We start from the raw sequence: 70,423 nt of genomic DNA on the forward strand, positions 1-70,423 counted from the left end.
TCCTGAGCGGTCCATGTCCGACGTTGACCTAGTTTCATTGGGGCGTATGTGATTTTTTATGGGAAAGATGGCATAGTCAGTTTTATGTGTGCCAACAAACAGGGGGCACTCGACTGGAGATTACACGCTTCAGGGGGTTACGAGCATACACAGAGACGCATTCACCCGCGGACGTGACGCGGTCATTCACGTACTCATGGTCAGTCGGACAGTAGCACAGCTGTTCCACGGGCTGTTAGGTGCGCGGGCAATCATATGCGGGGGAGGTCAGCTGAAGTAAGTGGGTGAGGTACGGCTGCTGATGTCCCACGCATTCGGCGAGCTCTTTGCGGCTTCAGGGGTACGAAGAGCTCGTATTGGTGGTGATAGTGGCAGGGAACATCGTCCAACCTGTATATTGTGCTGGAGTACAACAGGACAGTAACCTCATTGAAGAGTGAGGGTGGTCCGGGTGGTGAGGTAGGGCTAAGGCCCGGGCAATACGCCCCACCACATTACGAAGGCAGAGATACTCGATGGCAGCGTGCGAGGAGTGGATGGCGTTACGCAAGCAGACTCTACGGATAAAGTTATGACGGATAAACTGCTATTGATGAGTGCAACAGATGAAGTGTAACTGGTTAAAAGAAAAGTTTTAATTAGTGTTTTTAATGATAGGAATGATCGAGCGTGTATGTATAGAATAAGTTAGATAACTACTCAAATTATCTCTGTCAGTTATGGATGAGCAAACACATTACAATTGAGAAACTTTATAGCCTTTTGAAACGTAGTAGTGATGGTGATTCAAGATGATATAAACAGAGCTAAAGCGTGATTCGATTATGATTTTATGTGAAAGATACCTTGATCATAAAAAGCATCGATGCCTTTTAAAACAGAAACTGATAGAAGCAACAGTATTATATCAGGTGAGTCTTCACTGAGAGGCAACAAAGAGGCCCGCGTTATTTAATTCGTTAATTATTCTACGTATAAAATGGGTAAGTGTAGTTCAACTGTCTGAGAGTAGAAATCGCCAATTTACTCATCTATTTTTTGTGCTCTTAAAGACGTTACACAGTCATCTCGTTGGAGCCACCACTATTTTTTGAGACCATATAAAATTTTTCAGAGTAAAACTTCGGTTCACATTTTGAATTTTTTCATCGATGAGCGTTTACGATATGTTTGATGCGCGACACAGTGGTAAATGCCTAAATATAAGTCGAATAATTGACAAAAAATTCAAGTTCTACAAAATACAGATCAGACAAAAGCACGATACAAGTTCGTACTCGTCGCAGAAGCCTACTCGTTTCCTACATTTATTTTTTGATTTATAAAAATCTATTAGGTTGCAACACGTGGAACGACTTATAGAGCCTGTATGCTCCTCACAGCAGAAAGGTATTAGCTTAGTGCTTGGGCAAAGTCATTTGAAAGGATTTATTTTTACAACCGACTAAAATCGTTGTAATGATAAATGAGACGGCCGTCGAATTAAGTTAGTGAGACCATGTATTACGGCTGTAACTTATCTGGGTCTCAGGTTATCGAGATGTCGTCTGGTCGCATGAGGGCATTAAGCTTGAAAGAGGGACTCTTGTTCCAAAACGACTAGTACAAGAAACCTCTGGGCAGTTTCGTACAGTTATATATTAGTATTCGGCCGCGTAATAGTGCTGTAGATTTTAACAGTATGCTTCCAAGATCATGTAGTAATAACCCGTTTACGTGCTAGACGTGCGCTAGTCTAGATGCGAAGACGAACGTAGATACGCCTCGTTTAGCGATGCTAGGCCAACCATCTAAAGCAGTGCTTCAATGCAGTACTCGATATGAACTCAAAACGTTTATTTAGATGATTAGCAGTGGTTGCATTCACTAGTTAAGTCCGCGAAAATCATATCATTAATATACTGTGATGAGCAAAGTTAGCATTTTCTTAGTAGAATTGTGTCTTTGACGTTTGATTTGGATTTTTAACAAGGATTAAATATTATTTCCTTTTTATTGTCTCGTTCTTGTGTCTCGAAACAAAACGTTCCCTGTTGACTCACAAATACTTGGCTCTACCTCACTAGGGCCAATTTTCAATCTACCACTAGGATCGATACCATATTCTATATATATATATATACCATCCATTGCAATACAATACTATATTTGCCCCTGAGCATTTAAGTGTACACAATTGCTAGCAGTTCATAGTGAACACAGAAAATACAAATGGATAAATATCGATTAATTGTTTCCAATCGGGCCGTTTCTACCTTTGGGTAGCTATTTACCTGTTGACTATGAAGCGCGTCTGCGTAGCGAATTAAACCCATTTGATACCTTATGCACTGGGCTGTGCTTCGGCTAAGGTGCTCTTGAGCATGAGGCTACAGTTAACGATAAGACCTCCTAAATTTCCACAGAAGCTTTTTTGCCGTTACAAACACGCGTAGCGATGTGTTGTACATTAACTCCGTAGTCCTTTTGGGAACAGTGGGCCTTCCCCGTCTCTAGGGAGGCGCAAGGCATAACTATAAGGACGTGTACCCCGCTCAAGAGGGAATAGTTTCTCTCCACGAGTAGAGGAACTACGTAGTTGGAGAACTGCAAGTGTTGAACGTTCGTATAAATCAGTTTTAAAAAAGCCCTCAGGAATTTTAGATAGCTTAAGTAAAAATAGGTTTAGATTTACAACGTCTTGTGTTGTTTATGAAGTGATAAAACTTGTTCGGTAACTTTAGAAAAATAAAGCTAAATGATATTAGGTAAATGGCTGTTTAGTGATAGAATAAGTATGCATTTCAATTGACATTGCATGGATTAGAATGATGAAGTAGCCTTGGAGACCGCAAAGCCTTATTTTTGAGCGAAAATTCGGGTAATTAGGTTTCATAATAACACAGTTCGTAACCTTAAGCTAATAACTACACAGACAAATAGATTGATCATGTAGAGTATCATATCTTCTAAATAGCACTTACTTTACTAAAAAGCTTTTTTACTTTACTAAAAAATTTTTCCAAATATATAGCTGTATTGATGACTTGATGCCTCTATAAGCGCTGAAGATGAAATGGTGCAAAAGAAGTAACATCGAACCTAAAACGATCTATATGTGATAGAATATATTAAATAGATATTTCTATTAATTAAGAGACATTATTTATTAGGACGTGTTATTACTTAACAAATTCTATTATTTGACATCCCATTTAATTTTATTTGTGAACAGTGGATATTATTCGTTAGCTATACAATATTGTTACTATTTTTACCAACAATTGGTAGCTGTCCGAGCGCCGTGACTGACTAAATTAAGACCTTTAATTGTCAAGTGACCTTTAACTAGTCACTTGGCGAAATTTGAAGATCGTTCCCAGGCAGGGCCTGTCGAATTTGAATGAAATCAACGACCCCAGAGGGGATTGGATACTTCCTATTGACTCGACAACTTTCGTCACATTTATTGGTGTCTACCGGGCTCTTTTTTGTTCTGTTCAGACAAGATGACAACGATCATTCTGCTGCTGCCATTTTCTAATATTAGATATTAATCCTCCTCTTTCATTGAAGAACCCTCTGTCCAGGATAGCTATATAGCATCGCCGTGTTTTCCGGGCAAATCTGTTAAAATAAATATCACTTTGATGACCTCTCTGAACTAAGAATCACATCGTTGTTTTTCGTTAGCGTGCCATTGTCTGAGAGACATCGGTGACGGCTGCTCTATTATACTCTACTAATGTATCTGGATTATGACTTGTTATTGGTATACAATTTTTAACAGTGGACGAGTCGTAGAAGTCTTATAAATGTTGTGATCCATATAAAACTTGTTCCGTTACTTTCTCTAGAATGAGTCGTATAAAGAAAATCGTAAAAGTCGTTACCAACGGCGTCTTCTAGGAGTGCGCTATTTGCAAGTAGAAAGAGAAACGTAGTCTCATCGTTTTGTCAGCTTTTACCCCCTCCCCCCCCCCTACTTCGGCAGAGCTTCGGCGGCCTTCTTCTTCTTCATGGAAATTTGGGCGAGCTTGCAGATACCTTATTCTCTACTGATGGTCAAGTCCAGCAATAACCTAAATATATAGGAATATAGTACACAATTTAAATCAGTTGGTGATTGTTACGCGGTTGCGTCCAGACAGTAAACTGGACTCAATTTCACTAATGAAGCATAATTTGCTGTTTCAGATGCCTTTTCTTCAAATGCTATGATAGTGTAAAATGGCAACGAAGACCCCCAAGTCTACTGAAGATCACAATAAAGATGTAATGAATCATTTTGTATTTAGTCATTGAAAGCTTGACGTATCATCGTAGCAGTGCTATCGCTTTAATGAAAAATTTTAAAGAAGTCAGAGATTTTTGTCACTGACGGGTGAAAGAGCTATTCGTTCGCTTATTGAGATGCCATTTTTGGCCGCTAACATTTGCATACGTCGTCCAAAGTCATGTAGTAAAAACCGTTTGTCTGGCATTGTTCTAATGTAGGTTATAAGCAGCATGCCGATCACTGCCCTGTGATTTACCCTGTGTGTTTCCAGTTTGACGTTTTGCTACCGCTTCAGCTAAGCGTGGCTTCAGGCGGCTGGCCCCTTTTGGCACGAAGCGCAATGAGTTGACGCCCGGTCTCGAATCTAGATATTAGAATCTAGATAGCCTATTGCCAAAGGTAAAGAAATGTATCGACAATTTGCCAGACATAAATTCGTGAGGATACCTTCACACTGAGCCGATTTATGAACGCATCGCTTTGTTCGTAGCGTTCATTAGTTTAAGTACTCTACTGGCCCTTTGCCAGGACATCCCGTGCGTCTTCTCTCTACAGGCTGAGTAGTATAGACAGCACACCCCGGTGTGGATTTATTTTTTACTTCCGCGTCCAGGACGAATCGCTCGTTCTATTTTGATGCCGTCCTCTCGAAAACCGTTGCTTTATTCGCCCGACTGTGATGTCCTACCATAACATCGTCGACTAGTTGGATCTGCGCGAATTTTAATGATAATCATACAGCTCTCTCCACGACCGCAACCACTCTCGAGCCAAAGGGGACGCTTGAGCTCCTCTTCGACGAAACTGGGTCGCTTTTGCAGGAACGAATAGACATAAATATCTTTTGCGTCCTTGTACATCGTTTCCTCGAATGGCAGTGACTCAAACGCGCGAAGGCAAGACGGCATTCTGTGCCTTGTGGCGTCGTCGACCTCTTTAGATGACAGATGTTTTCCCGTCCATCGATCGGGTGTTCGCTGTCTGCTGATCTTTCTAGTTGAAGCTGATGACGACTTATCAATGCCGATGGCGCCTCGTGAGGTGGTTAACGCGGCGCTTCCGGGATACCGGGACCTGCTTATCGATTGAACTTATTGTTGCAGTCAATGTGGTGAAAAATGACTTGAAACTGAAGGGTCGTGCGTTAGTTTGGTATATTGGAGAATATTATATTTACGGATATATATAGAGAACGCGGAGGAACCGGGAGGTGGGTCAGTAGAGGAGATTATTATGGAAAAGGGGTGGTTATGTTAATGAAGTAGCTATGACAAACGCATACAGTAGGCCATATGTCATAGGACATGAATCTATAGACCAGTCTTGCAATCAGTTGCTGTGTTTGTTTAAACTATACCGAACATTATGTATATAGATTATTCAAATATTTATTCAGCACAATGGATTATTGCTCTATAAACATGGACATATTGCTCTGCGTTCTGCAGAGTAAATTGGACCTAATGTGGGCTTATTTTCGCGCGATAATGCAAAGGTAACGAAATGCAAAAACATGTCGGCTCCCCTTGGTTCTAAACTGAACATAGACGCACCAGGTTTGGTACTGATGTTATAGTGACTATCGTACTGGGCTTAGATTTTAGAGACATTTAGTTTATGGATATCGGTGTCCAAGAGAGTACGCTGAAATATCGGTTGTCGTTTTTGGAAGTGTTCTATAATGAATTAACGAGTAGACAATTGAACCTAGTCGAAAAACGTGCGTAAGTATCTACGAACCGCATTCATAAACGCGGGGGATACCAGATCCTACAACCCCACTAAACAATGCGTGCGTAAAAATGCGTGTTATGGCAAAAATGCGTGCGCAATACGTAAGGCAGAACTGGGCTAAGGTTATGTTTGTGGGCTAATTTCTTTGCAGTCTGTCCAGACGCAGTTAAATGTTTACATTGGACTGTCTCAAAGCACATATGTTGCCTATGCACCATTGCGGAAACAGAAGAAGAGAACCGCCTGCCAATTGTGAATTCATGTTTTTAAATGTCCTTGGCCCATAGGCCCAAAACAATGAACTTGCTTAATGTGCATTTCTTTTTTGCTAAGTCAGCTCATTGTATGCCCAGCCCGCTATTCGAGTACGCATTACTTACTGATGTCACTTCTTTATAAAGGGCCTGGACGGCGTTTGATAACGTACGACGCAATGTGACAAAAACGCCCAACACAAACTTCATATTACTCGTTCAGTATTTTGTATCATTTTAGTTTATTTACGTATCGCAATGATCTGGGCTGTATTGATGTAACCGTTTTGACCTGCGTTGTCCTTTATTGCCGTTGCATTTATAACACATAGGCTCAGCGCCCGCTCCATAAATCGATGTTCCGTAGACAATATAGCGAGCTGTCTGCAACGTGTCCTTCAACTTAACAAGCGATGTATTATAATAATAATACCACTGTGTTTGTTAGAACTTACAGCTGTTTTAGAAGAAGTTGATAGCAACATAAGATAAACTATATAATTGCTTGTTCTGACAATGTCGTAGTTCAAACCCCAACAGTATCATCAAATTATGAAACGTTATAGTGTTACAGTGGTACTATGTAACCTATTTTCGTGTATTTTTCTTACCAAAATGCGTAATGCCCCTGCCAAAAGGAACTACGCGAACGGAATGAATCCACGATAGCTTCAACTGGTGCTTGGAAAGCTTGCTTTATAACAGGAATATATGTAGATACATCTGAAATTAATGTTTTCTGGTAAATAATAGAAGTTCACTGCTCGATAAACACTTTTGCCGATTAGTTTAGAACTACTGAATAAACTTCGCGCATATAATGCTTAACTTATAATATTACAAGGTAAGAATTCGAAATAGTAGAAAGGCACTTATACTATTACTTTCAACATCTATTGCGGTCTCCCCGTATATCTGCCTGCCGTGAGATGTTTAGTGGAGTTCCTCAAATACCGACCAGTTATCAGTGTACACGTGTTTATGAGTCCCCATCATAGACGCAGATCTACTTTCTTTTTCTGTGGTGATTTTAAACGATTGTATTTTCGCCTGCACCTTTACTTGCCTTCCAATGACGAGTGATAGCTCGTTGCAGCCCGCATTGGAGTCCTCCTCCGTTCTCATTACCTATACCCAAATATCACTAATATACTATGTCTCGCCTTGGCATTGACCTTGGTAAACATCGATCGCAGGCAACTACTTCGTGCTCAAATAGCATCCGGCTTAGTTACGCTGATGCGACCTTGTCAGTGTGACGCCAACGTAGTCTAAGGTTTTTCGTGTGTGCGGGACGACCTTCGAGTAGAGGGACGGTCCTCACAGAGGACATCCAAGGTCTTCTCGGTGAGACCTGATTTCTGCGAGCTGCTGCGGTTGACCTAATTAGTTTCGAATTCTGTTTAAACGATATATATATCGTCCAATATAGAAATATTTATGCAATTATTTATATTTGATATAAATATTTAATCAATTTCAACCAATGGATGGTGATCAGTGGTAGGCAGAATGTAACAAGAGGTGTATTTGCCACTATAGCTCTCCCACAAAGGCCGTTAATTGGAGACTTACAACGTTCGATTAGCTACAACAGTTTGCAATTAATACCCTAATAACGTCCGAGTTTACACTAGTTTTTTCATTTCTGACCGTAACAAGCCGTCATTGCTACAAGCCATGCCGTGTCTTGCGTCTAGCTGCGTCACTAGGGATAACTAATGCTATCGTGTTCTGCAACGACCCATAGCTTCGTAGTAGCTGCGCGCCAATGTGACAATCTTCTAATGGACCTCGCGATCTAGCACTTCTTTCCATCCGCCAAACGTTACAATGCACCTGGCACCTTCCCTTTGCTAAATCTTTCAAGTCCGCATCTGACAGCTTCGTATTGTATCTGATTGTATGTTCCCCGTACAGTCGCGTTCTTTTCCGCCGTCTAAAGTGGTATTTCGCGACTGGGCCCTTCTCTCCGTCCCTTGCTCTAGCGGTGGCAACGACATGCACCGCTACCTGACGCCGTTGCTGGTACTAAGAACTGGCTCGAAAAAACTTACGGATGCTACCAGCTGTTTCAAAGCAGTTCCCCTTGCAGCGATCTGGCCCCCGACCTGCCTCGGCGCTGGCCAGCCTTCAAGTCTCGAGGCTCTGTTTTTCGACAAGCTCGGTGGGACTCGAGCCTCGTCATTGTTATCTACCAGGAACTAAGGCCTTGGTCAACTAGCGGCTAGAACGTTAGACTGTATTCGCGCTTGAGGTGACAGGTGTCTATTGTTTAGATTCTTGGCCGTAATATTCGGCCGCGTTGCCTGCGCCCTTAACTCAACGCACGGCCTAGAGCCTTCCACGCTCTCTTTGTTTCTTGCTAATCCCCCAAACACAAGGTTAACCGTAGTTGACGGTCATCGAGGTTTCCGCGAGGCGACAGGGTCATCCAATTATCGCCCACTTTAACGTGTCGTCATTGTAATTTTCCAATGTCTGGTTTACTTGCTCGAATCGGAACCTTTTTCACTGATGCTCACGCATGCGCATCTCGTCTCCTTCTGTAATCATTAAGTTAAAAGATAGTAGCGACTTCCTTACCGCGATAGACCTTAGCCTGGTAGCTTGACTGACGGTTTCGGCCATCCTCGAGCTGAATAGCCACTCGCCTTCAACGATTCGCCCTCGCTTCGTTGCCACCGATTGTAGTTATGACGCACTAGTACCGGCACAAATGCAATTTATTCGTGCACATCTCGTCCTTGCATAGCAATAGTGATGCAAATACCAAGGTTGATTAGTACGGGCCGTAACAATGTACATTTACATAGATAAATCCATGACGTACGATACTTCAGTTTTTTTTCTCTAGCATCAGTTTGAAGTCATATCTTTAATTAAATACCAGGACATCAGGTGCAGAAACACACTTGATGATCAGTAAGCAGTTCTGCTGTTTCCTGGGTTCCCGTTCGATTTAGTAGCGTGACGAAACCTAAACGGTATGCATCCTGCGTTAATATACCTCCATGTCGTAGATTACAGGATAATTCGGCTAACCAAGCTTTATTTGATTGGGAACAGTAGAAACTAAGAGGACCCATCCGTATAAGGGCCAATCTCATTTCATTGCCTCGATTGAATAGTAGACAGAGCGAACGAAATTCCATTTTGATCGCCCATTGAAACGCATTGATTTTGTCAGCATTTACCCACTTATGTCAACTCGACATGACAGATAATTGATGATACAGGAAAGGATATAGCTTTAAGTCACACGATATGTTTAACATAAATCGTAAGAAATAACAGTAATGCCCACTAAAGCTAATACGTGGCGACAACTAGCGTAAAATTGCGAGCTTTTGTGGAAACTATTATTGACACCGCTTAACTGCGTGTTATCGACGTAAGTACACCCCCTAATATCATATACTTAAAATGTTCCGCATAACGCCTTGGATAGCTTCCCCTTTACGGGACGTGTTCGTGACGGGTGGTTCGGGAAGTTGGCGTATGATCATCGTGGTCCACGTTCGCTACGTCAGCTATTAGGTAATACGCCTGACTCCTAGCACGAAATAGTGTGTGCGTCGCTGGGCAAAAATTTTTAGGTTAGGTCTACAATATTTGTTGTACCTTGCCACCATGCAACCATTAATTACTATCCATTGAGTCTATGGGTTAAATATCCTCCTGCACGCGCATCCTAAATTGTTATTAATGAAACTGTTTACTTCACAACTGTCGTTAAGTAAGAGTTGAAATTTTTTTTACAAGAGAAAACCTTTTGAGGGAGAACTTAATGACAACAGTATAATTTCATTATAGTAAGTCTTTGGCGAAACGTGTTTTTAGGCAGTGACGGCTCATATTGTCGCAATTATATAAAGCTGTGCTGGTTAGTCGATCCGCTTCGAATTACGTCCGGACGATTAAGCGTTGCTTCAGTCCAATCAACAGTAATGCCACCACGGAAGCGGTAACAGCGCATAACCGCCTACGAAACAATGGAAACTAATTAGAAAATAAAATATTCCACCTGCTAATGCTACTAACAATAATACAATGTTAGGTGCACTTCGAAGTCTACTTAAGTAAGTGGCGGTAAAGAAGTTCATATCTCCTGTGTTACCTAAATTTTCATATTCCGTATTGTACGCACAGTCGCTTCCGATATGACGTGCATCATAGTATTGTAAGAAACAAACCACAGACGTAATTAAAGACACGCCAAGGCGGGTTTCTTTCGGTGCAATTCCTGTTGTCCGTTTCTTACCACAGTACAGGTCATAATACCGAACGAATCAGGAAGAAAGAGGTAAAGAAATTAGCACCTATTTGTGAATTATGCCCAGGTACGTATCATTACTAGGCACGAACACGAGACGGTTTCGATGTATATGAGGCCATTGACATGCTGGCGACAAAAGGTGAAGTTAAATTCTGCACGTGATGCATCTGAGCGAAAATGGCAACGGAGTACACCCCGATGTTATTCAGTTTATACATATCAGTCACTTTTTCGTTAATTGTCTTGGTAAAGTCCCTGGATGTGCTTACAATATAATATTTTCGTGATTCTAGGGTGCCTTACTGCTTATTGGAGTCGTTCTGCGATAGAACTTGTTAGAATCGTTGTCTACACGAGCGTAATAAGTAACATTTTCGAACAAGTAGAAGCTGCAGGGTACAGTAACGGCTTACACATGTTACAAACCAGCTGTGTATCAAGCTAAATTGCATAATTATTACTTGTTAAAGACAGAGTCTGAAGTAGAGAACACATCGCATTCACATGTTTTGTAGTCGCACATCTCAAATCCGCAATGACAAAATGCTTATATATATATATATAGGTGGGGAAAATGAAAATCGCCGAGACTCACAAATTCACACTTGTTCAGGCGACGCCCCGTTTTTAGCAATAAATAAGAGTGAGTATCAGAAATTCTAAAGCACTACATATTGCCAGACACTATTCCGTGGCCGATGGTAGTTCCCTGCATGTCGGTCGTACCATGGGACGGCCTTCCCGTATAACCGGGCCGAAGAAACCGCCACCGTTCAAATTACCCGAAATCATCATACTAGTTTATTACTACGACACAAAGTCACCGACTTCTCGTAAAGATCACAACGTTAAGCGTAACCACTGTAGCGGAACGTCTACTAAACCTAGTGCCTCTACGCAGCTTTGGACAATGGCAGCAGCTGGTGGGATGCTAGTTTCGATTTCTGTCCAACCGTTCAACTATTACAATCGGAGAACTCTGAATATATTTGCAGGAGAACAGGAAAACGATCCTGATAGTATGCGAAATTAATGTAAGATTTTGTGATCGATCGTGTGTAAGCACACGGTTGAGCTCTTACGCGAGCATAAATCTCTGCTTTCGAGGAGCGTCATGCTGTCCATGGTATATTGTAATGTGTGAGGATGTTATTTTTTGCAGTGTAGGTACGGTCTATTCTCTTCTCGGAGTGTCGGAAAATTACTCTATAAAATCCACTGAAAACCTAAGCGTTTTGATGTTTCTCTATCGAATATCAATTATCTGCAACTTATCTGTTCTGCCTTTGGAACTCTATTTTTCTTATATCTGAGAACCACTGCCATGCCCGTCGTAGACGTAGTCTGACCGTGCGGTAGGTTGAGGCGATTTGAATTTCTGCGAAAATAAGGGCCCCACACCCTGTAGCGCATTGTACACTCAGTGGCTAGAATCTTTAATCGCAGCGGTCTTTTAATCGCTCCCCTCTTAACCATTGAAGTATAAATAGTGCTTAACTATGAGTGGTTAGGTAATTTTTATTCCAAGTTATATGCAGAACTTACTTTAACGTTATAACTCGCCATAGAGAATTAATTAGTTCACATAGAGTACTTAAAGGAAACTGATAGCCGAAATTGACTTCTGTGACGGCGTATGTAGACGCAGATTTGCTTAAATTCAGATTTCCGCAACGTAAACTTTAGTTAACGTATCTGCCTTGGATATATGGGAGCCGAATTGAAATCGTATTGATTCAATCGGATGTTACTCATTTAAAATCGCCCGCCAATAACTATTCGATTAATGGCTAGATTAAGAAGTGCTCGACAGCCGAACATTTGAGCGCTTTTAACAATTCTGATTCAACTCTAGAGGCGTAACCAATATCAGAATTATGCACATACCATTCAAATAGAATTCAACTATTGTCCATACTAAACTCTGCACAAAGACGTAACGTAAGATATTTTGGGTAAAAGCTGTTATACAATACGCGTCTGCTATTCGTCCAAAATCTGTATTTGTATCGCTCGCAACACTGCTACGGCAGGCCTAGGCCATATGCTGTGATAGATTGGAACCTAATGCCAAATAAATTGTGTTCTTAGGAGCGAGCTGCCATGATAGCCGTTGGGACAGATTGCCTCCCAGTAGTCCAGTACTTCTAGACAATGAACGTCGTTATTGTTAACTTTAGGTGCACTCGAATATAGTTCTAAACTTAACGATAGATGAATTAGCCCACAATGAGCCCGTCAAGGTTCGATGGACTTGATTTCGTTCCAAAGTTCTTTCGTAAGTTCGCATATTTCGTTGTGGATTCCTCTAGCGTTTTTCTAGGTGTACTAACGATGGCTATTTTGGGAATTAATTTTTTTTTTACTTTTACTGTTATTTTTTGTATCTAAAGCAGTTGGCATTTAACATTCATAGAGTCAGGAGCACTTTATATTATGGCCCGGGTGAATGAGACAATCTACATACCATCCAGCTCTATTTGATTAAATACCTGAGCAAAAGACAAGCTACGTTTAACGTTATCTACTCAATGTCCAACTTATTTGCCTACTAAACAAATTTAACATAACAAATATGGCAGTCCATTAAAGCTGACGCCAAATACAACGATCTAATTTATGTAGACTGCGTGTACGAGGGTGCTCAGCGGAACTATTCTCGAAGCGAATGGACGTTACTCACGAAAGTTCACGGAAATCATCTGGCCTTGACGATTTGTTTGTCCCAAGTAACATGATTTTACTCAGAGCTGTCGGCGATCCTATATTTAGAAAGCGTTCGGTCATTTTTTATAGTCCAAGTATGAATCCTAAGGCTAGTGGATCATGTAGAGCTTTGATGGGTAATGACAAATCTGTATTCTCCGTATTCAAAAGTGATCGATCGTGACAGAACCCCAGAGACGAGTGGGGACCTGTCATAGTCGAGGTCTTGCTGTAGAAAGCCCGAAGCTAACAGATCCTCGAAAACTCAATTTGAAGGGACATTTTTATTTGGCAAACCAATAGTAATAATAAACTAAGCTGGTAATTAAAAGTAATATGCATATATATATACACACATTACCTTTAAAATGTATATGCAGTGAGCCGCCAGGATATTCTTGGAACTTTTTGTTTTTAGTTGGAGGGCAGCAGAGTCAATAAACACCATCACCTCCGTTTTATTTAACTAGAATTTAATATAAAAATAGAAACCGTGCCAAATAGAAACAATCAGAGTTGGACGGCAATGCATCTGGTAATTCACGTAGGCTACAACGAAGATCAGCGCAATGTATGTAATGTATTTATGATATATACAGTTACCTAGGTAAGGCTAGTAGAGGAACATTCGTAGTTTAGGTAACTATTATAATTTTTCCAATATTTGCTCTGTTAAGAAACACCCGGCGCTTTAAACTTAGCGATTTATGTCATTGATCCAACATCAGGCCTAAGGTGTCAGCCGCAAGGCAATGTTTCAACAATAGATAGCAGTCGTTTTCGAGCACAGCAAAGCTCTTTCTCGATTTGTCACAGAAATGTCCACCAGGCATTAAAAAATAGGTCTTCATTATTTTCAGGAATATTTAGAGACTTACCTCCAACATTCAATGTAATTGTTATCACTGCTCATAACAGAACACTCAAAAATATCACATGTCGCTAGAAAAAATTTCGATTTCCTAACCTTGTCGTAATCGCCTACATGCTAGGCACTAATCTATACCGTAATAGTGATACGCACGCAAATCTCCGTTGCCACAACTTGAAATCTCTGTCCAGCCACGAACTTTTCCTCAATCAATGCGATTCCACCCTATTTTCACCTCTTAAATTGTAAATATCTATAAGGATGCAACAGATCCGTAAATCTTTCTGTGCTGCCTCCTAGTTGTCAACTTAAGAATTGCTTCATCACTCGGTAGCCTGAGCCTCCTCACAGCTACCCCACAAAGGTTCCAAATGAGACGTCGCTTGGCTGCCCTTGCCGCTCGAAAAGTCAGCAGTATTAAAAGCAACAGGATCAAAAGGACGATTCAGCAGACCGACGACTTAGTCCCAGTGTGGCAAAGGTATCTTCTTTATATATATCTAGATATATATTTATGTATATATAAGCATATTGTGTAGTCCGTGTCGTTGGCAAAACTTAAACTACCGACTTCATGACCCTTCTAACCACTCGCTTGGACCTCTAGGCCACCGTGTCAACTTTCTTTATATATATATATATATATATAGAGCGTGTTTTGGGGGCGAGCGAACAATTGACCAGCTGTGTCTCGTCTCCAATATGAGTTAATTGCTTCAGGCAATCAAATTGTTCAGTCCCATCACACGATGATTTCAGCGAGGATCGTATCAGTGTTTTCAGCCGCTACTGGCTAAATTTTGTCACCAAGCTGTGATGTTATTCAGAAGCCCGCTCGGTTACGTCCAAAACAGGAACAAGTCATTCGTAACATATTAAGGGACAGTAAACCTAGAGACGTCATGGACAAGATCAAACTGGCGAGAGAATGCCAATACAACGGCGGAGGGTAAGTTACTGCAATGCAGTGCGTCTTCAATGAATTGGATCAGTTTGCCGCCATAGAACTAACCTTGCCAAGCCAGCTTGGTTACTTCAAGTAGACTGGATGGATTTGACTCATACGAGCATTTACCACGTGAGCACCGCTCCATATAAGGCTAATCATGCTTGACAACTTCGAGCTACAGTGAGTTGACGTGCTTGATTGTCGTTTAGGAGGTAGAAAATCTTATACTAGCAGCATTTACCAAAATCGTACAGGCTGTTTTCTGTAGTCGATCTAACGTTGCCGCATTGCTTGCCGAATCTGTTTTGAAGGGTACGAAGAATGAAGAAGCCTGTTCCAGAATCAGTAAACAGGTAGAAACAGCTACAATTACGGTCAATTGAAGTAAATAACGTTGACAATAATAATAACAAAGTAACGGTTATTTTCATTAATTAAGTTCTGTAATGCAGTCGAAATCTGATGCAACTTACTGCATAACAGGAAACAATCGGTGGTTTAATCAAAGGAATACTTCTATTTGAATCGATATTTTTATGTCGCGGGAGATAGAGTCTAGTTGCATCTACCGGGCCAGACGAGTAATTGAACTGGATGTATAGGGAAAGCTCAGCCTTAACTTTTTTTGTTCTGATGATGCACAGTAGTACGTAGAAGGCGGTCCACCAGAATAGTAACGAAGTACGTTGTTGCTGAGTTACCTCAGAGGATTACTGTGTCACTGAAAATCGCTCGTTGGCTTGACCTTAGAGAGTTTGGTTTCTACACTGAAAAAGTTACGTAGTTAAGCAGACTGTAGCGCTTGACCGAACCTAAAAATAAGCTTTGTGTAAAAACGAGAAACGTTTGCTTTTGATGAACACTTCCCATCCACGTGGCTATCTACGAAGGGGTTTCCTTGGCACCTCAAATGTGCACCCCTTTTAGCAGTCGCGAACTTCCGAGTCCTAAGTCGTCTTCACCGCTCTTAAGTCTCCTCTACGACAGCTTTTTCATCGTGGGTTTTAGATAGACATTATCGCTATGTCAGCCGCCTTCGTTATTCACAGACTCGAATGTATAGATTCAATTAGTAAATATGCCTATAGCTTAAGTCCCTACCCTAATCCGTCTTCTCTCCATTGTTCAAATTCCATTTATTCATAAGCAGTTTGTCTATTCACAGGGATACAGCAGTATTTCAACAGGTATCCTCCGCACAATCATGTGACTATCGCACGCGTCGTATCGATCAACAAATGCACCGCTCTTTACTTCTTGAATGAATGCAGCCCCGTTCGACCTCAAGCGTCTAGGCAACGATATCGGTCTTACATGTCTTGAACTCAGACCTGTCATAGCGTATACTATATAAAATACCCCCTAAAATAGACAATAAAGGTGTTCATGCACCATAGATGTAATAGCAGCCGGCTCTGGGAGTCGTCCGTGTCCCGCTTTGCTCAAATTTTTTAGCTGTCGAAAACCTCAATAGGGCAGTAAAGGATGAAGGCAAACTCGTTCCCGTCACAGAGGTTACCCCCCGACACCAACAAAGCCCTGAGAAAGTTCCCGTGCTACATGTCACCGGTGGTACACAAGAGACGTTCGAGGAAACGCTCTAGATTAGATCGACCCAGATACGAACCTAGCTATTCGATGATACGATGACACAGTATCTGACGTGACAGCTGTTGCTGGTGCAGGTCTCAATCTGCCCCCGTGACAAGCTTCCGCTTCTACTCCTGCCCCACTTATGTGACAATTTCTTGGTTTCTAAGAGTTGCTGGGGCGGCTTGACTCAGCGAGGCGCTTAAGTGAGAGAGATGTCGAGAATCAGATACAATGTTCACGTGCGCCGACACGACTAAAGTGAATGGATACTCGATAAGAAAACGTATCGAACGCTGTAAATAATGAGCAGCACTGCTGCTTGAATAGTCCAACGCCCCAATTGTTCACTAAGACGGTTTGTATCGGTCGTCGTTACCGCTTACTCTGTATCGGTTGGCTCTCAAACGATTTTCTGGCTAATACAGAGTGCGCGTGATAGTAGAAGTATTAGTGTTAAGCTACGGCCCCTGTCAATAAATATGCCCACAGAAGACAGTGATGCCTTAAAGTAAAATCTTCGCAGTTCTAGGGTGAAGCGATTACTTGATTAATATTATAGTCGTCATCCGATGCATATATATAGCCTTCGTATTCAGTCGACAGTTTATGGCAGTGTGTTTTTCGTTCCCGCGAAAAGCAATCGAACGTGTATTATGCTATTACTAGAAATCGCTTACTGACGCCGACTACTTTGGTTTACAATGTATGAATTGTAGTGCATCTCGGGATTGTTTCCCCTCAATCCAAATTTCAGTTGTTTTTCCTCTACCTGATTTCATGCTCTCTCGGGATGTAGATGGTGCGTGTTTCGAGAAGTCGAAATTCGTCGGAGTCAGCACCAGCAAATGCAACGGTATCTGTAGATGCTGGAGTAACGCAAAGGGGACCAGTGTCGTTTGACATCTCGTCCGTTGAACAACGCGAGGCCATTCGTAAGCAGGTAGCCAACAAAGCACTGAGGCGGCTTATGTGTGATCTTTTATGTTAGTTTGGATTTTTTTTTGATAAATAGCTGATCCTTGCGGTTACTCAAAATTAATTACCAGCTACAAGATTTTTCCTAGTGTCATGTAGTCATAGTGTAATGAACGGTAGCGCTTATTGCAGAACTATTAAGCTGGGTCGACGTTGGGCACGCCCATTTTGCGTCATACCGAGGACCATCTATCCCGTATTTTCTCTTAGCTATCCAGCTAGTCAATTATATGCACGGATCTCCAAACCAGTTTGTCAGAACGTGAAAATTAGTGCTAACTATAAATGATCCTCACTTTCATTCCTTTTGCCAGCTGTAACTGTAACCATCACAACCAGATAACAATTCTATAAGCAATACCTAGATTTATAAGGCGGCAATAAAAATGTCTGTCTCAACCAGAAGAATAAATTTGATTGAACGCTCTGAAGATTATTCGTGAATGTACCGCTCCATTGCGATACAGCAAGAAAAGATGAACTCTGTTAATGACGCACCTGATATGGCTTTTGTGAAGCCTCTGATGTCAATAGAAAAGTGAAGCGTATAAGAACCATGAAGCTTTGCTCACATGATCATGAGGTATCGGTTTAAGTATCTCAGCAATTCCCTTGTTCACCGAACTGGCAACCTATGGTCGTACAAGCTTTTCAACAGAACACTTAATGGTATTCGGTACAAACGGGCCCTTGCGCATTATAATCTTTCTCCGTATAATATTTCTATTGACTTTAACTAAACATATTACAGAACTGAAAGCTTCCATCGAGCAAGTTAGTTGCAAATACACCCGCCAAAGCCCTCGGCTAGTGGCCCTCTCGTTGTCTACTGATCGATCGGTATCTGCCCTTGACGAAGATAGGAACGTTTTATCGAGTATGAAATTATTCAAATTGTGCGTCTTTTTGTTGTCGTTGCTGCTTTTTATAAAATACAACTCTCTACGCGAGCGTTCTCAGAGGTACGATGGGATGCCGCTGCGATACGCGCGTCTACTCAGCCGAAGAGAAAAAGCCTGCCCCGGATGTTCTCGCCAAAGGCCTATCACAGGGCCGCAACTGCACCAATATGACGTGGATCGTCGTTCTTGTACTCTATTCGGCGTTAATGGTTTGTAATGAAAAGCATTTAAATTTGTCTTTTAATCATTTTATATGTCGGAGTGAGGTACACGGCTGGAGAAAAAGCTGTTTGAAGAAATCCGGAATTTGATCGCGGTTTTCGCGCCTCGTTCAAAATAAACATCCATTGATGATAACAATTACATTGACAAGAGCGCTCAATGAACACTTTTAGGCAAAAGACAAGGAGCATTTATCCGAAAGGATCTCGTTCATTGAGTCCATCTTCTTCATAATCCAAACTCAAATAATCCAAAATAAGGCAAACGGTCCTTGTGAGGGAGGACGCAGGCGTTGAAAAAATTACTTGGTCACTTGTATGAAGTGACAACCTAAAATGAGCAGTAATTAATCGGCATGTCCAATGTACGTACTAACGAACTTCTACTCCCGATTCAATTTTCGAGAATGTACCGATTCTTGAGCCTTATGTAACAGCTCTATAACCAACAACAAACAGTACCACACAAGCATTTTCCCCATAAAGGACTCTGTGCTTACTTTTCCGTGATCGCTCAGCTGTTCGTTTCGATCGAAGCGATTCGGTTAGCAAATCCGTGGAAATTCATTTACGGAACAGATTCTAACCGAGACGTGTGCGGAATGCGAAATCGAGTCTCCGGGAACGACCTTACCTCGAAACCGTTCCTGTATCAGGAGACCAGCAGCTGTGTGACAACATGCCCTCTTGGATACGTGTAAGTTCAATGTTTACATGCCATGTTATGAGTGTTAATAGGTCGGGCTGAACCCTCGACTAGGAACAACTGGACTAATAGAGAAGATAGCACGTTTCTGAACGGTTGTGTGGTGGATATGAAAGAGACCAGTAATGAACAACCAAAACAGAAGAAATTCTATAGTGCTTACATTGTGCTATTCTCAGCAATATTCAATTCAGGTATCACGAGTAGTAACAGTCAAAGATGTAAATTATAGTAATCGTTAAGTGCCTCATTGTGATAGAAGTGATAGAAGATCGATGTGTCCGTTCCGAAAGAGTACTCTATGGAAATAATAAGAATTTACCTGATAGTGGCAATGATAGACCGGGAATTAGATTGGTGATTGATATTTAGGTACATGCGAAAGTATTATACCCTCGAACCAGTGTTGAGCCTTGGTATACACAAGTAAACTTAGGCTAAGTTCCGACTGATTAAAGAGGTACATATTATTACAGTTGTGTTCTATAATTGAAATATCTACTGTGTTCAGAAATGGGTTGGTTTTTATCCTTTTACGCCTATCCACCAACGCGTAAAATTTCAATGACAACACCCGTTACCGAAAGCACTCTCCAGCGAGCCTACACAATAATCAGATAAATATTTCTTAGCAATGTAAAATATAGTCATACTGCCCGTTGTTGACAAATAATAAAGAACGTAAATTGGAGTGAAAAGATTTTTTGTCATTATAATTTTTTGCTCTGGGATACAGTGGGCTCGACGTTAAGGTCGAGAACTTGCGTAGATCTACGGACACGGGCAGAAAATAGACGCGATGAACACCGTTAACATTTCGCCAACGGCGAAGCCGATAGACAGTTAGAAAATAAGTACCGCATAACAGAGCCCAAAAACCACCTAAACCACTATGAACGCAAAGCCAATTTTACGAAGATTTTATCCTAATAGACCATTAGAATTCTTGCAAATATAACAACAGCTTCGTCAGTAGCCCTGCCCGAAAAAGTTTACCATTTGACCTGATACATCCCGTACAGGTGAGTACAAATGAATCATTTCACAGTAACAGACAATGCGAGTGACTGCACCCCAAAAAGGTAAGCATAAATCAAACTCTCAAAAAGTCATGACAGTTTGTTTAAGGATATTCCTGTTTCTGGTGGTAATTCGTTTTTTTTTCTTAATTATCCAACTTGAACCCATAGGTCATTCGGTGATGTATCATAAGCTTGGGAAAATCTAAAAATGTAGACATTTTGGACATTCGCCAACGTGGAGAATCATCTGAGAGAGAGAAGCTTTCCACATGTTGATAGCCGTTTTTTGGCAGCCCTGAAGTCGGAATCCATGCTCAATCCTGATATCGCCTAATTCGAATTCATTTCCATACCAATTTTGATGAATCTTTTTTTTGTTTTCGTTACTCTGCAACATCATTCTGCTGATAATCGTGTTGTAGATGATAAGGGATGCCGTTTCCACCGGAAGCTTTTGGATATGTTCTTAATACCCGACAGCGACCCAAAATAACTTGATTGAGGCAGAACGTTTATTAACAATTGCAACATGTGCATACGCACAATTCCAGTAACACTACTGTTTTAATTAGACCGGAAATAAATAGCGATTGCGTTAATAAATACATATGTTTTAGTAGTCTAATCAGACCAGTTATTAAATTCTGTTTGCCCTACATTGATTTTTGATTTTCAAAGGGTTTCGCGACTTCAACGATGCGTCCGCGACGCGACCTATTTTCGAAATCTAAGCGGAGCGGTCGAAAGTTCGGAACGTCCTGTCGATTCGAGTCACCATATACAGCAACAGCACCGAGAACAACGGCAGCGGCGCGAATTACGACAAATGTCTCCTGTTAGCCAGGACGCCATCTATCGCTTTTCGATTCTTCCCGGAAAGCAAGGCAAACAAATGGAGGGACTCTTAGAAAGCATTGTCCAGAACATCTCTCTGTGTCGCCTGGAATTGTTTTACATGTGTCTGATAGCGGTTGGATGCAGTGTCTTTATCGTTTTGCTGCTTCGGTACGTTTAAAACACGTTCCGCGGCGTGTGGATGGATCCTGCACTCAAAATGGTTTTAAAATATTGTCATAGAATAAGGTTAATGCGTCAACTTTGTTTGCGGACATTGGACCTCACGTTTAAGTGTTTGCCTCGATTGTATAAGATTCCAACGTTATATAACCGGATCAGTATCGACTTAATGGTTAGCAAAAACGTTTTTGCCTTCGTCGTCTTGCCTTGTCGATACCTGTTTTAATGTTGTTTCGACTAATATCACAGCCTTAGCTATCGATCAGATAGCGTTGTGTGGTTAGGATTTGTGTGTGTCCTGAGCAACAAGACGGATGAATAATTTTTAATTGATAAAAAAAAGTAAAGATGGTGTTTGGGGTTCATGAATAAGACCGTCCTTGGAGCCGAAATAATTTCCCGTAGCTCGATAGCAGCTCGCACTGGCATGACAGATCTACGAGCATATCGTATCATATCTATAACAGTCAGCCGTTTGTAATCCAAGGAGCGATTTTAGCCATTTCATAACAAGATCAAGGGCTGTTAAGTCATAACTGTAAATCCATTTCATAAGGTCAAGATTTGTCCTTGTCTATATTTTCGATCTGATAAGCTTTCAAACGTGTGCGCCATTTCTTTCAGGTAGTAAACAAACATTTAACTGTGCACCCATTATTTCGTGTTGCTCGTGTTGACTTTGTTATAGGTTTCTCACTAATTTGATCGTCTGGTTCTTTCTGTTAACTATTACGGCGCTGTCGATCGGCTCAACAATATTCCTTTGGCTTCAATACGACCTCAAGCAAAGACGTAAAGAACCGAGCCACCTTTTCTATTACGGGGCGATTTCCTCTACAGTTGGGGCGGTAAGCAAGGCTAACAGCTGAAAGTCTGCTTTGTGCCTGATTAAGATCATTCGATAGTGGTTTATCTGACTAACGAATATGAACAGTTTAGCTAGTAATGGTTGGTTAGCTGCCTATATGGACAACATGACGATATCCTTAATGGACTACGCGGATAGAAAGCAAGTCGCTTGCTGGGGCAGTGGCAGCTCGTTGACTAACATAAAGCCCAGAAAGGTCTAGATTCAAACCTGCCAGAGGTGATATGACGGTTCCTTTCGAGCTAGAGCAAGCACTCTTAGCTAGGCGTAATTAGCACTAGGCCGTACCGAGAGTAATACTCGAAATATCGAGATAGAAATATACAAGCACATGTTTAACTTAGCAGATTGCCCAGTGGGATAAAGCATATAGTGGCATTCGGAAATTTAGAAATAGAAGGTCACTGATTTTAATGCGATTGAGCATGTGTCAACAGACGCGGTCTTGGATCTTCGAATGTCTTAGTAAAAAAAATTTCCCTTATCTATTTTTAACAGCTGTTGATTTTAATGCGGTGTACGATTTTCCAGGCTGTGTATCTTCTTATTCTCTTCGTACTTCGAAAACGAATTCATCTCGTGAGTTGATCAGCGTCGCTCTGTTTACGAGGCAACAGAAGCTAGAATGAATTGTGTCGCTCGATAGAAATACCATCTTGGCCTCGATTAAAAGCTCGATTGATTTTTGGCGTCTAGTGGAAAAGTTGTTTCGCAGCTCTCAACAATAAGCATGTCTATGAACTAACGATAAACAAAATAACTAAGTAGAACCTCTGTTAGTCAACGGTCCAGCGCAGATAAGCTGTCCGTCAATTTTTCCGACACATTTTATTTCTCAGTAAATCCACTATGTTACTCACATGCTCATCGAATACCACAATGATAATGATCGAATAATGGTCTAGAAACAACAAAAATATCCTATTCCTCATGTATTGTTTGTTCCATTTGAAATCGTTTTCAGACAGCGACATTATTCCAAGAAGCTGGCCGTGCTCTTTCCTCATTACCGCTTCTCTTTCTACAGCCTCTTTGGGTGCGTCACATTTCGACGATTATAGTGCGCTAACAGCTAGGTCCTCAAGGTCCTCATGATAGCCCAGTGGGTAACGTGTGTGCCTGTAAGACCTACAAGCACGTGCTCGTTTAGGTTCGAATCCATTTTAGTCCGGCCGTAGGAACACAGTTTTCTTCGTGGTGGAAGCCAGCGGCGTAAAGTAATGCCTAACGTCTTAGGTATTAGACGAAGAACATTTAAATCGAAGGACTATAAATTGCCAAAGACAATCATTGGAAAGAAAAATATAAAAAGGTTCATCGCTGTTTGTATAGTTACCATGACGTTCCGTAGATCAATTCGGGAAAACTTACTACGGCTATCCTTCCAGCGGTGGTTATATCTAGGAAGAGGGGATTCCGGGAATCAGCTTTCACAGAGAGGATGATCGAAGAAAATACAAAAAATGCTTAGGGTAAAGATACATCTGAAGACAACCATCAAAGCATTCACATCTATCTAAATAGTGTTAGCATATCTAGCAGTCCAGTGGCATCGTGCTGCGGTTTGCTTGTCGGCGGTGCGGAGTAAAACTGTAATAGTGTTTAAAATCAAATGTCTTTGTTGTAAGTCAAACTATTAAGTAGACACCTGCATGCAGTATATAAATTTAAAAAAACCTAACAATAATTTGCTTTGTTGACCGAGTTTTGTTGCTACCAAGGCAGTGACGATTCTGTACACGCTTTCCAATAGATATCATAACCACATATTTCTCTGGTTGGAAGAGTCTCGCGGGGGTAGCTGCATCAAGTTCCAGCAAAGTCACCCGGTGTGAATAGCAAACGTTCTCCTTTTTATGGCTTTTGTTTTTATAAACATACACTTTACTGGCCCATTTTTTCGTTTAGACACTAGTCGTCTCGATCGGCTTCTCCGCTCTATGGCTATATTCGTTCATGTTTGTCGTCGCGGCGGCAGCTGATGTTCAACGCAAACGGGAAGACGAAGGTTATAATCATACCCTTGGCCAAATGGTGTACACGTCGAGCCCTAGTTATGATAAACACCTCGCCAATATTTTCATGGTGGGTTTAACTTCGAATTTCTCCGTATATTGAATAGAATAATGGCTATAATTGAACGCATTCTTGTCTGCATTGGAAAAGCCGGAAGCACATACTCGAAGCAAGTTTTCGATTCCTGGTACATTCGACCCATCACAACGTAGTCGGCGTACCTACTTCAAATAATAATGTATTTAGTTTTCGAAATAGTTCTTTTTATTAATTTATGGGTCAAGTGGTGGTAGACCTGTGCATTTGCGTCTCATTAAGGAAGGCTTTTTTGTCAGTGATAAGCATTTCGAAAATAAGAGATTTGTTTGTGAATAGGGCTCTACTGTTTACCGATTATACTGTTTGGCGACTTTCAGTGTGGTCCATGGCTGCATTTATTGGGACTTTTATGGTGGACACGCATCTTTCTTGCTTGTCAGCATTTCATCATCGCAGGATCCGTTGCATCGTGGTATTTTTCAAGGTAACAAAGCGTCTACGGCGCATCCTAGTATCGGCACTAGCCAGCGATTTTTTTACCGTTTTTCAGCTATGATGATTGAATGATTGTTAGATAACGTATTTATTTTTCTGTATAATATTAAAGTAAAGGAAATGATCAATAGTACTTTTATTTACAGGTACAAAAACGCCCTTGGATTTCCGATTTTACGGGCGACAAGCATTCTCGTGGCATACCATTTGGGCTCCATCATTTTGGGCTCACTATTGACATCGTTGATGCAGCTTTTGCGAATTACGCTGGCGGTTGCGAGCAAGATTGCTGCACACAACCGGTGTTCACATTGTTGTACAGTGTGCTGTTCCTGCTGTCTCGCCATCTTCGAGCGATTTTTAAAGTATATCAACAGAAACGCCTATATCTTGATTTGTAAGTAAGACAAAATACCCAAAAATGAGTGAAGAGCATCGAAAATAAACTGATTCCTCATCCGTAATAAAGAAATGGTCATTCAACTATAATAGAGATGAGTTAGTTACTTGATGACCTGATTTAACGAAAACAAAACGCTTTCGTTCTTGCTTACGTTTCGCAAAAAAACTTGGTGTTAATTAGGTTTCTTCCGTGTCTTATATGTTATCTAGCTATCCACGGATATCCGTTTTGCGAGGCAGCCCATGAGGCGTTCGGCCTCTTAAGCTCGAACATTCTGCGTCTTTCAGCCATTAACTCGGTTGGCGACTTCATTCTTTTTCTTGGCAAGGTCGCTGTTGTTGCAGCATCGGTTATCTTCGGTTTGGAAATGCAGCAGGTTTGCACTAGAAGCCTTTTATAAACGCTCTCAACAGCACGTTTGTTGTCATGCGCTTTTTTGCACAAAGCCCAATGCAAGCAGTGTGATATATGAACACCTAATCGTCTCTATCGCTAGTCCCGACCTTTCGATAAACACCGTATGTATTAAGTTAAGGCACGAGAATCATTGGTTGTTTCGCAAACGGTAAGGCGACCTAGGAAACCTAAAAATAGCTGAAAGTCACATTCCTGCACTGCTTTTACTTGGTGTTTGAGCCTTCAGGTTCACGACTACGACGACGACGACGACGACGATCATAATGCTACTATTAAAGCTTTTTTTTAAACAGAGACGATTAGTATTATATACTAACCTATAGAATTTTTTATTTGTATACTAATAGCTTACCAACTGGCGTGTCTATTAATCCGTTGTATTTCCACTGGCGTGCCTTTTCAGGCAGGCGAAATGCAGGAAATGGGCGTTTCATATTACTGGGTCCCGATCCTGCTCGGAGCTATTTTTGCATGGCTGATTGCCGATTACTTCTTAGCAGTGTACGAGGTGAGACAAAATAAAGGAGACCTCGATAACACGAATGCACAACTACAAGAATTAAATATATTTTGCTTTTCCTTGTTGTTTTTTTGTCCCTCTTCGTCAGAACTAAAAAACGTGCTCTTTAACTAGTCGCACAAACGTGAACAAAATAAAAGAAAATAAAAAGATGAGTTTTATAAACGAGACAGATAGACTCAACGACGAACTAGTCGTTTCTTATCAATTTTTGATCTACAATTAAGCTTTTTTAGCGCCAGCTTCGAATTTAACTATAACCTAGCGTCAAACGCCTTCTAACTCGCTTCTGAAAAATTGCCGTACTCTGAGCTATGAGGAACTCCACGCCGAGGGTCTGCCAGGAAAACCTGTACTGTAAAAAATCTTCATAGAGAAGATAACTAGATTTATTCTAAATACAAATTGATTTAGTTGTAATGCATTTATATATATAATAAATAAAGAGGCTTTCCTGCAGATGGTGATTGATACGGTGTTTTTGTGTTTCTGCGAAGATACGCGTCTTCACGATGGAACCACTCAACCATATTATATGGGCGCTTCTTTAATGGTGAGTTCTGAATGAAGTTTTGTTGATGGCAAACGGTGTATCAAAAGCTGTCACGAGAAAAATAAATTCAAGATAAGAATGAGCACCTCTGAATACATGGCATGGAAAGTCTTGTGTGTCATATGAAAGTAATTTTTTTATGGTATAAAGCTAACATTCTAAAGGGTATTCACTTTACTATACATGTGCGTGTATTTCAATATGCAATCAAACAAGGCAGTTGAAATTCGCCAGTTCTCCATGAACTTGACTAAGTTTTTTATGGTTAGCATTGCGGCGTAGGCACTAGGCCAATTAAGATTTCTTTTTTTTTTTTATTTTGAGATAATCCGTACTGTCTATTCGTACCTTTATAGAGAAAGAAAATATACATCGAGGATTTCATTTGAAACCACAGATGTTTGGCTAGTCTCCCAGTAACAGGCCGTACGTCCGTGATCATTACAGGCGTTCGTAAACAAAGGACGTCGGAAGAAACGGAAGGTCTCAACAGAGAGTGCGGTAACCGTCATGACGCCGATATCAGAGTAAATAAATTGCGAAGATGCTCAGAAATTTGGGAAAATAGGTTCTTGAGACGGTTCGCTGTGAACACGATAGTACACAGAGATAACGGTGTCCGTAAAAGTGTGGTTCAATATATGTATGTTAGGAAAACTATTCTGCGAGAAATACTAGCGAAAATTCAATGTGAAACGGCAGCTTAACATAAAGTTATAGGTTGCGAGCATTTTCGACGAGTCGGGTCTTTTTAAATGAGATAATGCAACTGATGTCATCTTCTTTATTCATATCGTGCATAGGGACGAGTGCGCGCTGAAGCTTATTCATTAAGAAACAGGAAAATACACTGTAATCCAGAGCCACTGGGGGGATCCCAGTTGAAACTATAGAAAGACTAGATACTTGACTATATGTGTATAGCACCTTTCAAAGGTAATCGGTGTAACTAACGTTACAAAAGTAAAAATGCCAGAGATTAATAACGTTTCGAGGTCGATCTAAACACCATTTGAAAATTAACTGACACCACCACCACCACCACTACCCCTAATTTTTTCAAATAATAACTTTCTCCTTCTCTATTTTTTTTTTTTATTCAAAAAGAATTCTATTTTAGTCCGATGAAATAGTTTACAAGCTTTTTATTTTAGTACTAAATCCGTGACAGCTTCTTGCACTGCACAAATACGCACCTATATCTTCATCGCACTGGAATCGTACCATTAACATTATCTTCACTGTTCTGAATACCTTTGATTGCTGTTGGACTGACTTGAAGATTTCGACACAAACCTACCCTATCCGATACATAAACGGCAAGCTTTTTAAAACGTAGTCACGAAGACGCGGACCACACCCAATATTGCCGTAAGCACGTCCACACGACTTAAGAGTTTCGTATCGTATTTGTATAGGCATATATCTTTTTGCCTAACTTATTAAGTCTGACAATCATAAACACTGGTTTATGTCTCGTCCCATACCTTGCTGCGGACAGCTGTGGTTTTTGTTTTACGTATATTGATACGACGTAGCTTGCACAATAATTTTATTGATAAATAATCCGAATCGGGTAAAGTTTCGGGTTCTCATGGAAAAATCCTAGCTTTATTTCTTTTATCAGATCGAGTTGATGATAAACATAAAGTGAGAAAAGTTTATTCTTTAATGAAGACTGTTATCTAACGCGCTATGAAGCTCGGAAAATCGTTAAATCTCAAATTTTTCTAACAATGTGCTATATAAGGTTGAAAAAGGTGCATGTGCTGAATTAGGATTGCGATTATGGTAGAAATCGTTCGACAGAGCAGTTTGCTTGTCGAATTGAAATTGGAAAGAAAAAAAAACACTTTCTATACATATAAAACGAAGAAAGGAGACGACAAAAGTAGATACTTAAAAGTCTGTGTAAATGATCATAATTTTTGCTGTGACCTATGTAACAACAAACTGTTCATTTTCGTGAATAAATAATCAGGTTTTGAACTAAGAAGGATTAAAAATTATCGTAATCTTTTCAGCGTATAGCGATATTAAATGAATAATTTTATCTGTTTCTGCAACTAAGTCGATCGGCCTGCATGTAGTTCTGTATGTGTCGTTTTACGGGAATTGTCGTATTGGGAATTTGAAACTGACATAATGGGGCCTGAAATATCATATATTAATATATAGCCAAGAGCCTGAAAGGTGCCAACGGACCACTAAGAACTTTACCCGAAGCAGTCCTTTGACATTCGTATGTGACCGATACGTTAACAATATTAAAAAGGAAATCTATACCAGACGATAAGTTTGTTGAGATCAAGTAACATAGGTTCGGGCATTTTTTAATAATAATCACTGCGACATAGGGCATTCATAGTGACGGGCTTACTCCACAATACAGCCATTGCATCTAAGTAGCTCTAATCTAATTTAAGTTACATTAGTAAAAAATCGTTATGAAACTTATCTAGCAAAGCCGTCGATTTCAAGAAGCAATACTTTGTCAAGAAAGCGACATGCTACTTATATAGTGAATAAATCAAACTGGGGTTTTATCGAGCTTTAAAGAATGCCGGAAGCCTGCAGCTTCCGCTCGCAAGTGACTCGATGTACATGTATAACCGTCTTAAGTATCATAAAAAAAAACCAGGAATCTTTATCGTAATCAATTAGTATTCTAACCATTTTGAAATGTGCAATGAGGAGTCATACTGTACACTTAGGCAACGAAATTTATTTTTGCTCAATCGTCTGAAACATTGTCTCATCTTATACCTTCACATGTGTTTATATTTCTGTGTATATATTATAGCTATTACATTGTCTGCGTCTCGCAGACCATCCGGATGCCAAGAACACTCCAGCCGAGCATGACGAGTGTTACTAAGTATGAGTTGTCTTTTTCACATAAAGGTTATGAGAAAGCATTAGATCCCAAATTACGTCACGATGTCATTCTGTGATTTACTCTGTTTTTACCGCTCTTTACCGATATTTGGTTATTTTTATCAACCAAATGGATTCAACCGTTTACATGCTACCGGTCCTTGGATTCTGTCGAATTAACCGGATCGCCTATCTTGATAGTTTCTCAGGCGACCTCTTCATTGCAGCCTGTTTGTATTGAGGCCTGCTGCTCATTTTTTTGCACACGCGCATAATGTCAATCATTCACACCGCGGACCATATACATATATGGTCTTTCGTCCACACTTCACTGATTTATCCCTTTCGCTTGGTATAAGCTACCATCAAAAACTACTTCAGAAGCCACTTACATTCATACTGTCTTATCAGTCACTCACTAATCTTTTCCTGCTACATGCTACTAATCCTTCACCGGTACGAGCGACAGCAGTAAATATGATTCTCATAATCCTCAACCTAATTCGTGTCAAGCGATTATCAGTCTTTCTCGCATCACATGTTGAGCACGCGGCGGCCTTATGGACCTACATGTGATTTTTGCAGACCCCATCTTGTAGCAGTTAGGTTGCGATGAAATCACGTTGCTAAATGTTGGCCACCGTCTTTATAAAGGCCTTTCTCGCTATGGGTATTTTCGTTGGCAATGTTTTTTCCTTTTTTTTTTTATATATAAAAAGTGGTAACAGATATTCTTCAGCTCATCCATGGCCATTTTCTTACAATTGAGGTATATTTGCTAGTTCGATTCGATCATGATGGACAATCAATATCAAAGATACATGAATTCGCGACCTATTTTGTTGGTGGCCTGTTCGTTCCACGAGCGATACATTTCTAATGATGTACCTTATCAAAAGAACGAAAACTTCATTATCAAGTTCACTTAACATTTGCTGAATTATTGTTATATTGTCAATAACTGTTTAATAATTCAAAGGTTTGTTACAAAGAGTAAATTTGCTATTATCAATCCCGTGAAGACAGTGAAATGTAAATATGTTCTTAGCGGTCAGCCAAACGATAGAACTTAATTTATTGTATGGCTAATGTTCAGAGTCTGGCGGTGTTGGCTGTGTAAACTTTTATGCTTTCTTCAATTTGGTCATTAAATTGTGTGATCTTTATATCGGAACAATTCTGTAAACCTCCTCTACATTTTCGTATCTCTCTTATATCATCACTTATACCCCATTATAAACACATACAGTAGATACCCACTATCGTCAAGAAAAGTGCTAGGAGATCAAGAAGCGTCAATAAATGCAACTAATAGATGAGCAACTTCGATCAGGCGCCAAGACATATTTGTTCCAAGCTTATTTTTCTCTATAGCAGTAGGACAGCTTTCAGACGCACTGTCGTTCCGTTTCTCATTATCAATTATTATCATCATCATCATCACCATCACTTGTTTATACGAATTTCTTCAGAAGCCCTATGTTGCACTTCAACTTCGTGTGCGCAGAATGTAATGCACGAACATTGGTCAGATCGAATTGGCATGGAAAGAAGCGCCGATGGAAGTCGGAGCTTGCTATCTGTCGTTTCTCCTATTTAGAGACATGTATAGTAATAGACAAGACGTCTCTTGTGCGACTTGATCGACGAAGTATCGCTGCTTGCGTCGATTTCGCTCAGCAGCTTACGAACTTGGCGGGGCCCGTGTTGTGCGCGTTTAGCGATCTCGCGCTCGGTGAGACGCGCCGGCTGAGGTCCCTGAGCACTGCCTCCTGGCCCGAGATCGGTCTTGGCTCGCCTGAAACGCCTGCGGCCTTGGATATAGAAGTCGGAGCCCACCTGCGCAAACGAATGGCCGAGATGCTCAATATTCTACCCAACTTGAGATTTTTCCCATTTGTTACTAGTAAACTACCCTTTATGCATCTTAGGGCGCAGCCCTAAATTGTGGGCATATAGTTTATAAGGTTAGTTGTAAAATTATACGGTTATTCCATAGCCCCTCAGATTAGACTACAATACATGTCGGATTATGTAAAAAAAATAGTTGAAATGATCAAATGAAGAAAACACACCGCGTGTAGAATATATGCTATCATACACGCGCACAATACCGTGTATATACGCCATATTAGTAGGATACACTAAACTACAACAAATATCTACAATGAATCGACAACTACTTGCCTCGGACGGTGTAACACTTAGCTGCGAATGTGACACTGGGCTTGATCCACGACTGCTTGAGCTGCAACAACTGAGCGGATAAGCAGGTGACGGAGATGGTGACGACCTGCGGTACCCTTCAAGTGCCTGCAACAAACTAGGACCCAGAGCCTGGTGTCGATGGTGGAGCTGCATATCGGGTGCTCCTCCGACGCCTCCACGATAAATTAATCGGGACAGACGCTTAGCGTCTGCCGAGTTTGCTATCATAGGGTTTGTCCTTGAGGAACTGGGAGGTCTTTCACGGAAAGTGCGGCCGGACGCCGGAAATGACGAGGATTTTTGAGCTATTTCTGGAGGTACCTGAGAAGGTCCTGGTCCATAGCTTGGTAGGCCACTATCTACCTCTGTTGAGGCCAAAGGCGTGAATATCAGTCGGGCAATAACTGATGCTCTTCTAGGGGTGTCGTGACTGCATCCCGCTCGAGGCTGTAGTCCTTGCCTTAATGCAGTCGAGGATCTTACTCTTTCTGTCTTAATAGTCTGCTCAGCAGGAGTAGCCCGTTGGTTAGAAGTGGAAACCATGGCTTCACGGGCTCGCCGTGAAAATTCGTCAGTGATCTCTCCTAGCAAATCGACCTCTAAGTCTTCATTTACTCGGTAAGAGAACGCACACGCCTTAAATTCGGAGTTTAAAGTCGAGGTGGACAGGTTGTCTGGCGCCCTAGCCGGTGATACCTCCCGAGATCTCGCAATCGACGTAAGGTGATGAGCAAGCTTTGCACCAGCCCCCCGCAAGGCTGATAGAGCACTCATGGATTTCGAATGTGTCACGCCCTTAGCAGTCTTGTAGAGTCGACCAGGTTTAGGTAGACGATTTCTCAACAGCCGAGACGTAGTTGTTTCCGATTCGCTCGATACCGTAGTCGCTGTAGTCGTATAGTTCTGTGGCGGGGTATTACCAGTATCCGACATTATGGAAATGCCACTCTCTGAATTAATCGCAATGACCGTTCCCGGCAGACTCACATGACGCTTTGGTTTCGGTATTGGATTGATGATGGTCGGATCAACTCCAAGTGGCAGTGTGGCCGACAAACCTGGCGGCACCGCGCTGTTGGCATGATCACGTCTTGACGGATTTAGAGTTCCATCAATGCCACTTGGGCGCGTGATCGTCTTGTAAACGATTCTCGTTGTTACGATCCTGGTCTTTCCTTCGCCGCTGCCGCAACTCCCGGCCGTTTCTGATGATGCATCATGACTTCTAGTGACGCAGCCGCCATTGCTAGCCCCATTACTTGTTGCGTACCGATTATCTTTTCGTGTTAATCCCCGCTGTCCTGTCGGGGAAGGTCTGTCATCCCCAGGGCTCACAAGGTAAAGTAGCTTGCTCCATTGAGCTCGCTTGGAATCGTCTGCCTCCAATTTTCTGCTTTGATTTGTCACAACGCCACCCGGTTCCCCGTTATCGGCCGTTCTCGATGATGGATTGTTCGTCATAATGATCTGTGGCGTTAAAGGAATGCGATGGTGGATGCTGTGACTGCTTTCATTGTCGACATCGATTCCATTACGATGGTGGTTTGCCTTTACCGAAGTACCCGAATATGGACGCCGATGAGGTGGAATTGGTGGAGGGCTCTGATGTGGGTGCTGTTGAGGTTGTTGAGGCTGATGATGAAGAAGATGATAATGTTGATGCCGTTGTGTTCTTGTGTTCACTGCAATTGCCGTCCTTATTGAAGAGTTTGTGCTGGTAGTAGCCGTCGTTTCTGAAGTTGATTTTGATGGCAGCTCTTCACGTTACGCGTGAAGCAAGTCATGGGAGCCTCTCCGCGAACGTGGATCGGTGGCGGTGTCCGGGGTCGTGCAGCCAGATGGAGTTCCAGACCTTGAAGTGTCTTTTAATTTAGCCTGCATCTGAGCCAGCATCTCCTGCATCTTTCGTAGCTGCGATAGTAGGAATAAATCGAATAGGAATATTGAAAGAAGGGTGAGTGCCTTGAGACCCTTGTTTATTAAAATACTTGATATGTGGATTAATGCGGTATAAAACTAACATACGTGCTTTAATTAAATATATTTAGCTAGTTAATCAATACACAAGGTGGTCAAAAGCTGGTTTATTAGGAATATGATTTAAATCTATGCTTGACGAAAAAAATTCACTTGCAACTAAAGGAAAAGCTGCTTTCTTACGGGTCCAATCGCATACTGCATTAATTGGAAGTGCATTTTTCCGAACTACAAATATATTTTTTCTTTATTCTCCGAACTCACATCATGTTCGATTATAAAATTTACGTTTCACCCAACGTCAGTAATTTACGGTGTCGGTTAAAACGGAAGGCGCTCACCTCAGCTTCTTTCTCCTGAAGCAATCGATCTGCTTCCGACAGACCTGCAACGGCTGCCTGTCCATCACCGTCACCCGTTCCTGCTCGAAGGCTTTGAATGTATTCAGCACGATAGTTCTCGTAATGAACATCTCGGGTCACCTCTTTCAAGTCCTGCATATGCGAACTGGAACATCGCCGAAAACAGAAGCCACTACGTCAGTGAACCTATATTAAATCTTTCGTACTTGCTAACGGACCACAATGGAAGTACGTGCCACTACTGAACTGATTCCAAGTATTAGTTTTCTATCTTTTGTTTTTCGACGCAACCAAAGCGATGGGCAGCTCGCAACCAATTCGTTTCTCCATAGGATATAGGCAACCTTACAATCAAAATATAAAACTAGACTTTCAAAAATGTATATATAACACGTTCGCAGTACGGCAACCACGTTCCGCCCGGACAAGGAAAAGAAATTGATAGTTGAATATCGATAGGGAAGCCAATATTTGGAACATCTATGGAGAAACCTACAGGTTGGGTCTAGCCTAGCTAACATTTTTTGGTACGATAACAATAACAGGGTGGTTTCAGCCATGTACTTGCTAAAAACATATAATGAGGACGCTACTCAAGCAGAACGCCGCATTTCAGAAGCGTAAGCGGGCCGCGGTCAAACGTCAATGATGGTTGAGTTAGATGGATAACCCTGCTAGGCGGTCTCAATGAGAAGTTTGCACTAGATGAGGAACCAGTGCCACTGCAGATTTCAATGCGCAAACTGTATTCCATGTCCTGCAGCAGCCCTGATCCCTTAGCGAGGGATCATGGTAAAAACAGCAGAACACACATTACAGGCCTATGCATGTTGTGCCGCGCCAAAGAACACTTACACAAATATACAACATTCACACAATCTAATATTTTATATTATGTTGTTATATCCTTATTTATACATGTTAGAATTTTATAAGCAGTCTTACATCGACTAAAAAAAAGGGCGGCACGCCGGCATTTTTAATCTAAGGTGTTTGTTCTGTGTCGCACGCGAAGATTCAGTCGCTCCAATCACGATAACTCGACTAACCATTTGTGTACGTTTATCCTTATGGTACACTGAAAAAAACTAAGAGGTGTTTCATACAGCCAGAGACTTACATCGTGGAGAAAATTAAAATGTTCTCTAATACAGTATCGTTCAATAATTCAATTTCTGTCGTTATTACCGTTATTTTTGACAGTTGCCACGTTAAGAACCACTGACTTTCATCAATGATTTCACCCGAAGCCTCAGAACGGTTTGCTATCTTCATTAAATTCCGGTGTTTTTTTAATGCCAAGAAGCCTTTTGGAAAATGTCACATATGTTGTCGCATATAAACGTTTCTTTTTTGATAGATTTTTCACCAATCTAAATCGATTTTTTGTATTGCCATCTTTGATCAGTTCTATGTTGTTGCAGCGTAAACTACAAAAATGAGTTCTTCGTACGCTTCTGGCGTAATGCTCTGATATCTAATCAGTTCACCTTGAAAGCAGCCATCATTTCTCTCCTGTAATCTCTTCTCGCGATTCCCCCACTGCCTGAAACGAAACTCTAGATACCTACCTCAAGGGCCAACAGACAGGCCATCTTTGTTGTTTCAACAAGGGTGGTAAATAGTTCAGAGACCTAAATACCTACTGAACGTTCACATGTTTATAACAATAAACGGGGAGTTCCCAATAGCAGGGTCACGATGGGAACACCTCAACCAGTTGACCCACAATACCTTGCTAGGGGTGGCGGTATGCCTGGTCACTATGCCTAAGACCGACTCACTCGATGATTCATTTAAAATTATCCAGGCATTTAACAGGAGGTCATTTAAAGCTTACAACTGACTGCAAATGCAATTATACGACTTCCTAGTTCCCATAGAGCATCGCATTATTTAGACAGCGAACCTAGGAGTAAATGCATTGCCTCTCATTTATACCCGCCAACCGAGGAAAAAAAAGCCTACTTTTTCAGTATTCCCGTTAGGCAGAAGGCGAGCTATTCGATACAATCATGTTATTTTCTAAGCTGATTTCCTTGGAATCAATTTACCCTTTATCAGAATTTACTTGTCTCAGTTTCGTCTCGTCTCGCCGAGTCATCTTTGCAGTACATGAAATAAAAGCCGTCTGCTTTTGAGTCATTCAGAGGACTGTCAACGGCCATACTCTGGCATAAATAATTTCGATTTCACCAGACAGCAAAACTTTACACCTTCACGTTTCAACCACGCTTTTACATACGCTATCTTTTTCTCGACTCGTGAAAGCACGAGTTAGGTTAACACTATTGCATGCCCCTGTAGTAATGCAACGCGTGATGTGTTTGTCTGCTAAATTTAGGGATAAGTGTTGGTCTATCACAGATACCTCCCTCGTCTGTAAGCTTATGGAAAAAACGACACTGACTAGCTCGTGACAAACTTCAAACAAATCAAGTGCACAGCTATAGTACGCTTAGACACTCACGCGGATGCTAACACACGTCATTCTCACCATTTGATGGAACGGTATTTTTGCTATCTAATGAGCTCAAAGGCACTCGAGAAAGTAGGCCAAAAAGCACAACAGGTTTTCGATAAAACACACTTTGATATTGCTATCATTATTAGTGTTCGTATATGATTTCATTATCCTGGGTTGAGCAGGTAGATGCCCTTTGTCGCGTGTAAGATTGGTAACAATTTTTGTTTTAATATCTACTAGTACAGTCATGCTTGGCGAACCGACATGAACGAAGACGCAATATCCCACATTTCTGCACGTACAATGGGATGAGTGCTCTGAAAAAGTTGCTCTTTGTTTTGTTGATACTAGTGTTGGTTTTAAAACAACTATAAACTCCTGGCTTGCATCTGTCCAAATTATTATTCAATAAACACCATATGAATAATGGACAAAACGGTGGAAACCGACTGAATTTTAACCGCCGCCATTTCTCACCACAAACGTACAAAAAAAGAATTTGTACGTTATCCTATTTTCAGAATATATATATATATAGGGTCAGGTAGAAAAGTCTTTTTGGTTACTGGTATCAGTGATTTTTTCTAGCTCGTGGCGTTAAAATTGGAGGCTTATTTGAAGGACATTTATCACTGAACGTTATATTTACATTACAATAGATTGAATAACATTCGACAATGAATCGCGCAATATGAAAACGTCACTACATAAAGACATTTGGTATAAGTCAATTGATTTTTGATTCTATATAGTAAGCATCTACTTTAAATGTACTATGAGTTGGGCTCTAACAGATGTAATTGTTATATTGTTTTAGTGTATTGGTTTTTCTGTTAGCCAGCAGTAGGCGAACTGTGAATGGGTCCCGAGTGCCTTTGAATTCATTAACGAGACCAGCGCCTAGGATGCTCAACGATATCACGCCTTCCAACGACAGACAGTCCGTTATCACCAAATGAACTTTTTCCATTCTCTAATTGATTCTTCGAAATTTTTTGTTCTCTTTCGAACGCCAGAAGAACATCCAGGCTAATATTTAACATACGCAATGGCGAAATAGTACAACTGCTTTTTCGAAACGACAGCGAAGCATATAGAGAACAGATAGCTGTGGTAAGATTTACTTCGCTTCCAAAAATTCGGTGAACTACGAAAACTGTAATCCACTCAGTCAGATGTGAAAAAATGTGGGGCATATTTGAATCTATGGATCGCATTCTGCTCATTTTTGGGTCATTTACATCACGCTGCAGCAGGAAGGCGTGAAACGTCTCTTGGCTTTGTTAAGTCGAAAGTGGATCTGACGGAAGGAGTCATTGTGTAGGTGGCAAGGAAACAGCACGAGCAGCCGTAAGGAGGCCAGTTTCTAGAAAAGTCTAAACAGGACGGAGGAGGGCATGGAGCCATGGATATCCTTTTGGATTATCCATTCGAGACAATGTAATTGTGTCGAACTGATCGAATGCATCACCCGAACATCGAGCATCTACCTGAACAAACCCATGATAACTCTGCCTCAATCATTTGGCGACGAGAGGGATGAGTCAACAATGTCGTGAGTCGCGATCGAGCCGCGAGCGTGTATCAGTGACAACAAATAAACAAGGAAAAAACGAGAGGCCAAGATAACAACATCACAGCGGTTAGAGACAGATTAGTATTAATCATAATAATTATAATTATAGGATAAATTCATTTCTTTCTTTTAAGCATGGCTGTCTCTTTAGGAAGGTTAAACTATTTGTTAGTACTGAACTGTCTTAATTCAGAATGAATAACAGAAGCCTTTTTTAGAATGGTTGTAAGTGTAGGCCATTTTCTTTATCAAGGTTTCATAAAGATTTTTCTTTTCTACTAAGCGAATGCATTTTCAGTTAATTAAATGTTATAAAAGATCCCTTTCATTTTTTTTATCTTCATTCAAAATTTACCTGATTAGGAAGGTGCGTAGCTTGAGAAAGTCGGAATGTTTAGGGTTTTCGACTTCGACCACACCCCAGGGGTAGACGCGGCCTCGCACCTTTCGACCCCCAACCTCAACAGCCTGACAACTTGACACCACCGCAAATGGTATACTCTCCTAGAATAGATCGATGTAACAAAACGAAATATGCAAGCAAAATACTTATAGCTTGGTTAGCTTTTCGGACAGAGCAAACGATATATATATATTCAAATGTGACGCAAAATAGCCTAGCTGACGACGTGGACCCCAAAACTATTTTACAAAAAAATGTAACTACGCAGTTTTTGTGAATTGTTATTATCAATCAATACTTTGACAATATTATTGACTACTGAAAGACAAGCCTGACAATCTGAAGGTCGGGTAAAATGATAACGTAAGCTAACACGCTCAAGACAGAGTGAAGGTACGAAGCTAGCCAAGTTCAATATTGAATTTTGTGCTAAGCTAACCGACTGCGCAATTCTTGTTATTACCTTAAGTTGTCGGTCAGTGTCCTTGAATTCGTCGTCTTCATCTTCGTCGCATTCGGGTAGTTGGTATACCATGACTTCATGGCATTCAAGCTCTTTAAGGACGCGTTTTTTCAATTCGGTAACCTCTTTCGGCGTAAGCGTGTCTGCCTTCGCTATTACTGGTACAATGTTCACCTAAAATATTAAGTTCAACAACAGTTATAAACAGACGGCTGGATGGTCGCCATGCGTAATTCTACAACACTGGTTAAAATATAGAGATCGAATCAAGACAGCGCACATTGCCTTTGCAGTAAGTAGGACATATGCCTCCAATTTTTAAGCGTATAGGCTTGGTTTTCCGAAAGGAGGACGAATGTTGAACATAAATTAGTCCGACCTTTTTATGTAGCCGCTTCATGAACTCAATATCCAGTGGACGAAGCCCATGACCCCACGGCGGGATGAAGTATAGGCAACAGTGCACCCGGTTGTCAACGATGTTCTTTCGATTGAGTCCGCTTTCATCGCGGAAAAACTGATTAAACTGTTCGTCAATGTACTTCTCAATCGCGCGCCATGAGTCCTCACAGTTCAAGGCATCGCCAAACCCGGGCGTGTCGACCACCGTCAACCGGAGTCGAACTCCTTTCTCTTCAATCTCCATTGTTTTCTTCTCGATATACACGGTCCGCTCGATACGCTCTGCAAAGGAAAGATTGAAATAACACCATTAATAACGATAAAGGCAGTCGATTCTATGACATATACTAGACGGCATGTTTAAATTATCAAATTAAGAATTAAGCTTCAAATTAAGATTATGTACAATATGCGGCATCTAAACGGGAAGAAACTTTGGTAGGCTGTTTATTTGGCTTTTTTGATACCAGGCGGAAGCCTGTTCTTTTTCGTTATAGTGGTAAACAACGAGTCGTTGCCGCATTTCAAACTATTATAATGCCTCTTAACGTTCGACAAAGCCCTTAACAAGATCAAAAACTTTTTCCCTAAAATCGGCGACCTACTTGAGTACGAGTTTGTATGCGGCTTTGAAAAATTTGAAAGAAAATAAGGGAAACCGGAGGATCCTCAATAGATTTTGGATTTATAAGATTCAAAAATTCGAGGTTTTTTATTTCATTTTTGATACACAGCAATTTTTGGAGAGCAGCTTTTTTGGAGAGGAAACTATCAGGTGCTATTTGGACCATCCAGACAAGCTCCGAGAGTTCGTTTTTTTTAAGATTTTTTGCACCTTTCGAAAATCTCGTTTGACACATTTTGAGCCCTTGCATCTTTGGGACTTTTAGATTGCTATCGGCTCGAAGTTTAATTTCAAATATTTCATATTAATTTCATCAAAATAAATTATTTTGATGACAAGCGCAAACTAGCGGCAGTGCTTACCATCAACTGAGGGCAATTTTCGATCCTCATAAAGATCCATCAGAAAGAGGGAGTTGATAAGGGTACTTTTTCCAAGGCCAGCTTCACCGACGACCATAAGGGTAAAGTCGAAACCCTTTTTTACTGATTTACGATGCACCTGTTCGGGTAAAGTGGCAAAACCGATCTCACCCTGTGAAACAAATTCAGAGAAAAAAACACGATGTTAGATAAAGACAGCATTTTAAGTCGGCACATAAGAAACGTTATTGAAAACGATCTTAGAGCACACAGATCCATTGTGGCTAGACGCATTGTCATCAACGTAAAAAAGGCGAGGTTAAAGCCGCATTCGCTGAAGCCACATTATACTTCGTTCACATTAAGACGCTACATATGAAGGCTAACATGTGGAACTGGGTGGTCAAGGCTATGAGACATCTATTTGGTTGTAGGAGATGAAGTTCCACAGAGGCACCTACTTGCTACACATGACTTCGAAACTAAATAGTATGAATCGAAACTGATTGGTGGACCCGTTAACAAAGAAGGCACTCACATATGTTAAAGGGACACGCGTCTTTCCTGGACACAAAAGACATCTGCGTTTGCAGATAATTTGCTAATCTTCTAAACCCTGCTGGCTAGGGCTATGGTCCTATTTCATCAGTGTGAATTAGCCTACGTATATTTTGTGATATCGTTACTCACTTATTGCTTTTTTATGTACTCTTTAGTTGCAGGAACGATTGACAGCTAGCAAAGGCTCCAAATGAATGATACCTAGGTGTAGTATTGTTAACTAAGCCTGACTGGTAACTTGCAGAGACAAATTGGGACGGATTGATAATCAAGCTAATGCGGCTTCTTCTGTTCTCATTAAAAAATGATCACACAAAAACAAGCGCAACACTCACACTCAAAAGACTATAAATGAATGTTCTGACATTAAGTAATATAATATGGTGTACAAGAACCGCCATGCTACTGCCGTTAAGCAATGCTTCGAACTGGTTGCTCCCAGCACGAAACGAAGCATATCCATGTTCGGCTCTGAACCCAGACCGCCCCATGTGTTCCCAAGTTTACCTAAATAGCTATAGTTATTTAAATGATCAGCAACTGACATTGGATTTCTTTAACACACAAAAGTCATACATTTTTATCATTTATAACTTCTGCTTGGAGAATAAGCTGATATATTTCGAATAACCTACACACATCGAAAAAACACTTCGCTTTCGTGTTAGACGAAAGCCAGCGCTGCGGCTACATGATTGTTGGCGTTATAGCGTTTTCCATTGTCGTCGTGTTTATTGTCAACTGTGGCGATAGCCCAATAATATCTGCATATCCATCGTTTAGTTCGTGCACCATTTCATGGCTACATTTCGCTATGTCTGTAGACCCATGACCTGCCTTCATCACCAGCCGCTGTTACTTCATTTCGACCTGGGACAAAGCACCATGGTACGCTGGAGTAAAATGACAAGCAACGTGTCCAATGTCGCTGCAAACGCGAACAAGCAGCGCTGTTTGCGACGTTAGCAATTTAATGCATACATTATGTGATAAATAAGTAGGTGATTCAGCATCATCTAGTAAATTGCACACATGAGACGGACACAAAACCCACAAAGGACAAGACGGTGATGCCGTTGCTATACGATCAAATCACCATTAGCCGTCTCGTAACGGATGGTAGCCAACGCTCATTTCGCCGTTGTCACCAAATAAGACCCGAAGAAAGCTCGCCCGAAGAATGGTCTAGCGTGTGCGTTTGCGCGTGTATATCTATAGGGGTTTGTCTATGAATGTAATTAGTACCGTGCGAGATGGCACGAGATCCAACTAAGCCCCAAGAAACGAATGTGTTCCAAGCTATTATCATCAGCGCTTTTCGTCATACTAGTCCTATCTTGGAATTCCTGCCCGTACCAAATAGGCTATGATCAATATGTCGAACTGCTACGGTGTGCCGCTAGTGATACAAAGCAAAATCGGGAATACGCGTGCGAGCGTATAAAAAATAATAGCTTGAGCTATTTCGCTAATTGGCAAAGCAGACCGCAATCATATCACGTGAGCTGATTGGAATGGGTCAATAAACCCTTAACTCACATCATTTGTAGGTCGATAACATGGTCTATAGACTTCAAACGTGGACGAAAAATTTACCCCATAAGCGAGTTCTGTGGCAGAGCTTTGATTACGTCACGCGATACGTCTATCTGCGAATAGATATTTATTATCAATAAAATAGACCTTTCATGCTACTTTTATTCTGTAATTTTGCATCTTTAAATTTACCGATGAAATCTAACTTCAGTATAGAGAGTTTTTCGTATTGTCTATAATTCTTATTAAAGATTCCGATAATGCTAAACGTTACAAGTCGATGGTAATTTACGTCGTTCGTCTGCCCCGTTGGTTTCTATTATAATGCAGTGAAGATTCGTCGCAATAGCGCAGAACTAAACACGGTTATCTTCGCGTTCATACGTTCCTTTCAACCAAATCAAATCTAATACCGGCCATAGAATCGTAAAGCCTTCGGTGGTTTGAGAAGTGGCTGCGCAGACATGCTTGTCATTTCCAAACAACATCTTCGCAGTGTTTGACGCTGTCTGTCGACAGCATTGGTTCGTTCGGAAGAATATAAGTTTCAGGTAGCTTAGCCTGTGTTGTCGAGCAGTGTTTAGCTATTTAGGCACACTTACAGAATTGGGGTACAGGTTCGAAACAAGGAGTGTACAGACACGCGGTTTCGTTTCGGTAGAAGGAGCCCCTAGCCTTTTTAAAGCAGCGATGCTTAACAAGCACAATAACACCAAACATGAAAATTTCAAGAGTACTGTGTGCTAGCCATTTAGATTGCTGTTCCGCCCAGCCGAATCGGCTTGCTAAATTATGAACAAACACAAACAGACCGCATTGACAAGTCATTGGTAGAATATATTAATTCTTCTATCGTTACATCTTTATTATTATAGTGATCATGGGTACCACGTTTGGCACATTTCGATGTTCTGTGTGTAACCTTCGCGCCTTCTAGGTGTCCGTATTCAAATATAATAATCTGGGACTGATAAACGGTGTTACGCTAGCGGGCTGAGAACGTCTTTTGGAATGCATATGCTCATTTTACATATCCACACAGCGGCACCAAATTATAAAAATGAAACGATTGACTGCAGCCGTACTGCTGATAATGATAGCACTATCTGTACGGGTTCATAAGACTAATAAGAATTGGCATTACGTTTTTATTATTATGACTACCGTAGGAGGCCTATCAGGGTTGATATATGAAACGAATACTTATATCGATTGTAGATTCATCTATCTTGTAGATCTACCTTGCGAAATTGAGCGTCGTACTTGTGCTAGTGCTCTTACACAGTAAAATTTCTTATTTTAATGCGAAAATCGTTCTTATATTGAACTCTGGATCTAAGTTAGTTTGTCCAACAAAGTTTGTTTAGAAAAATCGAAACACTAGTCGTTATTACAAGTTACTGGCAAATGTTTGTTGACTTGGCAAGAAGAGACTTAAAACGATTTGTTTGAAAACTTTTACCTGATTACTACTTGAATAGTATATTCTATTTTGCCCTTTGTATATTCACTCGTGTTCTTAGTCTGTTTTCTAGACAGTCTAAACTAACATATAAATATTATAAGCACTTTTTATAATCTATCGATTAAAGTCTCTTAGGGGAGCTGTTAGAATGCGCATTTGAATGACTTTTTAACATCGGCAATTGACAATATCATTTCACTTCAGCTATATATCTATCAGAATAACTTATTACCACCGAGGTACTAGTGCTTTATGGGCCGCCGATTGAAGCTTACGTCCTCAGTCAGGACCCTCTCGTAAAACTAATGCGCTTCGTATGGCCTTCGAGTGTCCTAGCACACGCGCTTCTCTCTAGTTAGAGCATCCATTTCGATCCACGACACGAAGTGCATGCTCCAACGGGCGTCATTTGCCCCACCCCTTCCAGCTGCGAACAGATAGTGATCGCGACTCCCATTCTAGTGAAGAGCAGAGATTCATGGATACCAAAATTGAAGCTTTCTTTCGCAGCCGACAACCTTACATTATTTCCACGCACGGCGACGAGCGGGTGTCGTTTTTTTATCGTTGCGAAAATTGTTGGCTTTAGGGTGTGTATAGTGATAATTTACGGTATATTTTTGCACCTGTTCAAAATGGCATATATATGTTGAAGCAAAATTAAAGCAGTTAAACTTAACGACACTTAGAAGTAATAGCGCTTACGGATTACGCGCCGTGGATACTTTTCAGGCGCACTGGGCTCGAGTCGAATTACAGAGATTTTTCGTTAGTTCCTTTTGTTGCTTGATAGTACAATTAATGTACCAAGGCAGCTGACCTCAACAAACGAGTCGAAAAATCAATCTACCAAAAATGATAAGTTTCTCTGTTTTCCCAGTACTCAATGAACGAGTTTCTTTAAAAATCATATTCGCGCTGACTTGTTTTGAAATTGACAACAAACAATACCGTTGCGTTAGTTGAATTTTTTTACATCCTAAAGTCTGTTCACACAGTGTGCACAACGGACAAAAATGTCCTAGTCATGTTTCACTTATTAGGTTATAGTATCACAATACGTTCAGTTGGTGCAAATATTCTACCCTTATTTCTACGCTCCAATTATTGGATAAATATTTTCTACTTAAATTTTCATTTTCTCTTACCTCAGGTGCAAGGGGAGAATTTCGGCGGTGATCTCCGGACGGCATTCTCATCCTACGAAGTCTTCAGTTATGCCTCGAAAGTCGACGTCACTTCGGCGCAGCCTTTTGCCGCCTTCTACCCTAGTTCATTGGCTGTCCAATTCGATGAACCACCGTCTACAAGACAATCACCAGTCGTGTTCCACCGATTCTTCACTCAATATAAATTCTAACTTGAGCTATTCGACAACTCATCATTTGAATAGCGTCAGCTGCTCTTCTGTTTCAGTGGTCCGAGGCCCATTAACTCGAATCGAACACAGCGGCTGCGTTCACACAAAGCCACGATTTTATTTTTGCAGATGTTGATTCTTGATGCAATAACAACGGCAATTGAGACGGTTATCCTTTACGTCGTTGCTGTGAGTTGCCCACACTGAGGGGCTTTATGGACAACAAGCCATCTGGCGATGTGTCTCCGGAGCCGATTTCCTTACAACCTCCTAGTTTCGTAAAACGTTTGCTAGTCTTGTTTTTTGGTTTCAATCAGCGCAGTGGCGCGCTTTGGTTGGTCACTAGGGCCACTATCTAGTTATCGTCAGTTCACGGTGGAGTTTCGGATAAAATCCGGTTTTCTTCACTGAACCACACCACTGCTACCTTTTTTTAACAGCTCAGTCGATTAATGCATCCCATGGTGCCGAAGCGTTTCCTCGATGCTCTTTGGTTGACTTGTCTTGTTCCTCTGGAGCGCTGTACAGTAATCTTGTCTTATATACATATATATACTAATACGATACTACCCACGTATATATGTATATATAATTGGTAGTTTAACTCGAATAATGGCTGAATGGCAGTGTTTCCCCTTTCCTGTCCCTTTTCTACTTCGTGGTTTACTTTTATTGTTGTTGTTGATGTTGTGCGCCTTTTCTACTGGATGGGGTTACTGGCTTGAACCTCATTCTCTGACAGTAACAACAGCAATACTGTCGATATCTTGTCAAAACACCCACTGGCTGACGCACGCACGATGTGAACCATGTCGGTGCGAACCAGACCCTCGAACCATTCACGGTGGCCAGTATTGTGAAATGCTGGCACCGAATATAGCCAGTAACGCAATACGCTAGAAAGCACGCGAGCAACTTTATGGGTCGCTATAAACTGGCGCGTCAATGGAACGACCACGGCGGAGGACCCTTTCTGCCGTCTACGTTACCACGGAGCCACCGTGATTCCCGCGCGCGTCTTTACTATCTAGCTTCACCAACTGCTGTGTACTGTAGCTACGCTGTAGCTTTGAGATATCAAATCGGAAAGCACTGTCAGCTGCGCACTGTTATACTGCGACCGCAGCCGTCTATAACACGGTAGCTGGAAGGCTTCTAGGTCGTTACTAGGCTGGGACTAAATTTTGCTTCACGAGTGAAGCCGATTGTCAAAAAGCCGCAATTACTGGCGCCATCTGCTCTGCTACTAATGGTGTCACTTTTCCTGTTTCTTGCCAATTCACTCACTAGCTGGAGATCATTTGAGGCCTACTCCGTGCATTCTCACTATTTTTTAATCGTTTCAATATAACCAGTCCTGGCTCTTTCCTACGGCGGTCAAAGTTTAACCACTACAGAGGAGACTATTTGCTATTCTTGCTTATTCGAGATCGGGTTGCGCGTCCTGTCAGTTGTACAGGCGGCCACGGCGGCGGCGACAGCGGCGTTTGTGTGGCGGCGCCCAGGGTGTTACCAGTGGAGCGTTGCTCCGGTGATCGTTTGATGCTAGCGACTCACCGCCACTAGAAGCTGTTGCAGCGGTGTAATATGGCAGCTGCCGTGAGCTCACGATTTTGGACTCCGCCTGCTGACAAGCTAGGCAAGTGAATTCAGTCACCAGCGCCAAACAACTGCTCCAACGCTGCAGCAAGCACTACAGACAACATTTTGCTGTCGCCGCCGCTGCGGCCATTACGGGCTACTCAGCTCTGCCACTACCCAGGTGCACACTCTCTGCATCCGGCGGAGCACCCAGCGACGAGCTAACCGGAGCACCACGACAAGTACCACTCTGCTCGACAACTACCGCAGCGCTCTTGGCGCTGTTCGCTCCAATTGGAAGCCGCTGCTGCTGGCACGGCCAACGGAACCGATTCCGAAGCGAAGGAGGCGAGAGGGAGAGGGCGAGCGATGTCGGAATTTAGCGCGACGCGGGGCAGGGTCCCGGCTGCTGACATTGCTGGTTTTTGGTCTTCCGGTGATCAGCGGCGAACGAAAGCGAGCAAAACGAGCTGATGCGCTTTTCATAGGAAGTGCTGAAACGGCTGGCGAGCTGGATAGAGGGAGCACTGGACGCGAAGGATTCGATCGGGAGCTCGAGTAAGCAGGCTGAGGGGCCAAGGAAGACAACAAGCAGCGAGAAACAAAGCCTAGAGCTCACTCGAACTAAGCTCAATAGAGCGGAGAGAAAGAGGAGGGGAAACCGGAATTTTCGAGGTCGACTCTGTCTGATAGGAAGGATCTGGCGTTTGATGGCGCCGCCAGCCCTCCCTTCACACAGGCTGTTGTAAAGGTTGGGGCAACAGGAACGGGACGTTTAGGGGCAGGAGGAATTATAAAGGGCATAGTGAAGGCCAATTTTATAAAAGAGTAGAAAAAAAGTAAATTTTGCGAGAAGCAGCGATTTGGCGCAGAGCAAAGAAAGAGTTTTGTGCTCTGGGATTGGGCGAGACTTGCGCTTAGAAAAATGTAGGGAATAAAGACCGCTGAGATGTTTAGGAAGATGAAAGAGTTTGTTTGTATTCACATCTATATGCCATCAGTGTTTAAGGACAGAAAAGAAGTTGAGTTAACTGTATTTTTTATAGCTAGTCTAATAGCAAGTAGTTAAAAGCGGACCGTTTCATCGCATTGATCAACTTAGTTACTTGTTAGACAATTTCTGTTATCGAAGAGAATTTTAAAAGAATATTCAAATTTATAAATAAAAGAAATAAGAAATTTCATAATACAATATATGTATATGTATATATATATATATATATATATATATATAAATTTTTTCCTAGTAAATTTAACGTTAAAGACGTCTTCGTTGGATTCATATGTAGCCGTGTTCAAGCAGCGGTTTTATTAATAGATATATAACAAATTTCTCATCAGCATAGTTGAGCGATATATAAATCAATCCACTTAACAAAATTTATTGATATTTCTATAGTAGAACACACCCTGTATAATATACGACATATAATGCATGATCAAAGGCATAAAAATAACGTTCACTTTCGATAACGCGTAAAACAAACAACCACTTTTTTCAAACATATTATTGGCACGAGTTCCCGCCAATGTCACTTGCTTATCGTTGTCTGTATTCCCAATATTGTAATCTGAAGATCAATACACGGTCCTTATTAACGATACGTAAATACTAGTGCATGAATTTATGCCTGTAGTGGTGCCCATGAGTGGAAATGTTTAGCCTAGCTTGTAGAGTTGAAACAAATTCTCATTACAAAAGTCGATAGGCAAGGTACATTAGTTTTTCTAATACTTACGCTAAAGCGAAATAGCAATGGGTTTGAGTATTTAGTACAAAACGAATAAAATACAGAAGTTCCGTTCAAGAACTTGTTGAACATTAAGCTGCCTTAAGATGTCATAAGACGAGATAGTACAGCTTGCATTCAAATAATAACATATACATATAACGTATCTTCGTTACAGATATAAATATCCATCTTTTCAAACCTTGAAGTAGTTTAAAAAATGCTCCAATAAATGTGAATAGATTATCACAAAGGTGCCAGACTTAAAAAATACATAGGTAGAGTACCTCGTCACCAAACTATCAGCTTAAAAATAATCGAATGACCCCTTTACATTGATAGATTCATTCAACCCACGGAATATAACCGACAGAAAATAACCGTCGAGTTTGATCAACTTCTGCCAATGGCTACAAACATCAAGCTCAAACTTCGTGCTAAAAATATAGAGTCGCCAACAGACCGCGTGCAATTAATAACATCGCCTTTGGCTCATATTATATTCTCAAAGCCAGCTGATAGATTTGTCAATTTATATTTGGCTTTCTTTTATCAATAATGTTTCGTCTATACTTTTTGAGATAAGATATGTAATCAGTTTTCTAACGACTTGCTAAATCAATTAAGGGTAACGTGAACTGATATAAATTCCAACTGCCCACGTATGCATTCACTACTGTTCGTGCCCCGTAATAATAACAACATAAAATACTATTTTAACATTATGTAACACTCAATATATATGCAACATTAATAGTTTTTATAAGTAATACCTAAATACAATATATACAATTCAAATCGGTAACTAGAAGTAAGGAAAATATGTTGTAAGTATATTCCTTCGAACATGTGATTTATTACGATTTACGGAATGTGTACGTATAAAAATAATAGCATTTATAATAAATTAATCACTTTTGTTACATAACATTATTATTAGCTCTGTAATTAAATTCAGTCTTCCCACTAGTGAATTGTGTATATACGTAGATCAAATTACAATTGGATTAGCCAAAATTATCTGGGTTATTATCTGAGTGTACCGGCTTACCCTCGAAATTTCATTGCTGAAACTTTTTGGTTTTGAACTGAAACTTTTTGATGCATTCACGATTACATACATTAGCGTCTTCATCGAGATGTTGCTTGTTAAAAAGTCATCTGATTCTGAAGCCATCACCTCCGCAATAACCTAAACTTCAATAACTACCACTAATTAATAAGATTAGAAGCTTTCCTTTGCGAATCACGTCTGCTATTCGTGCTCAAGATAACTGCAGATCCGTTCCGTTACTCAGACACGTTAACGGTGATAGTTTTGCCCTTCGGGTCGTCGAAACGGTCGTTGGTCTTCACATCTAATAGGAATAGAATGGCAACGAAGAGTATCGCCGAGTAGAAGAGCGAAATCAAGAAGCCCATCCAGAGTTGGGGCGTAAACCACGTCGAACAATCGAAGGAATCGCCGAACGTCTCCTTGCCCGCCTTTGGCCAGAGCTGTAGGCCGCTCAAGAAGTACTACAATAAATGACGTAAGAAAACAACAGAGTTACTAAAAGCCTCCCGATCCCCGGTGTCTGTATGACTTCGTATCACGGGTGACATACATGTTGCTAAAAAATTGTGGGGTTAGATGAAGCCGGAATTGTTTTTTGTACGTGTACCATATCACGGTGCCTTGCTTTTGAGCTCCCCCGTGAGGGAGGTCCGACTGAGAAATTGTGTGTTATAAGAGTTTTGTTCGTGTTAAAACGTACGTAAGGCCGTTTTGATTGAGTCGTTGTATCCTAGTGGGAAAAGAACGTTGTCTATTTGTTTCGCATTATAAAATGTGTTGAGGTTCTTGTAAATGTACACAGATTCACAGTGTTATACCCCAACAAAGTGTACTTTGAATTAAGCGTAGCTGGGCCCAACCCAGAAAAATCGAATTACATTTCGGCTCTTGTCAACGGCAAAGCAATAAGAAGAAGCCACTGAACTAATGTGCACTACAAGGCTCAATCTAGTTTTTTACGACTACTTTATATTTCCGTTTAAATTTGTTAGTTTCCTTTCAAAGCCCAGCTTAAAAGAGCATCTAGAAATTTCTCGCTTCTCGACTACTGACAAGAATCGCAAATAGATTAAGTGGAGTTACTGCTTAGTTGTCATGCGATGCATGTAAGGTATGGGGATTGGATTGGAAGTCGTTCGTAACGTTTCAATATGTGGGTTGTTGATAATTCCAGAAAATAATTTGAAATGCAAGAACACTAACCACGTCTTTCTGCGTGTTCTTCGCCGTCGGGATGAGTTTAAGCTCGGCGCAAGAGAACGAGAACGAATACGGTGTCCAAGTGCTTTTGGCATCCACATCGAATTTGTACTGGTCACCATCTACGCTGAGCTGGTAGCCGCCAGAGTGTTCAACGACCTGGGCAGCATGAAATGCATGAAGAATAGCGATATGCATATTAAACGGGTACATATTCTTGTTTCAATGATTGTCCTGTATTAGACCAAAAATTAATAATCACTTGCTGCGAATTTGCTTAAAGATTATTAAAACAACACTCCCAACTTCTATCCATTATGTAAATTGTTATTACAGAAGAATTAATTATAACGAATTTGCATATTTGATATTAGCCTATTTAATAATCTTTTCATGTTATAGTTACCTCGGAATGTAACAAGAAATAAATTATTCGACATGCGATGTTAATACATGACTTCGTATATATATAATTACGTTATAAAGACCGAAAAACTTTAGGTATTTGGAAACACAGTCGGTGTCCAACAAAACAAATGACTAAATTTGTCGCTTTGGACTTAGTTACAAACCAAATAACCGTATCTTCAGTATTCACAGCGAATAAATATTCATCTATACTATACGCAGTAGTCACTTGTGAAGCTAAAATGAACAAATGCTAATATATATACCTATTTAGTCGTGTCATATATTTAACCTGTCACGTCGAAAATAAAAGAGACAACAAATTACAGATAACATTAAAGCGATTAGATCTATGCGATCTATAGAAAAAAAAAACTGCACAAATAAAGCTAGTAAATCATTTAAAGAATTCGCAATTTACCTTGATAGTGGCAATAGCGGTATCATTGTTGTCTTGGACTTCAATTGTTAGCGATTTCTCTTCAGGACAATGAATTTCGCACTTACCAGTACCAGAGGCACCAACCTTAACATAAACGCAAAATAAAGTAGCAAAAAATCAATTATATATTTCCTTTTTGTGTCTAAACGTTTCAGCAACAAGCTTAAGATCATACCCTATCTTGCTTTTGCCATCAGATATCAGAACGTAGCAAATTCACTTATAGTAAAGCAGTTTTGTATAGGTGTGATAAAACTCCCAACCAGAATTTTGAATTTGGTGTCCTCTATGACGATTACAGAATACGATTATTGGCTTTTAAGTTGCACACCAGTTCACCCACAGAATGGCCGTTTACAATATTTGACCTGCACTCACATCAACTTCGTCATCACTGTCATTACCTTGACTGCCGCAACGTACGCTATACACTTCTCTGATGTACCACGCTTTTCGCAAGCAGCTTTGGACTTGTCATCAGCAGCACGACGACTTCGTTGCGAACCTGTTGACGGTAAAGTGAAAAAAAAACTACACAGTTACAGAAAATGTATAAAACAAGTTCAACGTGATCAGCCAATAAGAAGTATCAGAGCATAAAGAATCTGTTCAATGTTTTATTGCTTTTTGTAGGTTTTTGCTTGAATTTTATCCAGAATATGCATACCTATCACGTTTTGGGTGTAACCTTCTGTCTACTAAGTACTAGCACTGTAGCAAACCTGATCCCAATCCAATCAGAATTCCAGCGAACCCGGGGTTTGCCTCCATTGTATCCTTGATCAATTGATCCTGGTCAGCCAAATTGCCATTGTCTAGCTGGACAATCTTCACCGAGTCCGATTCGGTTAGTGAAGCCAACATACGATGAGCAGATTTGATGTTTTGTAGTGCAATCGCATCAACTGTCTGTAGATAATGGATGGGCTTGGACGGGTAGGCCACGTTTTCAATCGTAAACTATAAAAAAATAAAAAGGAAACAAAGAAACGCATCAAAGGGATTTTTTTCTTTATTTAGTCATACCTGTCGTGTTGTATATATCATTGGTTGCGTCTGAATTAGCGGCGTCAGCTGGCTCCTTCACCTCGACGGAACAAAGTTTTTTTATGAAAGTAATTAAAAATGTGTAGGTTTGCGCAAAAAGAAAACCAGCTGGCGAGGTGTTAAAAAAGTGTATTACTAAGAGAATATTATAATATAAATACCTAGTACATAAATGATAGATGTACTTACACTGTACTTATGGAAAACCACCACTTTTTTATCTTGGAACATCTTCTGAAAGTCCTCTAGCGACATCGTCTCTAGAGCAGATTGACCATCCGCTAGTGCGAACCTTTGAGTAAATCAAAAATCAGTTAGACATTTAATTTTATTAAATTTTGCTGCGCTTCATGCAGTCATAGAATAATGTGGATATAAGGTGGAATAGAGTACCTAGAGGGGATTAGTGTTAGAAGACCTGCTTATAGAGGTACCGACTTCATACAATTCACAATACCAGTCATTATAGATTTGTGGCTATCCTTTTTCGGAAACCACTTACAAACTTTGAACTGGACAAGTTTATGAAGCTTGTTCTTTAAAACACATTATTAACTGTACGACAGGTGTGCGATAACCCCACTCATTCATTATTTTTTTCCTGTTTAAACTTGTATACATAATAACGACTTAGAAGCACATTACGACGAAGGGTACTTTATTACGACATATATAAATGAATTAGAATACTAAATTAAATATTATCTTAATATAATTAAAAAATGTATCGTCCAATCCTGGTTATCACATAGACTCGGCTCAAATCACGTGAGTGGACCGCATCCCTTGTACGATTGTTTGAAGCCTTGAACAACCTCATAGCAGATTACGCTAGCTATTTACTAAGCTGTATTCTAGCTTCGAAATATATGTAGGAAAAGTAATCCGAGGTTACTTTTTCATGCTGCACCTTAAAATATTAAATAGAATAAATACAAATAAAGATACACATAAAAGGAACAACCAACTGCGAATGTTAAAAGCATACACTAGGTACTTACTGATCAGCTGGCCACATTATAGCCGGACTGTGACATTGGGTCATAGCCGCAAAACTTAGTACTAACCACGGGTTCCACATCATCCAGATTGTGCGGTCAAAGCTCACTTAACCTTTCAACTTACACACACAAAGGCGAAACAGGCCGATGGTAAAACTATAAACACAAGTAAAAGGAAGCCTCAACTCATACACATAACCACTACAACACAGTCCCGTGATATACCGATTCGTTTAAGCACCGTGCATACGAGAGAGAGAAAAAGGTAAGGAAAGCATGGCGCGCGAATTTCAAATTTCCTTCGCTTCTCCTATTGTAGATAAGCCTGCATGAATGGTTATGCTAATATGATTATATGAGCACACTAAGACCACCTTTTTTACATTTTTCTATTATACAGGTATCCATGATATCTATCCAGTTTATGAGATATCTGAACTTCATCTTTCCTATTCTCTCTAGCCGAAACGCTCTCCCAGTCTATTGTTATGTGCAACCAGCTCTGCATTACTGCTGGCCCGCGCTCTGTTCAACCAAGCAAGATCATTGCCCTCATTGCGCGAATGCGTCCATCCCAAAATCGAAAACGGAACAGTTAGCAGGCGATGTTTACAAAATTCTTTTCAACGTGTGGTAGTGGCGAACGGTCGTGCGCTACGAAAAATCACGCAAAATGCCGCTCGCAAAGGATCTTCTGAACCCCAGCCCGCTTGAGGAGAAGCGCAAATGCAAGCTTAAACGTCTTGTACAATCCCCAAACTCGTTCTTTATGGACGTCAAGTGCCCCGGCTGTTATCGAATCACCACCGTGTTCTCACACCCCCAGACCGTGGTGCTGTGTTCCGGCTGCTCGTCCATGCTTTGCCAGCCGACGGGAGGTAAAGCACATCTCATCGAGGGATGCTCGTTTAGACGAAAGCAGCATTAAGATGGCGATAATGGAGTTTTTATGAAGGAAAATGCGGTGACGATCTCGAAGGACGGACAGTGGTTGGCAGAAAGTCGACAAACCGCAGACGAAGACCTGAGAACGCATTAAAGACGACCTGAACGTGGTGCGGAGAGCGAGCATCGATCGCAGTTCGCCGCTGGGGACTACAACTGCATTAGGCCAATTACATCGGCGTAGAGCAACATGCAATATCTGTTGTTGCTGCTGCTTTGCGAATGGACGAGAAATAAATGGTTTTCGTCTTAATTTCGTGATAAATCCAAAGTGTTTTTCGTGTTTAGCTTACTTAAAGTCTAATTGGGGTGACAGGAAGATTGGAATTAGTGTTTCATGTGCAGTGTCAACAGCTGGAGATTTTTTTTTCCTACGCATTGTTCGTTCGCGAATTCGCAGTGGCAGTGTTTGTGCCTGAATCTCGGTGGCATGTGGAGAGAATGCGAGCCGAAAAATGCAAGAGGTTTAATGATATGATGACACACAATAAGCTGGTGTCATGCAGTGTGTGTTTTGCCTCTGAAATGGTATTTCTGTAGGTCTTTGGTCTATCGAACGTCTACCTGTAAAGCGTGTGCCACGTGCATGCTCTTATGGCGTTTGTTGCTTTTGCCGGGGCAAACCCGGACAACGGCTTCCGTTCTCCGGAGCCAGGTGAGGCGAAACAAAGCAGTCTTGCTGTTGACGCCGAAACATCGAAATCGGGAATACAGGCAGCCAAAATCGATGTAAATGTTTGCTGCCAATGAATTTAGCTGTAGAAATATGATTATAGTATTTGCTAATCTCAACTGGCATGACTGGCAATCAGGATTTTTCCAACTTACTTACACTGTGGTATAGACTGAGTACAACGACTGCTTTATTTTTCCTATGCTTATCAAGTGGATACATACAAAAAAAAGAAAATAGTGAAAATTAAAAAAAATCGTGAGATAAATGAAATAACAGGCAAAATACAATCGAAGGTAGAGAAAAATGGCGCGAAAAAGCTATATGCAGGTGCTCATTTTGAGTGCTTGATTTTACTGTTTACTTCTGAATTAGCATGGTTTCTAGGCAAGCGATTACCTGCAATACACAGCGCAAGTCACGGAACTGGTTTAGGCGATGTTTATTTTCTTAAAAAGAGTTTTGTTGAGACGAATTATAGTAGGTAAAGTAGGATATGAGACAAATTCATTGTGACTCAATTATCTGTAGCAGGTTACCGGCAGCCTATTTGGTTAGTCAAGGATTTTATGTGAAGGATTGTTTCTGCATGTATACGATACGCAAAATTCCTCGTCAATTTTAAAGTTGGTTTATAGCCGCCATTTGAATCTGGACATTCTAACCCTTAACCAAGCAAAACATGGTCCAGCATACACGTTATTGGGTCAAAAAAAAAACAGAATGCATACAAGTATTTGCAAAATAGACATCAATCTGCATGTTCACTTGGTATTAAACTTCTATATTTTATTTTACGAATAATACACTTTTGATAATTCGCTTTGTGTGACCAGATTTATGCAATTGGCGGGCTCCGTCGGCGGAAAAAAGCATTCTTACCGACTGGATATTTTGGTAAGCTCTCGGTATCTATTTCTACCATAACTTGGTAGCAGATCAGTGGCATATGACTGAACTGCTTCGTCTTTATTGAATATGTTCAACTCAGTTTGATCTGTCACTGTCTCTTAAAAAGTCAAGCAAATAAAGCCAACTTAGCATGTGAAGCTGTGATGGTCAGTTAGTTTTGTACGCTAAATCGTAGCAGTTCATAGTACATAGCATGAGTAAAAAGAACATTAGATTTAGAAGTACTCCTACTGCCTTGATGTCATATACAAGGTATCGCAAACTAAGCAGCACATAATTAATTTTTATGACGGCCATAAAATGCTGTGTTAGTTTAATAAAGAAACAGCAGGCCTACTCTTGGGAATTATATAATGTTTCGACCGCTAGAGTACAGCTGCATTTCGGGTACAATGCTTGCCACGTTGGCTATTTACATTATTATATTCATAAAATATAATACAGATATTATTATATGTTCATGCATGCAATGATTGAGTACAACGCTCTTATGAAGCCTTATAAGTAGGTCAAGCTCGCGACGAACTTTAAAGCTCCCATCGTATAAGCGATTATTTCAGGTTACACGACAGCACTAAAAACAGTGTTAGATGTATACAAGCGTTTTTAGTGACATACTGAATCTTATTCTTAGTTTTTTTTCCATATAGGATTGTCTGAAATGTGTTGTTCTTAAAGTTTTACGTTACACGTCCGATACTATTATTGGGCAAACGAGAAACAAAATACAAACGTTGCCTTTATTTACGTTTCTGTCAATATCTTTGTGGCCCAACCGATTTGCAGACGTTACGAACATCAAGAAACGATATTTGAGAAGGCTGCGACTCGCACGACCAATACCTGTGACCTATTCCCATTTCGCATGTACCTGTAAGTTTTTTGTCTGTCACTGTTTTTAGATGGCCTGAACGTAGTGTCGTTCAAACGTACTATGCTTATGTACTTGTATCACCGTATTTTTTAGCGTTACTTTTTGAACTAAGCAGACTGCTTCGAAGAGTCCGCTTGATGAGCTGTTATGTGTGTATGTTGTTTTTCGTCGTTTCATCAATCAAAGCGCGTAGCATCATAGCGAAACCGACACAGACTATCATATCTCGTCCTAAATTACTAAGCTAATTTATTCATTTTTGTCCGCCAGTACTGAAACGCTTAAATATATTTATAGCTTAGTATTCTTAGCTTTCTTTTAACAGTAACTCGGCAAATGTAACTGGTGTTTACGCAATATCCGCATATTGTTCGCTCTATTGACATGCTTAAGATGTACTTTGTTATGACATTCTTCGCATTGTGAACTTTGAGAATGTGCGCATCGCATTTCATTATAGAAGTCTTATGAAGGCAGCCGTTCTTCGTGCAGTCACTACTCTGCGAAGAATTCACACGGAAGGAAGTTTGTCGCAATACAGTCGTAACTGAATTATTAAAAGTTTAATTAACTTTTTGAACTGAAATATGATTGTTGCTCAAAAACAGGTTTCCCACATAGCTTTTCGGAATTTAGCTACTTCAAAATAGGCATAATTTTTAGGTTACGAGGTTCTGGTGTGGTGCATTTTAAGTTACCTTCCACTGCATAGCTTCAGGGTTTCCCTACGGACACATTCTTCTAACTATAGCCATACTTCGGCCCTAGATCCAATGTCGTCACCACAACGGATTACGCAATTCGCTACTCTAGTCAAATGAGATAAATCAATTCGTTTTTTTTTTTTCTAGAAATAGCCTAGAAGGGGGACGTTGTTGTCTTGAATTATTAATTTACTTAAGCTGTTTCAACACACTTCATCTTCGTTTAATTCAGTGGGCGATGTTGGCATCGACAATTTTGCAGGTAAATAATTCTGTTCTAGCTGTAATTGATTTCACACATTATCATTTAGTAAACCATATGTTGCGTTCCCGACCCTTCGGACTTGAGACTTGTAAAGGCAACACATATCATTTCACTGTCATTCATATATATTTTTTTAACAGTCTTATGACTCGTGGCCCTAGAGACACTAATTAAATCTAATCGATATTTGAGAGCCTACGTTTACTTTCGAAAAAGTTTTGCTTCGTTGTGTTTGAGACTTGTAACATTTGATGCAACTTCTCCTCCTAAAGCTTTTGAGACTAAAGAACCCGCTGCAATTAATTTATACTGTGCATATTTAAAATCCTGTGTGTTTAATTAGTTCACAACCAGGAAATTATTCTTGGAGAAAAAAGAACAATGAAAAATAAGCTGTACTTTTCATTGTCATTCTAGAATTCGTACTAGCTAAAGATAAAAAAGCTTTAGTTCTTTCAAGGTTCTTCTTGTGCTTGCTAGGTATGATTTGTCTGCGGTTTTTAAACGGATATCAGTCCAGAAGAATTTTCGATAGTCTAATATATCAATGTTGTTTTGCGTAACCTTACTCAGGCACATGCAAGCTTACTGATATTTAGATGGTATTCGTAATACGATTTTGTCGGCGTCAAGCCAGTTCATAATCATTTAGCTACTGCTTTCATGGCAGAGCAGGAAATCTGTGTTAACGACTTTTCTCAGTTTACTAGAATGTACTCACTTTTGGGTCACAAAGGCAACACTTCTAAAAATATTCCTATTATATTTATAATATTTCATTTCATATAAAAATATTATAAATATAATAGGTATTTTAAATTAAAGTAATTTAATAACTTAAAATAATAATAATAATAATTCCACAAAGATTAGAAATAATGCATCTTCAGGTATTTTAGATGCTATGCCCCCTAGTCAGATACATGCACACCAAAAATACGGGATTTGCCACACCGTTCCCCATCTGATATCTATCCAAAATTCCTTTGGTTCGTCAAAATATAGAGTGTCATATAGTTTACGGTGAGAGCCATGCTCCGCCCACAACATGATGGCTAGAGCGGTTCGTGGTTTTTCTCGTTCAGACTGAAACTTCGCAGAATTAATACCCCGTACAGGGCAGTAAAGGTTGCCGCATTAGTAGAGGAGTGAAGCGTCGATTATATTACAAGTACACAGTGAATAATCAAGTAAATTAAAACGAGCAACGTTTAAAGTTCACCCGACCAGGTTGATGCCGCTATCACCTTGTATCTACAACTATAATGCTTTATTTCGAATAATCATTGCGGCGAACAATACAAAAGGTCACGCATGCAAAGGTCGAATATCTTCGAACGGGCAAAGTTATTCACATGGAGGCGTAGTTGTGGGGCGAGTGGAGTCTTCTCTAAAAACTTAGACGCCCTGGTTATCGGAGAGGCTCCATGGTAAGCACAAAATACGAGGAAGATTGTGCAGTTTACCTGCTGATAACGGTTGTGACAGGCCGAAATACTGTGTTAGAAGTTTAAAGGCTTTGTATCCGAACTTGGCAGGCCAGCTGAAATTAAATTTGTGCTTACCTTAACAAGCTGTTGTCTTAAATGTTGAGATGAAATCTACCTTTGTGAGCATCTTTCTTAACGCGTCCGCTTACAAAAGGTGTCATATGTTTCATACTGAGTATGAAGCACGGAATACTAGCGGCATAATAAACATTTTGTCGTCTGTTAGAAAACATTTTTTGCGAAAAAAAGACGTCTTTTTAGACAACAGAGGATAGTAATTTCAAAGATGTGACTAGATATTTGCTTCACTAATGAAGTGTTACCCTTTTTGAGACGAAAAACTTACGGTGCCACTAGGATCTACCGATCGCTTGTGCCGACCTTGAGAGTCTTATTGCGATATTAAATGGGGTTGGTTTAGGAACCGAGATATGCACATTATTGATTGGAAGCTCCGATTTGGTGCAATAAAATTCCAATTTTTGTTGTCTGCACACCAGATTTCTCTCTAGAAAAATGCTTTGTAATATTTTGCACTTCACAGCTCGTTTAACTCTAATTAGGTATTTTTTTTTAAGGTTTTATAACTTTTTTTCATAGGTTCCTTGAAATCCTCGTATTTCTTGCCCGATGTTCGACTATTATTATTATGAAGTGTATTCATATTTGAACTACTACTGCAATCCAAACAATAGTCCTGGGTAAATTGAAAACGTTGTTTAAAAATTAGAAAAAGCTAATATATATGAGATATTTCATATTAGAAAGAGACTATATACATATACCGCTAACCTAACGGTCATCTGTCAAAAATTAGACAAAAATAAACTAATTAGATAAAGTTGAGTAAATTTACACAGATGGAGATAAACGGCGACTAAAGCAAATAAGTAAATTTAACATGTATAATGATTAAATGTCTGATATATTTTTCTGCAGCCAACTCCAACATAAAACGTTGTACAAAGATATTATATCGAAAGCGTTTGGAAATAACGTTACCGCAGATAATTTTCTGTAGGTGTGATAGAAGAACGGTAACCTAATTCTTTCTCTTTTCTGTGAAGATATATTTTGACAGTACTCCGTACGATACGTAATACAGACTATTTAAAAAGGGCTTTTACGAGAATGTCGAACATGGCTTAAAATCTCATGAGTAATTTTACCCAATATTTAAATGTTTCCTGTTTTTAAATTCAGGATACTCTATATAGACGAAAAGTTTCTTCTGTCGACCTTTGATTATAATTTGAGTTACCTATGATTATTACATTTTTTCTCCTTAATGTTCTTGGTAAAGTGGGAAAAAATCTCGAACAAATTTACAACGAAAGCATTTCAGAAGTTTACTAAGAAAAGCAAACATTTGAAAGGACCTGAAATCTATTTCAACATATAAAGTTACCCCAGAAACTATGGAAGGGAAATTTACGAGACTCGGTCAAAAAATGCAGCTTAAGTCTACGAGAAGTTGTATTACAAAAAAAATTAATTCATACATTTTTGATATTAAAAAACTTGTTTTCCCGGTTTCACCCAAAGCAGACAAACTTTTGGCGATAAATGCAGCGGGGAGAAGAGAAAAAGTTGCATAGAAGGCCATTTTTCATAGGTTTGCGTAATCGTCTAAAAGCAATTTTTTCTGTAACCAATAATGAGGTTGTAAATTAGCACCGTAATTAGATAGTTTAAATGTGTGCTCTCCGTTCATCGTATTCTTAGGTTTCGTTATTTTGTACTTGATATTAGCACTCTTTAAATTATGATATTTTATGTTAATCAACTATGGTTTATTATTATATATATTAACTTGTCTTATAGATACGCTTTTTTCTATCATATTATATTTCACCATAACTTGTCAACTTGAGTTTTTAATGTACAATGAAGTATGTTTAAGAAACTCCTAATAGAGCGCACTCTTCTAATGCATATAAGTTAATAAAAGGTCAAGATCTGACAAGACGCCTTTTCTTCAGGTCTACTTTCTCGTCTGCTAAGGGTATAGTTTCGATGCTTTTGTTTATAAATTATGTAGAATGTACGTATATGAAGCTAATTTGACATATACAAAAACAGCATTGCCTTTCTGTACAATCCAGCTATGGCGTTACCTATTTGAAAACGCATTACAGGCCTGCTTGAACGACAATAGGCTAATATGCATCAACAAAAATACTGATAGGGTTTAATCTTTACACCGTACATATACATATATGTGGATTATTAGTTATCATTATCAGTTGTGGTCACAGTGGTTGAAGAGCAACATTTTTTCTATTGTCATCATCACAACAAACTCAACTTAAAAAACAGCAAGGCGAAGGTAATTTGAAGTTATAAGTAAAGCAATTCACTTGATTTGGTTCAAAAGCGAGGGTAGTACGAAAGGAAGCAACGTTCAAGGCTGCAAGAAGCCAAGCCGTGGCATCCTTTGAAAACAACGCAAAACCTTACTCACATTTCTCTCGCCGTATTATTTACTGCATTGTATCATTTTTGAATTATTGCATTACTTTAAAAGAAGAGCTACCGCACTGACTATATATGCCATGGACTGTCACGTGATATTGTATTCTATGGCGATATTTTTATTATTCTTCGATTATATAATAAAGATAACTGGTCAGTAGTTATATATAATTTATAGTCTCCACTGCGCCCGACTTGACCGGCCACAGAATGATATTTGCCATCGGTGCATTGAAATATACAACCACATGATATATTTGCAGTACTCAGTAGGTTTCAGTCTCTACTCGGTATAGTACAACGCGAGTGAGTTGCTTGGTATCGCTACTACTAGTTTATACGTCTGCCTAAAGCAAGTCTTCATGGCGGCATCAGACGCAAAACTTGAAACATTTGGGTCAAGTCAGTGCCTTCAAAATTGATATTGTACTAAGGTTATCGGGTAAGAAATAATAGATAACTCTTTATTAGTTCTTGAAATAATTCCTCATTCAAGTTGTTCATAGAGTGGAAATTCTTCTGCTTGATAATACTACTGCGAGTAATCTAGAGATTATCGTCTGGGCAAAAAAGCCTCCTGCTTAAGCGCTTAAAGGGTAGGCTCTTCTGCTTTTAATGATTTCCGAAATATATGGATTGGGATTGTCGCGGAAAAGGTGACTTTTTGTACTCTGTTGTTTATGTTGGATAGCTTCGTTCACTCGATATAACTCGAATAAGCCATATATAGAGATCCTTGTTGATCGGTACTGGGTGAGACATAGAAAGAGAATGAGAAGTTGAGCTTATGTGGTCTTCGTTCTTCTTTGTTGCTGCTAATTTTCTAGTACATCGTATAACATAAAATGTTTGACGGTAGTCAAGAGGCTGCAGTCAGTTTTTAGCAGCTGAATCATGGGTTGCATGCCAGCCTTTTTCCTTCAAAGGCGGTCGTTGTTGACTTTAGGTAATTGAGCGGGACGAGATATATCCTCCAACTCCAAGATGCCAATATCGAACTTCGCAAACCACCTTTGAGCAGTCTTTTAAACATGGAATGCACATCACACTTAAGTCTTGTCATTTCATATTTGTTAAATCGGAAAATTATCACCGTGCACAAATTCATATGTACATAAATGTTTAAGAAGCCATCATATAAATGTGTTCTATATCTATTCTGTTAATAGAGAGGTTAATGTATGTTAGTATTCATTCTGTGTAATAACGTAGCACTACCGCACAACTCCCGACCAGAGTCTAAACCCGCTAGAAACTTGAACTACGTGCGTGGTATATTGCAAAGTTTTCCTGCCCTTTAACAAACCTAGTAAATATAGATTTTATGACACTTTATTGTAAATCGATTAGAAGGACCGGAATAATAAAGGATAGTCCGATAGTGGCTTACTATGACCTATAAATGTTCTGATGTTAATGAAGTTCTGTACTCCAAATGACCCGTAATTCAGAACGATTTCTTCTATATTGTTTTTGGGTAATCTGTTTATATTCTTTCGATCCATTTCACACGGTTTGTGTAGGTATACAATATGTATTTATTTAAAAACCAACAAAATGGTGACATTTAACTTTTAGTATCTACAATAAAATCTATGAGAATCAAGTTCAACTTAGTCAAGTTCATTGTGTATTATTGCAAAGCTAGCCTATGAATCCGAAAGAATCCTGACCCCCTTTTTCATTCATTCGTGAGCTATTCCTCAATAAAGAAGACACAAACCAGAAATGACAAAAGAACAGGTTCACCTTAGCTTCACTTCCACTTGCACTCTCTTCTTCGCTCAGTCTTCCCGAGAAAAATCTAAAATGAATAAGTGAAATTACGTGTGCTGCAATGAGGAGCAACGTCACGTTTCTATGACCAGCGAACCTAATTCATCAGCAATAACTCCGAAGGCGAAAAGGAAAAAAGCCATCGAAAAAAAGTAACCCAAGAGAAATGCCGCTGTCTTCTGTTATTCCCGCCTGCGTAAGCCAAGACGCAAGCAAGGAAATGAGTTCGACGAGCGACGTCGATGCCGGCCGATATCAAGCTAGGTAACTGCCACTGCTTCTTTTCTGTTGGTTGATACCGTTAGATTAATGTGTCGCCAATCAGCGGTTGTCGATCGCTGATCAGCAACGCGCGCTGCACCACCAATCTGATCTGACGTGGTCGTGATGTCACACCGCTGCAACTGAAACCTCCAGCAACGCCAAGCAGCAAGTAACGGGACTGTCGAAGGGTCCAGAAAGAAGTACGGACTGGGCTGAAAATCGACGAGCAGCCAAACAGAAAAAAAATCATAGGAATTTCGCAGAAACTAACAAAAAGTCGACATAAAGAAGAACGAAGTGTAAGGCAGAGTTGTAACACAAATAGAGAGGAAGAGACCAAGGAAGCATAAGTTCAACACGGAAAGAGCCAGTGTAAGATGTACATAGAAGCATGCTGCAGATGGTTCAGAGTGAAACAGCAAAGCGTATAGGGAAAACAACTTTGACATAGATTTTTTAGGATGGCTGCTGGCGCGATGGGGAAGGGAGAAAATGGACAGGGGTTGATGACCTAACGTGGCAACCGTGTCTTGGCGCGGCTGAATGGGACACAGTGGCTTCGGCATAAACCTCTACGGCAGTAAGTTTTGTATGTGTGTGTATGTCTTAATGTAAATAGTATTTCTCAGTGTTGATTAACAAACTCCTATATTTTGGTGAATGATTGTTGTTTCAATTTTTGTGATAACCAAATATCAGTCACGTTCACTGGCGATTAGTCTGTTGAACGAAATGTATGAACGAAAATAAACAATGTTGTAACGTTACATATAATACTTAATAATTAATAAATAGAAATCTTTGTTTATTAAGCCAAAACAGACAGGTTTTAGATGTGTTTATAAACATATATTAAAAAAAAAATGTAATAATGTTGGGCACGTTTAATTCCATGGAATACATCTAGGTTTTCATACGGGACGTCCATGCACTCTTGGTATTTTCGGTTGTAGACAATTTTAATTTATAACTTACTGCATATATATTTTCTCCATTGGGATTTACACTATGTGAATCATACATCCTTTACACAGGGATGTGTTCGCATTATGAAACTATTCAACTCAATTAAGCTTCAACAAGGCTATCAAGGGAATTAAGCAATATGTTACCTTGGAAACTGTTTCATACATATTATGCCACTAACACTATCATTACACCAAGTGACGAAGTGCTAGAGGGCAGCGTGGTCTGGGAGGCTAGTGCGCATCTCTTTGCCTTGTTATGGTAACCATTAATCGACAAACACGTTGCCACGCTTATCCAAATCTCAGCCTCAAATTTTGTCAAAAATTACAAATATTACAATTAAGGTTAGTAGCTGCTGGTATGGTTGTCATGCCATTTCATGGGTCTGGCAGAAAAATCCCAGACAAGTCTAGCAAGACGCATCCCGGTAAGGTATTTAACAAGTGGTGATTCTAAAATCTTCTTCACCTAAAAAAGTAAAAATGACAAATAAAAACGGAAAACACGAGGGACAGATCTCATGCAACCCCGCCAAATTTTAACCAAGTGTCGAATACGACCTATCGTTCGCTGTTACCTTTTATTTATCTTACTAATGTAGGAATGCAGTAAAATGATTTATGTAGGTTCGAAAGCGGACCTTTGCGAGCGTAACGTATTTGTCTATTAAGCTCGGGGACACTGAGGAATCTAAGTGTCGAAGGTGGGCATAGACACACTTTGTTTTGCACTGGAAAAGGCCAACTGTTTGAAGCAATTAATGAGCACTAGAGCAGCACCAGACATGATAATTTATTTTGTTGCGCGAACGGCAGCTTTTGATATAACGAAAACCTGATAGTTACGCACCCTGGCTAACCATAGTAGATCATCCACGTTTAAAAATCGAAGACAGTCATCAGTTGTTTCTTATTTTAGTTCTACAAGGTATCTCAAAATTGTTATAGATACAATCCAGGCAAAGATTTTCCAAGGGTCTAGGTAACCAACCCGTCTTACCAAACAAAAACAAAAAACGTTTTGCAAAGCAGGTTCGTTAAAAAGTTCAAACCCACCACAGCTACGCTCACTTTAAAATCAAGCCTAAACTGTGGCCATCGGTAGTTCAAATTTACCGTTGGCAAACGATTTTTATTGCGAATGGTTCGTATTGCACGTGGCTACCATGCCATTTAACAAACGTGTTAAAAAAATCCTAGATAATGAGTCTGACAAGACCTAGCACGTCGAGGACGTTCGTCCTCTAGACCTTTTAGGGGAGCAAGTTCTTGATGTCATATCGAAGAGGTGACAACGAGGATTTACTCACACAATGGAAACAACCAAAGCCTTTACCAGACAAGGAAAACCTTGACCTACAAGGTTAGTGACAAGTCACATATTTAGAAAAAAAAGTCTATTACCCGTTTATTTTATTACGTGCTTTCCTCTTTTTAACCTCTGTGCTAATTGCCACAGATACCATAACCAATATTTCTGTACTTCATCGTTCCATCAAGCGCCACCTTTACCTAGCTAGTTTTATATCGACTTCGTGACATTTTTCATCTCCTCAGAAATAAATTCCGAACAGAATTCTATGTTTTTTGCTAGTGGCTACACTGAACAAAGCTCATCAGAATCTCGTTTACACAAAGTCTCCGACTATTGTACCACAACTACAGCCCGAATACAAATCTGACGTGAACGTCTATGGTTGTATCTAAACGGCCTGGCGGACCATATCAGGCTTCATAAGTACTATTATGGCCTTTCGTATTGCTGGTCGAAGAAGAAAAAGGCCTCTGTACCGACCCCAGCGGCGCTTGATCGAGTATCGAAACTTGTTGGATCTTCCCATCACTTTTTGTATCGATATCCAACTGCACCCGTACTGAGTCCTTATGTTATGACGTCGCTTTGCGTCTTTCAGCAACCGAACTTCAGGGCCAGAAGCAAAGGTCTGTCCCTTCGATTCCGTTTGCGACTTGTTTGTTCGACTACTTGTTACGAGACGCTTCTGCTGTCGCTGCTACTGCACTGGGGTTGTGCTGTTCTGGGGCCGATGACAAGACATTGTCCGTTAGCGCCTTCGGCAGTGACCCAATTACAGCAGCTTTAAACCAAGCGTTAGCTGGCTGGTTGCTAGAGGCTGCTCGCTGTCAGGGCCATTGGGTAACATAATGATGATACCACTAGTAGTAATAACAATGGTGGAAGTAGCGGCGGCACAAGGGGCAACAATATGTTCTTTAGTACGCGTATATCTATATGGGTAAATGTATGCGTGTGAGAGTGAGCATCCATAGCGTCTAACGAGCGTTGGATGGTAGCGTCCGGTATGAGTCTGGGTTTCGACTATGCGCTGCGCTATCGTCGGCGTTATTGTTGATGTTTTTTGAGTTTAGCGACCTTTGGTCTGATAACTGTTTGTCAATGGGTTGCATTAGGGTATCTGTTCTGGATAGATTATAATAAACAGATAACATAAAACAACACCCGCTTGTAGGCCTGTTGTGAGCAGTTGCTTTATTCAGGTACCGTCTTGATGAGTGGCACAATTAATTTTAAAACTAATTAAAATTAATACATTGGAAAACAAGGATAAGAGACTGATAAAGAAAAAAATATGGTGTATAGTTTTTTCTTTTTTTTTTTTTATAATGCATTATTAACATATGAATGTGATTGAACAACAAGCCATGAATGAAAACACCTATTAATCAAGAAGTGATTTAACTTTTTGTTTAAAAAATAGAAACTCCTTATCTTAGATCGATAATTTTGATTCTGAGTGACACGTGTGCATTCGAATGGCTAGCATTTGATCATGTAGTCCTGATAACCAGAGAGCCGCTATAAAAAAGATAGTAGTGTTCTGCTCATCATATCCACACATATTTAGCGAAGCTTTTTTTCGCAGAGCTACATTTTCAAACGCCTGACAACACAGAACACCTGACAGAAGATTGTGAGTCTTGATCGGGCGTGGATGGACGTTAGCTGCCAGTAGTTGTTCGATTAGTACACTTATAGTATATTTTAACCAGTACTAGAGTCCGAATTAGATTTTGTTGGGCCGGCTGATTTCAACTTAAGGTATTAAAAGTTCTCTAGTAATCCACAAAAACCCCTATGATATTTCTAGCTTACATCTGAAATAATAAGACATCTAATGGTAGTTCGTGTACTGTATTTAGCGGACTAATTACCCGGTCTCACATCGTTGACGTCGCACTGTTCCGTACCGTAGTATGCGAAATCACTAGGAACTGAATTTTTCTTCTACAACCGTTTTCTTACTATTACTTACTCCTTACTACATAGACTCTACCTGGATTCGCATACGCTTAACACTCAGATGATGGATGAAGGCGGGTTGAACGATTTTTATCCTAGATTTCTTTCAGCTTCTCGCCAGCGCCAACGGTTAAGCAGCCGGTACGTTTACACTTTAGATCCAGATCGAGATAACTGCCCGTGTCAACAACTACCCAATCAACAGTTGATTTTCCCGTCGTAATGTTAATCGATCCATTCCTTTGACTGTATGAGCATCCACAGTAGCGACTCAGCTGCAGTAACTGTCGCCGCCGCAAAAACATTTCTCGTTTTCCCCCCAAGCACAACTATTCTCGTAAGTAGTCCATTGGGTTCTGTTCTGAGCTGTCACATTCGCAATGAACATTGACTGGAGCTCTGATTTGTTCGCTGGTGCAATCTTGTCTGTTCTATGCTGTCCATCTCTATCTATGCCATCTCATCGGTGTCCCCGGGCCGATCAACCAATCGATTACTACCCCAGCCCAGTTTGTCCTGTTGTTGTTGATGAATGCAACAGATCCCCGAATCTCGGAGTTAGTCGGATCGGTTGCTAAGATGTTTGCTAGCTTGCTTGATTGCCCGGTTTGCTATTGATTCAGCCTCGTATTTGATTCATTGAGACAACAGTGAATCTGCTGTACAATGAACCCACCTGATCTGGGTTCATTCGCCTGCCGTTACAGTCATTGGCGCCAGTAAAATTAGCGGCACTACATGCGACGATGATGACTACGACCAAGTCGTAGTCATCGCAAGTCGCTCTCTGGCAAACGCGAGATCATCCGTGACGGCTCCATTTGCCGTTTGCGTCCATAAACGAGACACTGGTTGTATTTGTGCGTGAATTAGCATGCGGTGCCGATAGCGGATCAGCTGACACGACGCTGGCCGAAAGAGGCTGCGGGCGCATTTGTGGCTACAACCAATGCAACAACAACAACAACAGCTACTCCTCTACGCCACTGCATTAGGGGAAAACAAACCGAGTTAGATGCATCGGCGGCCGCCGCTGCTGCTGCCGCCTCATCAGCAGGTAAAACGCCTTGGGCGACAGAATAGTTCCAGATGCTGCTGCTGATACTATGGCCATCAAACTGCAACAGTCAAATGCTATTTCGACTGGGTTTAGGCTATGAATCGCCCAGACTGTTTATGGTGTGATGTGTGTGATACGCACTGTACTGGATGAGGGTGCCACAAAACAAAAAAAGGTAAACGAAGTGAAAAGGCCAACGTAGACACGGCTTTTCCCTCGATACAAGTAAAGAGAAACATACACGCGCGTGAGACAGACAAATAGATATAGGAGGGAAAGCCTACGATAAATTCAAGAGCAGGATGTTTTTCTACTAGCAGCATTAATAATGGCGCGCATGTGAACACCCATGCATGATGATATATTGATTAGGGCACACGGTTTGTACATCGAAAGACTGTAATCAGGATGACTGGATAATATAGTGCCGTACAGATGAGGAAAACTATAATGGCCCTTCGGCTACATGTTATGCGTATCGGCATGCCTGTGAATGAATACTCGCACATTAGATACGTATTATAGTAAAGATGCGAGTATTTATTAATTTCTAGGTGAATATGGTCCAGTTCAATGCATGATAGGGGGCTCTCTAACGACAGATAAATTGCAGTGCGTATGAATATGTGGTCATTGATTAATTATCTGTGGCCTGCTGAAGTCCTGAAGAAATTGGGCGGCAAACACGTCATTTGAGTCTTGCTACGTATGCCTGTATTCACTTGCAATGCGGAAATTGCCATTTCATCTTTACTAAATTACATTCAACGAGAAATTAGTTTTGTATATATGTTGGACGAGTTCATCTGGCAGCATCTATATAATATAC

General features: G+C 40.5%; 7 protein-coding genes and 1 long non-coding RNA gene across 14 annotated transcripts in view; 4 read left to right on the plus strand and 4 right to left on the minus strand.

The window, feature by feature from the left end:
- Positions 1 to 12,583: 12,583 nt before the first annotated feature.
- Positions 12,584 to 15,416, plus strand: LOC147752907 (uncharacterized). Of its 2 annotated transcripts, XR_015312804.1 has the most exons (4): positions 12,584 to 12,803; positions 14,403 to 14,583; positions 14,862 to 15,051; positions 15,363 to 15,416. XR_015312804.1 is itself a non-coding variant. In XM_086970203.1 (3 exons), exons 1-3 carry the CDS (start codon positions 12,755 to 12,757, stop codon positions 14,917 to 14,919), a joined length of 327 nt encoding a protein of 108 aa, XP_086826329.1. In that variant the 5' UTR covers positions 12,584 to 12,754; the 3' UTR covers positions 14,920 to 15,208. The 2 variants fall into 2 exon arrangements, 1 of the variants encoding a protein (XP_086826329.1); XM_086970203.1 differs by lacking the exon at positions 15,363 to 15,416 and having other exon boundaries at positions 14,823 to 15,208.
- Positions 15,417 to 19,285: 3,869 nt separating this feature from the next.
- Positions 19,286 to 28,804, plus strand: LOC111264778 (choline transporter-like protein 1). Of its 5 annotated transcripts, none has more exons than XM_022840914.2 (12): positions 19,286 to 19,439; positions 21,149 to 21,475; positions 22,176 to 22,335; positions 22,887 to 22,934; positions 23,320 to 23,391; positions 24,264 to 24,440; positions 24,788 to 24,894; positions 25,052 to 25,302; positions 25,518 to 25,684; positions 26,129 to 26,233; positions 26,706 to 26,798; positions 27,246 to 28,804. In XM_022840914.2, exons 1-12 carry the CDS (start codon positions 19,345 to 19,347, stop codon positions 27,327 to 27,329), a joined length of 1,686 nt encoding a protein of 561 aa, XP_022696649.2. In that variant the 5' UTR covers positions 19,286 to 19,344; the 3' UTR covers positions 27,330 to 28,804. The 5 variants fall into 5 exon arrangements, with proteins under 5 accessions (XP_022696649.2, XP_086826324.1, XP_086826325.1 ...); XM_086970198.1 differs by having other exon boundaries at positions 26,743 to 26,798; positions 27,246 to 27,335; XM_086970199.1 differs by lacking the exon at positions 25,518 to 25,684 and having other exon boundaries at positions 26,743 to 26,798.
- Positions 28,805 to 29,503: 699 nt separating this feature from the next.
- On the minus strand, positions 29,504 to 33,642 carry LOC111264768 (uncharacterized). Its single transcript, XM_022840900.2, has 2 exons — positions 31,863 to 33,642; positions 29,504 to 31,514 (listed from the first exon to the last, which is right to left on the minus strand). Exons 1-2 carry the CDS (start codon positions 33,342 to 33,344, stop codon positions 31,272 to 31,274), a joined length of 1,725 nt encoding a protein of 574 aa, XP_022696635.1. The 5' UTR covers positions 33,345 to 33,642; the 3' UTR covers positions 29,504 to 31,271.
- Positions 33,642 to 48,182, minus strand: LOC111264769 (septin-2-like). 2 transcript variants are annotated; one of them, XM_022840901.2, is made up of 8 exons: positions 45,231 to 48,182; positions 40,521 to 40,692; positions 39,511 to 39,815; positions 39,132 to 39,305; positions 38,621 to 38,769; positions 38,180 to 38,200; positions 34,202 to 34,367; positions 33,642 to 33,794 (listed from the first exon to the last, which is right to left on the minus strand). In XM_022840901.2, the coding sequence occupies exons 1-8, from the start codon at positions 45,279 to 45,281 to the stop codon at positions 33,648 to 33,650; spliced, it is 1,185 nt and encodes a 394-aa protein (XP_022696636.1). In that variant the 5' UTR covers positions 45,282 to 48,182; the 3' UTR covers positions 33,642 to 33,647. The 2 variants fall into 2 exon arrangements, with proteins under 2 accessions (XP_022696636.1, XP_022696637.1); XM_022840902.2 differs by lacking the exon at positions 38,180 to 38,200 and having other exon boundaries at positions 45,231 to 48,181.
- A 1,403-nt stretch (positions 48,183 to 49,585) lies between these two features.
- Positions 49,586 to 54,135, minus strand: LOC111264770 (uncharacterized). Its single transcript, XM_022840903.2, has 7 exons — positions 53,909 to 54,135; positions 53,097 to 53,199; positions 52,583 to 52,820; positions 52,265 to 52,365; positions 51,840 to 51,944; positions 51,014 to 51,169; positions 49,586 to 50,271 (listed from the first exon to the last, which is right to left on the minus strand). Exons 1-7 carry the CDS (start codon positions 53,989 to 53,991, stop codon positions 50,044 to 50,046), a joined length of 1,014 nt encoding a protein of 337 aa, XP_022696638.1. The 5' UTR covers positions 53,992 to 54,135; the 3' UTR covers positions 49,586 to 50,043.
- A 376-nt stretch (positions 54,136 to 54,511) lies between these two features.
- Positions 54,512 to 55,118, plus strand: RpS27 (ribosomal protein S27). The gene has a single exon (XM_022840904.2). The coding sequence runs from the start codon at positions 54,582 to 54,584 to the stop codon at positions 54,834 to 54,836; it is 255 nt and encodes an 84-aa protein (XP_022696639.1). The 5' UTR covers positions 54,512 to 54,581; the 3' UTR covers positions 54,837 to 55,118.
- A 6,797-nt stretch (positions 55,119 to 61,915) lies between these two features.
- On the minus strand, positions 61,916 to 69,448 carry LOC147752908 (uncharacterized). The gene is made up of 2 exons (XR_015312806.1): positions 68,569 to 69,448; positions 61,916 to 64,498 (listed from the first exon to the last, which is right to left on the minus strand). It is a non-coding gene; the product is annotated as an uncharacterized LOC147752908 (long non-coding RNA).
- Positions 69,449 to 69,629: 181 nt separating this feature from the next.
- The window catches only part of bru1 (bruno 1), a 67,580-nt gene continuing 66,786 nt past the window's right edge, over positions 69,630 to 70,423 (plus strand). The window contains exon 1 of the mRNA XM_022840893.2: positions 69,630 to 69,769. The gene's annotated coding sequence lies outside the window, so the exon portion shown is untranslated. The remainder of the gene's footprint in view (positions 69,770 to 70,423) is intronic.

The sequence above is a fragment of the Varroa jacobsoni genome, unplaced genomic scaffold, assembly GCF_002532875.2.
Source record: "Varroa jacobsoni isolate VJ856 unplaced genomic scaffold, vjacob_1.0 scaffold_897, whole genome shotgun sequence".
In the NCBI taxonomy this organism is placed as follows: Eukaryota; Metazoa; Arthropoda; class Arachnida; order Mesostigmata; family Varroidae; genus Varroa; species Varroa jacobsoni.

Bases quoted from the DNA above. Each gene is read 5' to 3' on its own strand.
- LOC147752907 (XM_086970203.1), top strand. From the start codon at position 12,755: ATGAGCCCGTCAAGGTTCGATGGACTTGATTTCGTTCCAAAGTTCTTT. The intron at 12,804-14,402 runs GTAAGTTCGCAT...GCTGCCTCCTAG, and splicing joins TTTCGTTCCAAAGTTCTTTC to TTGTCAACTTAAGAATTGCT. The intron at 14,584-14,822 runs GTATCTTCTTTA...TAATTGCTTCAG, and splicing joins TTAGTCCCAGTGTGGCAAAG to GCAATCAAATTGTTCAGTCC.
- LOC111264778 (XM_022840914.2), top strand. From the start codon at position 19,345: ATGCGAAATCGAGTCTCCGGGAACGACCTTACCTCGAAACCGTTCCTG. The intron at 24,441-24,787 runs GTGGGTTTAACT...GGCGACTTTCAG, and splicing joins ACCTCGCCAATATTTTCATG to TGTGGTCCATGGCTGCATTT. The intron at 25,685-26,128 runs GTTTGCACTAGA...GTGCCTTTTCAG, and splicing joins TCGGTTTGGAAATGCAGCAG to GCAGGCGAAATGCAGGAAAT.
- LOC111264768 (XM_022840900.2), bottom strand. From the start codon at position 33,344: ATGACGAACAATCCATCATCGAGAACGGCCGATAACGGGGAACCGGGT. The intron at 31,515-31,862 runs GCAAGTAGTTGT...TCGTTTGCGCAG, and splicing joins TAAGTGTTACACCGTCCGAG to GTGGGCTCCGACTTCTATAT.
- LOC111264769 (XM_022840901.2), bottom strand. From the start codon at position 45,281: ATGAGAATGCCGTCCGGAGATCACCGCCGAAATTCTCCCCTTGCACCT. The intron at 40,693-45,230 runs GTAAGAGAAAAT...TTTGTTTCACAG, and splicing joins ATTCTCCCCTTGCACCTGAG to GGTGAGATCGGTTTTGCCAC. The intron at 33,795-34,201 runs GTGAGCGCCTTC...CTACTATCGCAG, and splicing joins TTCAGGAGAAAGAAGCTGAG to CTACGAAAGATGCAGGAGAT.
- LOC111264770 (XM_022840903.2), bottom strand. From the start codon at position 53,991: ATGATGTGGAACCCGTGGTTAGTACTAAGTTTTGCGGCTATGACCCAA. The intron at 52,821-53,096 runs GTAAGTACATCT...ATTTTTTTATAG, and splicing joins TGGTTTTCCATAAGTACAGT to TTTACGATTGAAAACGTGGC. The intron at 52,366-52,582 runs GTTTGCTACAGT...TACCGTCAACAG, and splicing joins TCTGATTGGATTGGGATCAG to GTTCGCAACGAAGTCGTCGT.
- RpS27 (XM_022840904.2), top strand. From the start codon at position 54,582: ATGCCGCTCGCAAAGGATCTTCTGAACCCCAGCCCGCTTGAGGAGAAG.